The 62,256-nt window shown below is 38.9% G+C and overlaps 1 protein-coding gene and 3 non-coding genes across 4 annotated transcripts; all 4 read left to right on the top strand.

Annotated features, from left to right (window-relative positions):
* Window positions 1–10,980: 10,980 nt before the first annotated feature.
* Window positions 10,981–11,052, top strand: trnaa-ugc. Its single transcript has one exon. It is a non-coding gene; the product is annotated as a tRNA-Ala (tRNA).
* Window positions 11,053–16,194: 5,142 nt separating this feature from the next.
* LOC117548164 lies at window positions 16,195–17,833 on the top strand. Its single transcript, XM_034219216.1, has 2 exons — window positions 16,195–16,263; window positions 16,445–17,833. The coding sequence occupies exons 1-2, from the start codon at window positions 16,210–16,212 to the stop codon at window positions 17,831–17,833; spliced, it is 1,443 nt and encodes a 480-aa protein (XP_034075107.1). The 5' UTR covers window positions 16,195–16,209.
* An 18,073-nt stretch (window positions 17,834–35,906) lies between these two features.
* Window positions 35,907–35,978, top strand: trnaa-ugc. The gene has a single exon. It is a non-coding gene; the product is annotated as a tRNA-Ala (tRNA).
* Window positions 35,979–60,489: 24,511 nt separating this feature from the next.
* trnaa-ugc lies at window positions 60,490–60,561 on the top strand. Its single transcript has one exon. It is a non-coding gene; the product is annotated as a tRNA-Ala (tRNA).
* The last annotated feature ends 1,695 nt before the right edge of the window (window positions 60,562–62,256 follow it).

The raw sequence follows: 62,256 nt of genomic DNA, 5'->3' as shown, positions 1-62,256 counted from the left end.
TTCCGGCGCACTACCTGGGGGCTTGACTACCGCCGCCTGCTGGTAAGGCAAGTATTGCCACTCACAACCATGCGCAGTTTGTACGTGCTCGGCGAGGAAAGTAACGAGTAAAGTACCGAGTTACTTTATGTAGATAGTAACGAAGTAGTGTAATATATTACATTTTTTTTAAAGTAATACATTTATAATTTGTAGTTCCGGACCATGGACAATGCAGCTTCCTTGCATTGACAGTTGTCTCTGCTGAATTTCTGAGTTTCTTTTGTCTCATTTTCTATTTTGTGACCTGTCTGGTTGTAAATGAGTGTGTTGCTGCTTTGATGAAGCCTAATTTGATAAAGTTTCAAATTAATTTCGGAAATATTCGTAATATAGTTGTCTTTGTCACATTTTATTTGGCATTAGTAAATAATTATGCACATTTACACAGATACTTTACAAATATGAGTGATAACACGTGTTTAAGGGAATATCTTTTCACACTAGTGTGCCTTGAGATTTTTTGTACTTGTCCTTTGGTGTGCCTTGGGCACAACAAAGTTTGGGAACCACTGGCATAAATGATAGTGGGGTCTGAGGGTTCATTACTGAGAAAATGTCAAAGAAATTCAAAACCTTACATTTTAAAAACAGGTTTGCATTCCTCCACTTAAGGTGACGTTATCATTGGAAACAATAAAAACGAACTATTTTGATGTAGAATTTATAAATTGAATCGTTAGAGCAGAACAAAATGGTTGTATTGTAGCCTGAGTTCCGTGCAGCCTAGTTTCAACAGGTGTAACATGGTCCATATAATGTGAATACATGCAGAAGTAGACAGTAAGAGGCCCCTGACATCATGTCTATTTGTTAAAATAGTAGGGCTCTTCACTCTGCATAGCAGTATGAATAGCCTTAAAAAAAACAACAACCCACTCCGTGGTAACGAGAGTCATATTTCTGACCCATATGCCTTAAGTGAAAGCCGTTAGTCTCATCTAACTGACCCAAGGGTTGGTGCTGGTGTGACAGTTCCAAGTGTTCCAGCTTCCAGTTGATGGCTCGGTGGGGGGGAGCAGACCCACGTGAGACAGTGTCAATGGCTGTATTGTTCAGTGTGAGGAGCGTCATTCTCTCTGGGAGCAGGAAATGGTGTCCATTCTCGGACCAAACCATTAATGTCATGTAGAGCAGCCATAGCATCTCTGTGACTGCACTCAGCCGGACTGTAGCAGGGTAGAACTGGTGACTCTTAGTGAAGCTGTCCAACGCCATTAGACAAAATGGAACCACGTGCTAACAAAAAGACACAGGGTCATCAATGTCTCTCTTTACCATTGGCCTAATCATAAACAATTAGGGGAAAAATGTGGAACACTAATCCATCATGTGGAATGTTGAGTTAATTTAAATAATTACTTATGGGTTTGAAATCAAATTAACATTAGAACCAAAGTCAGTTAACAAATTTGACTTGCACAGATCAGTAATCAATACACCATTTTTTTTTCAGCTCCGTGATGAAAACGATAACAGGCAGGGATGCAAACTTGTCATCAATAAAATATTATTGGGGTATGGACAGGGTTGCTAACTTTGGGTACCTGGCTGAGTGAGATTTTGATATCATGGGTTTAATTACACACATGCGCACGAAGTGACTGCTATCGTGTCCGTAGCGGGACCTTAGCATATATTTAGGATATATATATATAATATATATATACAAATACACAATATTGGACACAGACTATAAAGGGCACACAGTTTCATTAAATAATATGAAAGTCAAACACATGTTTGTTTCCACTGTTTTATTGTGTGCCTGTCGCGATAAGCAACTTATTGACTTATCGGCTCCCGAGTATTGCGATATTTGCGTTGGGTAATCTATGGTAGGGCTAACCCATACAGTGGTGGGGCTCAAATCAGTATTTGAAATGTAATTGCATCACGCTAATCGCCCCCTTGTCAGTGAAACGCCACGCGTGAGGTTTAGAATATTTCCCTGTCTCAATCCAATTGAACTGTATGAAATTAAAATAAAATAAAAACATTTGTCTTGTAGTAAATAAAAAAAGCGACCTGGAGCCAATCCTGCCATTTCCTCACAAGTGAAAGAGTTGACATGCTGAAAACCCAACCCCCGCAGGGGGTCTGGGGGGATTCTCCCCCAGGAGATTTTTGAAATACTAACATAAATACACATTCTCTCTTGAGATGAAAAAAAAAAAATCCATCTATATTACTGCACGACATATTTAAATGAAGCTGAAACTGCTGCTCCTCCCATAGGGAAGAGGCTGTGTGAATTACTTCGAATTACTTTTGAAATTACCCCATTGTTCTTTGTGTCAAAATGGAAGGTTTCTGGCTAACGTTAGCTTAGGTACTCAGATCTTGTTCTTGAGTACAAGTAGAAGTACCAGAGTGTAGGAATACTAAGTTACAGTAAAAGTACTGCATTCAAAAATGTTACTCAAGTAAAAGTATAAAAGTATTGTCATCAAAATATAGTGAAAATAGCGACAGTAAAAGTAGTCGTTGTGCAGATTGGTTTATTTCAGAATAATATATATGATATGTTTTATAATGATTGATCATTAAAGTGTTCTCAAAGCTGGTAAAGGTGCAGCTAGTTTGAATGACTTTGTATACTGCAGGGTAGCTGGTGGATTTACTCCAGGTGGAACTAAAATCTGATCAACACTTGGTTATATTTCACATCATTCATCCACATCTGTGAAGTAACTAAAGGTATTAAATACATGTAGTGGAGTAAAAGTACACCATGTACCACTGAACTGTAGTGGAGTAGAAAAATAAAGCAGCAAAACATTTTAGATACTCAAATAAAGTACCAGTATCTCAAAATTGTGCCCAAGTATAGGACTTGTGGAGTTTATGAACTTAGTTTACTTTACACCAGTGGCTATACAGATAGAAAGACTAAGCCTTGCACAGAGGCAAGAAAAGACATTTTCAAAAATGCTCAAAAGTTCTGCCAAAAAAAAAACTGACTGCTGAATGAAATTAGATCTTCCTTTGTGCTCAAGCTCATAAAACCCCCAAGGCAGTGCTGTGTCTGCTTCAACTTATCTTCTCCTTCCAGAGGTCACGCCTGTCTCTGACCTCGTGTCTTGCGTTTTATTTTTATTTTTCTTCTTCTGCAGCACCAAGCAGAGTAGAGAAAAGGAGGGGATTTTGACTAGAAATAATTTCAAACAGTTAAATAAAGAATGTTGAACTATATTTAAAACTGTAATTGAACTTCAACTCATATCCATTATCTGATTCCAGTGGCCAGTTGGAAACAATAATGACAAAGTTTTCATTTTGCATCAATCGTGCAAAAAGGTTCAATCACCATTGTGTCTAAGTCTTGTCTTATCTGCTTTTGTTTCGGAATGTGTTCAATACATAGGTTATTTTATTTTCATTTTACCATACAATACATAGATTAAGAATAAATGAAACAAATAATACAACATTGACCTATTTGAGCAGACAGATGACCCGCAGTTATGCCTCTGAGGTTCCCGGGTGTAAAACAGAGGCTTTTTGCTATTTATTTTCCTTTTGCGGAAATTAGATTCATTTTACCTTGGCTGTGGACTGATTCATTTATTAGTTGTTACAAAACATGCACAAGACGGCAGGTATACAAACAAAACGAAACAATTATACAAACAAACATGAACCCGCAACAAATATCAGGTGACAGCTAAACTCATCCAGTTTTTAATTTTGAATCCGAATTAGGGAAACTTCAGCGGGGTAGGGAAATATCAGTACTTATTTTTACTTATTGTTTTTTTTTTTTTTTTTTTTTAATTTAAATTTTTTTTTTTAAACAAAATCCAATTCAATATCCGTAAGTTATTAAACACAGTGTGAATGTAATATTGCCACCACCCTTCCCATTTAATAGCTCAATTTAGTTCTTGAGCTTATGGTGTGATTATCAGAAAATACAAGTCTGTGTTGTTAAAACATTAATTCAGTTGATGAGCAATAAACTACCTTATTCTCAATCAAAACCACTATGCAAATGTAGTGGTAAAACTGCTCAACCGACGAGAGCAGAGATATTAATTAATTTAATTAATTCTAAGAACGGAATCTGTGAAGAGTAATAACCACATTATTCTCAATCAACAACCACTATGCTAATTTAGTGGTGCTCTGCCCTCCCCGATCCGGAGAGCAGAGACTTTTAATGAATTCAGTACCCTTTATTTTAACAACAGCCAAATTCAACAACCCCTCAGTTTATGAAACACAGCGTGACGTAATATTCGTATCACGTTTCCCGTTAATAAGAGTTCTGTTTAGTTCCAAAACTCATAATGGTGCGATTTAAGAAGATACGACACTGTGCTGTGTTTATCCTCGTGTGTGCTGCTCCCACAGGGGGGGGGGGGGGAGGGGAATTACCCACACCCTGCCACCCGCAGCAGCAACAGGAAATTTCGAGGCGAGTTGATTTAACTAGTTAAACCGTTGAAATCTCCAGAATTCGGCGATTCGTTTCAGTACAAATCTTTACATTGCTTTTAAACCGAAGTTCCACATTACTGATGCCCTCTTTAAGGTCTCTCCGAAATTTGCCGTGCACACACACAGAGGAAACCAAAAATATTGCATCTATCTGTTCCACAGGTAATTTTATACCGTCAATCACAGAGTCTGGCGAGGCAATGTCAAATATTAGATTTGAAATTACACTCACCAGCTCGACGATTTGTTGGTAACCGTTCGTGACGCCAATTGTGAAGTTAAAACTTCTTTGCAGCAATGTTGAGCCAATCATGAAATGAGTGAAACTGGATTCGCCTGTCAATACACTGATATTTATTAAGAGCCTCAGCGGCCGGAGAGTTCACAGCATATCACAGTTCTCCTGTAAGATACCAGCAAACTCTGAACTCTAAAAGCGCCAAACACCCAACTATACAGACAAGAAGAGGAGGGCCCTAAAACACGCGGGTTTTCCTTTAATGCATGCCAGATGTCGAGACAAAGACTCGTTGCATTGGAAACCCACATGAGCCAAGCTTCTCCCCCACAAGACATCAGATGACCTCTTGACCTGTGTCTTCCTGAGAAGCTATGGATCACATTACAGGCAGGAATACACTTCAACCATATGAACAGATTCCCGAGGACAAATCACTAAACTCTATATACTTTAACAAGACCAAAATATTCCTTTACACCGTCCTGCGCCCCGAGACCCTCAGAGGCATCACTGCTGGTCGTAAAGACCTGCCTGAGGACATCAGGGTTGCAAAAAGAAAGAAAAAATCTGCTCAATTAGGTCAATGTTGTATTATTTGTTTCATTTATTCTTAATCTATGTATTGTATGTAATAATTAATAAAAAAACGTAATGTATTGAACACATTCCGAACAAAGCAGATAGACAACTAGACTCAGACATAATACTAATTATTATTGAAACCTTTTGCGCTGTTTGCTGCAAAATGGAAACTTTTTGATTATCTATTCCAACTGGCCACTGGAATCAGATCATTAATATAAGTTGAAGTTCAATTACAGTTTTAAATATAGATTAACATTTATTAAACTGTTTCCAATTATTTCTAGTATCAACCAATTGGTCTCTAGACATTACTACAATTCTAATAGTTGTTAAACTACTGACAGGTTTTTGAAACTGAGCTTATGAACACAGAGCAAGGTCGCTGGTTAAGCCAGGATCAATATATTTGTTGAAGTTTTTATTGTGTGCATAATAAATGTGTTAAATTAATTGAGCAATTTTTTTTAAAGAAGTATATGTTGCAATCTCTTTAATATCAATAATTGCAGTTCGAAGATGGATGTTTTTTCCAAGGGCCTCTCCTTCGCAGGTCCACACCATAAATCATGAGACTTCCAAATCCTAACAGACAGAGATCAGTATACTTTTGTTGCAAGCCAAATCCATGTAAAGGTTCTACTCAAGCCCAATTAAAAAAAAGTATTGAACCCAGCTCAAGCTAAATGTCAAATGTATTTAATTAATGTACAAGTGTTTTGATTTATTTAAAATGTTCCAGTCTAGCTTCCTTCGGGTTTAATCTAAGCAACAAATTGTTTCTCATAACATTCTCACTGCTGTCCCAAATGTTTTAAACCTTGGGCAGGCACACCACACACACACACACACACACAACACACACACACACACACACACACACACACACACACACCACACACACACACACACCACACACACCACACACACACACTTTGGATGAGTATTCACCTTATCCACATTGTCAATTGTTGTCTTCTTTAGAGTTATTGGTAATTCAAGATTTATTAAATTAACTGTGGTACATAAGATAAAATAAATAAACTTTGACTTGATAATTTCGTTGACAACTTTAGACCTTGTCCTCTAATCTCTACTAGAATAAGATACGTGTGCATGTTTGGGAGTTTTAACGCTCCTGTAATGTACCTAATCTTGTTGTCCTTTTCATTACAGAGCTGGGAAATGGTGCATTGATTAGATTCTGATCCGTGCAAGTCCAATTTTGACTGACTTTAGTTCTAATGTTAATGTTAATTTGACTTCAACCATAAATAATTATTTAAATTAACTCAAAATTTCACATGATGATGGATTAGTGTTCCACATTTTCCCACTAATTTGTTTGACAATCAGGCCAAAGGTAAAGAGAGACATTGTTGACCTTGTGTCCCCTTTTGTTAGTACGTGGTTCCCATTTTTGTCTATGGCCTTGGACGGCTTCACTAAAAGTCATCCCAGTTTCTGCCGTGCTACAGTCGGCTTGAATGCAGTCACAGAGATGCTATGGCTGCTCTACATGACATTTATGGTCTGATCCGAGAATGGACACCATTTCCTGCTCCCAGAGAGAAAGACACTCCTCAAACTGAACATTACAGCCGTTGATTACTGTCCACATGGGTCTGCTCCCCCCACCGAGCCATTGAACTGAAAGCTTGACCTCCTGCTTTGACACTTGGAAGCCTCCCCTGTCACACACGCACCAACCCTTGGGGTCAGTCGGTATGAGACTAACAGCTTCACTTAGGGCATTTGGTTCAGATACATGACTCTCGTTACCACAGAGTGGGTTTTTTTTTTTTTTAAGGTAATTCATATTGCTATGCAGAGGATGCCTGTAAGTTGGCGGGCTTGTTAAAGGCCCCTACTGGTTTTTTGAAATAGGCCTAATGTCAGGGGCCTCTTAATGTCTAGTTCTACATGTATTCATATTATATGGACAATGTTTCCACCTGGTAAAACTAGAGGCGGCACGGGACTCAGGCTACAATACAACCATTCTGTTCTGCTCTAACGATTCAATTTATAGATTCTACATCAAAACAATTAGCTTTTATTGTTTCCAATGATAACGTCACCCTTAAGTGGAGGACTGCAAACCTGCTTTCAAATGTAAGGTTTTGAATTTGTTTGACATTTCTCAGTAGTGACACCCTCAGACACCCAATTCCATTCATGCTATGCCATCAGTAGTAACTCGGATGTTAAGGGATGGAGCTTTCCTCCCCAAATCAGATGTGCTTTGTTTTTTCAACAAAGGTATACATTTCCTGCATAATATCTGTTTCTCACAATTGTTTTTTGTAAGCTCCACACAGGTGGATACTGAGTCTTCTCAATTAATAGATATAAACTACACCATGCTTAAATGGACTCCTGAGTTATTTATTTCTTGTGACATATGTTAAGAAAAGGGAGAGCAGAGTCAATTATATTGAGTAATTTATTTTTTATATTGGAACATTTATTTCTCAAACCTATGTTTTATGGAAGAGAAAAGTGTATTTCTGATTAAACTAATATTTTATTAAAACGGTAAATGATGAATTATATAACATTTAGAATCATTGAGAAGAGGGTTTATATCCCATAGGGACAAGCTTCGCCTTTAACTTACAATAACAATTTCTCTGCTTTGGACTGATGAGTATATGATTCTTGAATGTTAAAGACTAACACAAACCTTACATTTATGCATGTGCATGTGTCAGGAACGCTCCCCAAATAATTCTGAGGGGCCTATCCTATTTTTGTAATTAAATGATAATGTGCTAATCCATTAGCTTGAGTTGTCTTCACTCAGGAAAACATCCCTATCACACATGTGTTAACCCAATAACTAGGATAGCTCTGAAGGCCAAGGGGTCAGAGAGAGAGGGTCACACTTTCCGGCTGCAGATGGCACCCCCAGCCACGGGCAAGGAAGCACGAGGTCGTTCGAGATGAGAGGATTCTACACTTCAACTTCTGATGAGATGGGATGCTTCACTTCACCTTTCTGCTTAGAGGGGGTTCTTCTTGTCACCATTCTGCTCGGTGGGCTCAAGCAGTACAACCCTGCAGGACGAGCGAGGAGGCTTCAAGGGCTTCTATAATACAAGGTTCCTTGTTTCTTGGAGGAGTTGTAATGTCTTCCTAACCTCTCCTATCACAGGGGGACACCTGGATGTGCCATTTGGAATACGCAGTTGCCCTGCGCTCAGCAGAATAGCAGAATGTAATGCAGGCAGATGAGCCTCCGTTTTCACTGGGGGATCATACAGGGCTCACTGAATGAGCCACACAAAAGCAGAGCAATTGGAGGGTGGGGTTGAAATATGGGCGCTCTGATGAAGAAGAGTTTGAGCCAATCAGCACCTCAGTGCTAATCTACAGTAACATGATGCCTTTACACACCAGACATTCTGTGTCATAAAAAGAGGAGGAGAACGAGTCAGGGGAGGACCTGTTCTTCCAGCTCTCGTACAAAGATAACATTTGAATTGAATGACCAGATGTTTTACAGATGTACAATTAATTATTGTTTTTTTATATTCCAGTGAACAGACATGTGTTAAATAAGTGGGTGATAAATATATTTATGTCAGATCAGATTGCACTTTCCACACTAAACAAAATAAATTAATTGATATTTTCCGATTATAAGGTATTGAATAATAAGATATTTCTACTATTATAAGCAGATCATGTTAATATCCTTAATTGTCCAGCATCAGGCTTAACAACACTACTCTTCAATGTATTACCCATGCACAGACAGACCTAAAATTATTTTTCAAGTTTTAAGAATGTTTAATCCTTCCTTTCCAGGTTTTTCCAAAGTCTTTGATATTTGCGTTTCCTTTTCAGATTGTAAACATTTTGAGAATTGTTTGATTCTTCCCTTCAGATTTTGAAATGACATAATGATTGATAGTTGAAGTAATGTAATTATGTTATCATGCCATAGTCTTTCGATTTAATTATGTAATGAAGTAAACGTTAAGTAATCCTAAAATTGAAGACACCTGCAATTTTGCAGATTACAGATTGATCAAATCACAACTGTGAATTGTATACTTAGCTGGATCTCATATGATCTTGAGTTTAAACATGCTTTTGACTAGTGATTGCCTTGAAGTAAATCTTTAAACTGCAAGCTGGTTTTTGATTTTATAGTTTGATAAGTGAGATTAACTAATGGTTAAATGTTAATGTTTAATTATTTTAAAATAGATGTTTTGCTATTATGCATCTGTGTTTTATGTGTGTTCATTATTGTGCTTTTGACAAAAGATGGTCCAAACATTGATGAGAGATGATTTTTCTAGTATGGTTGTCTATATCAATCATTGTGGTTGAATGTTTCGATCTTAATCTACTTTGTGATTTAATTGATGTACGGTGAGACCACACTCAAATTGAAGGCGCCTATTGATTTAAGTATTGACCAAATTATTATTAGACTAAGTTTTAAGGTTATCATAAATGATAAAAGAGTGAATCTGTCAAAGAATATTCTTCCTTACTCCTAAAATATTTAACCTTTTCTGTGTGGGGGACGTTTACGACCAACCCTGAGTCTGTTATCTCCCGTAAGGAATGTGCTAATGCAGTCCAGATGTCGGGGATATCTCCAGTGTTCCCAGTGTTTTACACACCATTCCCCAATATGTGGATTAACTCTCTGTAAACTAGTTAAAAGGTCTATTCGAGAGAGAGAGGGTAGGCTGAATTGATGTGGCAACCCACCGGGCAGTCAGAACCTCTGGCTGCTCCGTGACTTGTGATGTGAATTTCTCCGGCCAATACTTGTAAATAAACATCAGTGTTTGACATCAAAGCTCCAACTCTCCTCGTGTCTCTCTGAGTCCTGACTCTCCATTGCTGCAGAAGTTTCCCTTACACTCTTTGTTATTGTATTCAGGATTGTGGGAAACTGTATTTTGATCTATCTGTCTGTAGCCTACACACAAACTGAAAGATTAACATAAGTTTATTTTATTTTTTATTTATTTGTGTTTATATGACAGGGACAGTGATTGATTGATTGATTAACATTTCTGTAAATGTGCCAGAGTTAGCCAAGAGGCTTTTTTTCATCTGCAGTACCTGGACAGATGTTGAAAGTCATCCTAAAAAATATATGTCACTTCCAATGACAGGTAAACACAATCAGTTAAAAAACATTCAACATAGATGCTTATATTATGATCAAAGCATATATAAAACATAAAAACTAAACAAAATACCTATTCACAAACCAGACAGATAGCAACAGGTCAAGGCACATGTGTACAAACAGAGCGTTGTAAAGTGCAGATTGTGTCAGTGTTGACAGAGCTGATTTTCCACTAAGCATGTTTTTAAATCAGATTTGAATAAACTGCAGGTGTTTTGTTCTCTAATCGTTACTGGGATTGAGTTCCATTGTTGTGCAGCGTTAAAAAAAAAATGAAGATTGGCTGAATGAACTCTTCCTTAATGGAAGAACGCAATCTCCTCTTGTTGCAGCTCTTGTTGACCTAGTTACAGGTGTGCGTATGGTGATAACATGTCTGAGTGGAGGTGAGGTAAGTTGACTTTGACTTGGACTTGACTTTCAAAGCTAAAATATATGTTTGTCTAATATTAATGTCTAATATTTGAGTAAATACGTGGTGTATTCTGTAACGTTCTTGTTGGTTGCAACTGGGGATGTAGCTCAGTGGTAGAGCGCATGCTTTGCATGTATGAGGCCCCGGGTTCAATCCCCGGCATCTCCACTTGTTTTGAAGTGGTGCAATCCGATGGGATTTGGTTTGGGAACCGGTACAAGTCCCAAATGCAGAACAAATCATTATCACCACAGACCTGTGACAGTGATAACTATGGAAACCTGTTTGCGACACAGGAAAAACAAAAAAAAAATCCTGTAACTCAATATATTTAGATAGCTAAGTCAATATATTCTCAATATATTGACTTAGCTATCTCAATATGTTGACTTAGCTATCTCAATATATTGAGTTATTATTTTTATTTTTTATTGAAACAATTATGTCAAATACAGAATAAACAACTTCATATTAAGGTACACACATTTACCATCAACTGGGTTCTTAATTAACATGCATATTAGCAGTATATTGGCTCTTTATTAGTCATTATAAAACACTTATTAATGCCCTATTATACATGTAATCTGTGTGTGTTTCACTTGCATGTATGAGATCATTAAGTGCCTTGTAACTTCTTTTTTTTTAATTTCACTCCATTTGAATGTCAATGAACTGCAAATGAGTCAATAAAGGAGCATGGCTGCTCATTCCCTGGCTCTCAAAAGAGTTTGGCTGGCTGTTTAATCTATGTTCACACTGAGACAGTACAACAAATAGAGAGAACAGTACACCTATTGTGTAAGTATACATACAAGCAGGTCACACAGTATGATCACAAATACATAAACTCTGTTCAAAATCTGTTTTATTAAAAAGTACAGGCTGCATATACACTAAACAAAAATATAAATGCAACACTTTTGTTTTTGCTCCCATTTTTCATGAGATGAACTCAAAGATCTAAAATATTTCTATATACACAAAATAACCATTTCTCCTCAAATATTGTTCACAAATCTTGAATATAACAAGTATTGAGATGAACTTTTGTTATTGACCAAATACTTATTTTCCACCATAATTTGCAAATAAATTCTTTAAAAATCAGACAATGTGATTTTCTGGATTTATTTTCTCATTTTGTCTCTCATAGTTGAGGTATACCTAGGATGAAAATGACAGGCCTCTCTCATCTTTTTAAGTGGGAGAACTTGCACAATTGGTGGCTGACTAAATACTTTTTTGCCCCACTGTATATAGGTATATACATATTTTCAAACATATTTTTATATACCTTTTGTCAAACAATAATTCTTCCTTTATATATATCCTTTATTTAACCAGGTAAAAGACTCATTGAGATTATAATCTATTTTCCAAGAGCGACCTGGCCAAGAAGGGCAGCATGTACAAAGTTACAAACAGATAAAACACAGACATGACAGGCAGACAAATACAGCTGTAAAACACAAATAAAATGGCACATTAGCCAGTCAATATGCGAAGTAAAACAAAACTATTAAAATCATTCAAAACTGGCAAAAAGTTTTCATAATAAAACCAATGATCAAATGAGTTAACAGTGATATCTGCAGTACTCATCCACTAAAAAACATCAGTTTATCCTAGTTAATTATACGACATTAATTGGTTTTAAATTGTGTACAATGCTTTTGTGTTTTTCCCATAGGTTTTTCTCTTTCGATTCTGAGAGACACTTTTTTTTTCAGAGGTTTTGATAGGCTAAAATCACGCCGCAATGCACGTCGGGATATGGTGTTTATGTGATATGAAATCGGAAAACATTTTAAAAAAATAAAATAATACTTTATTCCGAGTGTTCTTGCTTTTCTCTTTGAAAGTCATCACATAACGGCATTGTAATACACGGTTCGGCTGCATTAAATATTACATATCTGCCGTAGATATTTATTTATAGAGCCCTGATCAGAAGACCTTTTGACAAATTGGAAGAGATGCCGCCAAAACTGAATACGTGACGTGGACCTTAAATATATCAACAATTAAAAAACATCTTCCATTTTTTTTCACACAATACGTCTCCTTGCAGTATCAACACTAATTCGGCTGACTTTTATATTTGATCCAATTAGTAGATAGTCTGTATTTACACCATAAAGGTGCACAGCTGATAGAAAGGGACTTTTTTGTAGTTTTTAAAGATATTACTGATTTTCTGAACTACCTTTCCAACTCCTCATGCAGTTGACTGTTACAGGTCTACAAGTTCATGGTACAATGCATAAGCTTCACATCGAGAGACTGAAACTGTATTTTCCTTTACCGTTCTGTTTTAATTTCACAATAAAGTGAATAGTCATATTATGTTTGATATTATTATGTTTTATTAACTAGACCGCTGGTCTAAACCGCATTTCCTAGTGGTTAAAGCACGTTATTGAATTTAGTTGTTGAATAAGTTATATTTGATGAAAACATTTAAATATTAAGAGTAGCCTACATACAAAATAGGGGTCAATGATAGAAATATAGAATAGAAAATATCAAGAAGATACTGTAGTGATCTCTACAATAAAACAGTTTAGTGCAGGACGTCCAAAGATATTAACAGGAGGATGTGCAAAACAGACAAACTGATAAGGCTGAATTTTACTCAGGTGTAACTAAAGTCTGATTTAAGGGTTGTTTATATTTCACATCATTAATCAGAATCTGCAAAGTAACAAAAATAAATGTAGTAGAGTAAAAATACCAGGTTAACCTCTGAATTGTAGTGGAGTAGAACAAAGTAGTACATGCTGCTGTAACAAAAACATTTCCCAACTTGGGATCAATAAAGTATCTTAACTTAAGATGATCGATGGCTTCTGCCATATTTGCTAAATGTGCATCCGAACCTTGACAAGTGCATGTTTCAGGCTTATCAATTAACAACTGGAGGGGTCACAGACATAAGACCAGCTGTTAAATAAAGCTCTTCTGACCTTAGCTGTCATGTGGGTATATTAATGCTGTCCATTATGGACACAAGCAATTTTCACCCATGTATTAATTATATGTTTTAAATTGTATTACACCAATGTGTTTCATATCCCCTAAACCTCCAGGGATGTATACAGTTTAATACTGGCAACTTCTAATTGTGGGAAATACGAAAACGTCTTTTAAAACTACAATTCCCAGTAGAGACGTGCCATAGAACATGTTGCGAAACACACAATAGCCAGCATGTGTAATTCTGGGGGGGAGGGCTGGGCTGGACCCGTCCAAGTCCAGTTTTGGATAGTCTGGCGTGGTTCGATCCATTCCATTTCAAAGAGCTGTTTGACACTCGGCGTAACCTTGTCGCACTGCCACTCCAACATCCAATCACAGAGCTTGAGGGCTAATCACAGGGTTTGTAAAGCAAGGCGGATGTTGTAGTCCCAAACGATAGCTTGGGATTCTGGGTAGTGTAGTGTCTTCGGAAACTCTGTAGTGTCTAAACTCCGAAAAAACTATTTGTTTCTCCGAATCGAAGGTTAAAAACACAAAAGCATTGTACACAATTTAAACCAATCAATATTGTGTAATTAACTAACTTAAGGATAAACTGATGTTTTTTAGTGGATGAGTATGGAGATATCACTGTGTAATAATTTGACAGTGTGGGGAATACTTCCGGTTTTATTATGAAAACTTCGAGACCGGAAATACTGTTTTCACCCATGCTAACTTTACATGGAGCCCCATATACAGTACACGTTCTTCTGGCGAGACCTCAAATCATCTTCGTATATCTATCAAACTGTAGATCCTACACATCCACTGGACATAGATTATAAAAGTACAATATACACTTCTCGCTAGAAATCTAATAAAAAAGCATTTTAATGGCCAAACTATTCCACAATTTAGGATTTTCCAGAGAGGGTTATTTGTGAATAAACGACCCTCCGGAGCGTTTGCAATCGACAGGAGCATGTTGTTTCTTACACGACCACTAGAGGTGCTACACTTTAAAACGTGACTCTAGGTCGTATTTAGCTGCTGAACAATCGACCTATATGGTCGTTGTTTGTAGGAGGACAGGCTGACCAATGGTGTCGTGTTATCTGTCCTTTAAGATGGACCTGAATTCCCCCATAGTGATTACATCTGAGAGTTTCAGCTCCTTCTGTACATTGTTCCAAGCTGTGGGGGCAGCATATCTAAAAGCTGTTTTACCCAGTTTTGTTCTCACTGTAGGGACCAGCATCTGAATAAAATCTTGGGAGCGCAGGCCATATAGACTTTCTCTTTGACACATATATGTGCAAATGTAGGAGGGAACAAACCCAAGCAGAGATTTATAAATAAAACCCAACCAATGGGAAAGTCTGCGAGCAGACAAAGATGGCCAATTAGCAGCAGCATATAAAGTGCAATGGTGTACTCGATATACACATCCAGTGATAAATCGTAAGGCACAATGGTAGGGGAGAGCGGGGTATTGTGAGACATCGGGTAATGTGAGACACCCCCTGTATCTAGGCAACGGAACACAATTGTGGTCATGTGACCATTATGTTTTCAAGCCCCTCCCATTCCCCCCTTGCCAGGAAGGTGAAGTTGGTGCTGGTGCTGTGGTAAGTATGTTTTTTCACAAAAATGTGTTTTTTGCATGTAAAAGTAAATTTTCTTGCTATGAACTTAATCAACTATTGTGTCAAAGCAAATTGATTCAGGTAGAAAAACTTATATCATACATGTTGATGAACTTCCAACATATAAAACCATGTGATTGATGCTAGTTGAAGATTAGCCTGAATTGCTAGAGATGTTGTTTTTTCTAAAATGGTGGCTGTGGGGTTAAGTGAGACAAATGCTGTGGGGTAAAGTGAGACAGTGTCTCACTTTACCCCACCATGAAGCACAAGTTAAGTTTAGTCTTACGCAGAGAGAAACAATATCCCTGTCCCTGCCAATTGGACAGAGAAACAATGTGCAGGTAGGCTAGGGTGTGCAAGATGTCACATGATTCTGTAGGTTAACTTAGAACAAATGATCTTGCCACAAAGCTAAATCTTATAATAATGAATTCTCTACTCTTTAGGAATAGAGTGGTTTGGCAGGTTCCTAGCACGTCGCCATCTCTCTGTCCGAACTCCGGAGGCAACATCCCTGGGAAGGGCTACAGCCTTCAATAAAACTACAGTGGGGGAGTTCTTCGAAAATCTGGCTGTAGTGATGGACAGCTGACAGAATTAATTTTTTAGTTGCAAATGTTTTATGGAGGCTTTACCTGTAAGATTTGGTTTTGATTCTGATAATGTTCTTCCCTTGCCTCTCTTCTTTAACAGGCACAAATTCCCTCCACACATGATTTACAATGTGGATGAAACAGGCGTCGTTACAGTTCAAAAGCCACGGCAGGTAAGCTACATATGATACACTAGAGAGCACCAGAGTGATACTGAGTGGCTTGTGATAATGACTAGTGAACCTGTGAACTGGAAAAAACGAATGGACTGAAATGAAATACAATGTACCTTTAGACCAATAGTAGCCTACTGATTGCACATGCCATTGATTCTAAACTTTCTATTTGATTCAGGTTGTGACAGAGAAAGGAAAAAAGCAAGTTGGTTCTATCACATCAGCTGAGAGAGGAGTACTGGTGACTGTGGTGTGTGCAGTGAATGCTGTTGGGAATGCCATACCTCCCATGTTTGTCTTCCCCAGAGTTAGGTTTAAGGATGACTTCATGATAGGAGCACCTCCAGGAGCCAAAGGTGCCTCCACCAGAACAGGATGGATGAATGAAGACACCTGGCCTGAGTTCCTTGATCACCTGATACAGCACACTCAGTGCACTCCTGACCGTCCCATGCTGCTAATCCTTGATAATCTTAAAGCTCACATCTCACTCAAGGCAGTAGAAAAAGCAAAGAGCAACAGTATTGTTATGCTCACCCTTCCACCCCACACATCCCATCGCATGCAGCCTCTCGACGTGACCGTGTATGGCCCGTTAAAGACCCTATACAACCGAGCTCTTGATGGGTGGATGAGGTCTAACCCTGGCAAAACAGTCTCCATCTACCAGATTGCAGGACTTGTGAATGAGGCCTTCTTGTCAGCAGTGACACCACGGAATATCACTTCTGGATTCAAGTCCACTGGGATTTTCCCATATAACAGAGATATTTTCCCTGAGGAAGCGTTTGCACCATCCATGGTGTCAGACCGGCCAAACCCTGAGCTGCAGCCTGCATCCACTGGTCCATCCACTTCAGATGATCCAGATGGTCCACTCCCTGCAGATGAACCACCTGCTGCAGATGCTAATCCATCCACTCCGCGTGGTCCACATGGATGTGCCTCGCCAGCTGACTCAGATGTTCCCAGCCGACCTGGATATGTGTCTCCTCGTGAAATCCTACCACTTCCCAAATGTCCCCCCAGAGCACAAACCAAAAGAAAGCGTGTGAAGACAGCCATCCTAACAGATACTCCTGAGAAGCAGGCAATAGAAAAGGCTTATGAAGAGAGACAAAAGAAACTGGCAGGGAAAAAACTAAATAGCAAAGAAAAGGGAAAACTGAAAAAGAAAGCACCCAAAAGGAAAATCATAGATAGCAGCTCTGAGGAGAGTGATGTCCCTGTCCCACTTGATGATGAGAGCCCTGAGGATGAGAGAAGTGATCCTGGAAACACAGATCTGAACGTGGGTGACTTTGTCCTAGTTAACTTTGCAACCAAACACAGGAGTCTCCGTTACGTTGGCATGGTTGAGAAAGTTGAGGATGACGAAATACTTACACAATTCCTCAGAAGAATCCAGGGAAACAAGAAACAGTGGGAGAGACCCACGTTTGCTATAAAAGAAAATGATGTGGCACATGTTCCTAAAGGTGATGTGGTGAAGAAGCTGCCTCAACCTAATAGGCCTGGAGGAACCACACAGAGAGAGCAACTCTTCACCTTTCCCTGTAACCTTTAGGGCTGGAATGTAGAGTAGGCCTTGTTATAGAGTATGAGGCTGATGTTCTAATCCAGGTGGGTCTAGCCTGAGTCCCAGGCTGTTCTAGCTGGTTCTGATGGTCCTATGTTCTGAGCCCCAGACTGTGTACTAGCTGGTTCTGATTATGGGTCCATGTTCTGACCCCAAGACTGTGCACTAGCTGGTTCTGATTGTCCTTTGCTCTGACCCCCAGACACTAGCTGGCTCTAAAGGTCCTGTGTTCTGACTCCCACACTGTGAATGTTAATTAAAACATTTTTGAATTATATTATGTTGTATTTGATTTACTTTTTAGTACTTTGGGTTACTTTCAAGTGTTTAAAGAAATGTGCTTAATTGACCAATCCTCATGATTCTGATACTAGTCCGACATTAGTTTTGGAATGTGTGGTTGTCAATCTAGCTATCAGGTTTCTAATTGTTACAACATGTGTTGTTATGGTAGTTTTAAAGTGGAAAACGTAAGTGGATCAGCTTACCCCCAACTGGTTCACTTTACCCCCCTTGATTTCTCTGGTCTGTCTAAGTTTACCCCTGAGCTGGGGTGAAGTGAGACACAAGACCACTTTTTTTTAAACAATCATATTTTCATTGCCCTTTGTACTGAAAACATTCTGATAATTTCCATAGCTAGGAAACATCCTGAATTAATAGGAAATGTGTAAATGTTACTGATATATAATTTTAGCTCAGTGAGAGGGGAGCAAATGTAAAAAATGTCTCACATTACCTCACTCTCCCCTACACAGTATCCAAGCTCTTTAGGCATTGGTCAGAGGCATTCATGTATAGCAGGTCACCATAATCTAATACAGGTAAAAACGTTGCAGATATCAAATGTTTCCTTGTCTGAAAAGAGAAACAGGATTTATTCCTGTAAAAGAAACCTAATTTTATTTTTAGCTTTGAAACAACATTTTCCGTGTGTAACTTGAAAGACAAGTTCTGTTCAATAAGAAATCCCAGATATTTGTAAGTTGTGACCCTCTCAATGTCAGTCCCTTGTGCAGTACAAATCTTCGGTAGAATAGATGGTAACTTTTTGCCATTCGAAAATATCATCACTTTGGATTTTTCAGCATTTAATACCAACTATAGTTGATATAAATGGGTTTGTATGACATCAAAGGCAGACTGGAGGAAATCTAGACTTTGCTCTAAGAAGCGGAGGAACAATAAATAACAGTGTCATCTGCATAAAAATGGTAAGAAGCATTTGCTAAATTATTACATAGATTATTTACATATATGGTAAAAAGAATGGGTCCTAATATGGAACCTTGTGGCACACCCTTTGCTATCGGGAGGAAGGAAGAAAAGGACCCAGAAAATTGGACACATTGGGTTCTCGCTGATAAATAATTTAAAAACCAACCTACAGTATGCCTAGATAAGCCGATACTGTGAAGTCTTTCCGTCAGGATGATATGATCAGCTGTGTCAAATGCCTTTGACAAATTAATAAATAGAGCTGCACAATACTTTTTACAGTCCAATGCCTCAATTATGTTGTTCACCACTTTAATAGCAGCAGTTGTTGTGCTGTGTTATTTTCTAAAACCGGATTGGTGTTCTGACAAAATATAATTTGTGTCCAAGAATAATTTAAGTTGTTCACTGAGAAGCTTTTCGAGGACCTTCGCTACAACACATAATTTTTAAATTGGCCTATAATTATTAACAGATGAGGCATCCCCTCCTTTCAGTAAAGGAAGAACATATGCAGATTTCCATATGTTAGGAATCTCATTGTTGGAAAGAGTTAAATTAAAAAGATAAGTAAGCGGCTCAGCTATAAAGTCTGCTGCTAATTTAAGAAAATGAGGAGGAAGTTTGTCCGGACCTGCCGATTTGTGTGGATCCAGATTCTGCAATGCTTTGTGGACCTCTATCACCTCGATAAAAGTAAAATTGAATGGCTGAGCCATGGGATGGGATGAAGGTGGTGAGGAATCAACGTTCTGTCCAGGGCCCGAATGTAGGGACTCAAACAAAGAACCAGATCAAATAAAATGTTCATTAAAGCAGTTGAGAATGGCCGATTTGTCAGTGAGGGTTTGCGAATCTGTAACAATGCAGGCTGGTAATTCATTTTTAGTTTCTGTTCCAAATGAGTTTTTTTATTACCTTCCAAAATTTCTTTGGATCATTTAAGTTACTAGTAGTATTAGAAATGTGGTACTCAGATTTAGCCTTTTTAACTAGGAAGGTGAAATGATTTCGGAGCTGTCTAAAAACAATCCAATCCACTTGGGATTTCGATTTTTGGCCCTTGACCAGGCAATATCCCTTTCTTTTAGAATGCTGGCCAGTTGAGGACTAAACCAGGGATTTTTTAGCTCTTTCACCCTAAATTTGCGGAAAGGAGCATGTTTGTTTATAATTCTAGTAAAAGCCTCATGAAAATAATCCCATGCCAGTTCAACATCACTAATGAGAGAGATCTTGTTCCAATCAAAATCCCACAGGTCATGAAAAAATGCTTGCTCGCAAAAATGTTTAAAGTCACGTTTAAAACTATTTGTGGTCTTGTTTTTGGAAGCTTAGCTTGCCTGATTGTAGCTATAGCGCAATGGTCACTCATATCATTTACAAAAATACCAATATCCAAAAACGTATGAGGCGCATTTGTTAAAAATAAGTCGATAAGAGACGATTTATCTTGGTGTTTAAGATTAGGACGAGTTGGGCTATTGATAAATTGCGTAAGATTAAAAGAGTCACAGGTTGATTTAAAACTATCGGAGACAGAGGACAACCTGTCCCAATTAAAGTCTCCAGCAATTAAAATCTCATTAAAATCTAAGCAAGATAACTGATGACTCAATGATGATAAAGCCTCAATGCTTGCTGAAGGGGGTCTATAGCACTCTACAACAGTGATAAACTGACCCTTAAGAAGTTCCAATTTCAGCGCAAGTAGTTCAAATGGTCTGCTAAGAGACACAGATGATTGGATGGTAGCATGACATTTTGTTTTTACATAAATTGCAACACCACCTTTTCTGGGACGGTCACAACGAAACACATTGTAACCCTTAATTGCAATGTCTTTGTCAGTGATAGATTTCTTTAGCCAAGTTTCAGATAAAACAAGAACATCAGAATCAGAGGATTTTGCCCAGATTTTCATGTGGTCCATTTTAGGAAGTAGACTTCTGACATTTATGTGGATGATACCAAGACCCGACCTAGCTTTAAAATCATCAGGGGTACTCAGACCATTAAAATCTGGTCCAGGGTTTGGATGAACATTTCCTGATAAGAGGAGCAGGATAACAACGAAACATTTCCTTTTCACCCAAGTTGTTGTTTGCATTGATTCATTATATAGACCTATTACTCTCTTTCCACCATAGGAATATGAGTTCATTGAAAACAACCAGTTATAAGGACTAAAAAGACGAATAAGACAAGGTAGAGTCGTGAGATCCTTGGAGATTAGAATGCTCCAATTTACAGAGCTCTTAAACAAAGTAGAATCCCAGTTTGTGTCTTTACTAGGGAAGACAAGATGAGGCACATTTTGGTCTTCATACCCTTCACGCACCTCATATGGATGGAGAATAGTCAGTAGGAGAAAAATAGGTATTAGGAGAAACATGCTGGGTGACATGTGTCAGGAGGTAGAGAGGGCCTGCTGAAGAAATCCAGAAATCAGCACAGGAATGCCGTCCGCGTTTTCCGTCCTGCCGAAGTTGAGAAATGCCAGGTCAGCGAGGTGAGAATCCGGTCCTGGACTTTCAGTCCTCCCGAGAACGAAGATGACGGTTGTTTGACGTCTCATGTAAACAAGAACACAAGCCCAGTCATGCTATGCTTTAGCTCAACGAAACCCGTTCTTATACATCCATGAACGATCCCAGTCCACCAAAGTCCAAAATCAAGCGCAACACAGGTGGCGTTTCAGCTCCGGAAAGTGAGCACAGGCTCCGCAGTCCAAGCGGATACAGTGGTCCCAGGAACGGGGCAGTAATGTTTAGCCGTAATATTACGGCATCAACAACGCTCGCCCTGGTTGTACTGTCCAAAACAGCTCACATATATTGACCGGTGTTTTACAAAGATAACAGATATCACGTAGACAACACTAGAACAGACATGCGAGCACAGCGGACAGGGACAGGTACAGACATGCTGCCATCTTAGATTGTGAACCATCTTTCTCCTAAGATCTTTAACCTTTTCTGTGTGGGGACGTGTACGACCAACCCTGAGTCTGTTATCTCCCGTAAGGAATGTGCTAATGCAGTCCAGATGTCGGAGATATCTCCAGTGTTCCCAGTGTTTACGCACCATTCCCCAATATGTGGATTAACTCTCTGTAAACTAGTTAAAAGGTCTATTCGAGAGAGAGGGTGGGCTGAATTGATGTGGCAACCCACCCGGGCAGTCAGAATCTCTGGCTGCTCCGTGACTTGTGATGTGAATTTCTCCGGGCCGATACTTGTAAATAAACATCAGTGTTTGACATCAAAGCTCCAACTCTCCTCGTGTCTCTCTGAGTCCTGACTCTCCATTGCTGCAGAAGTTTCCCTTACAAATTGGCGTTGTCGGCAGGATACCAACAAATCTTCAGAACTGGTAAGTGTAATTTCAAATCCACATTTGGACATTGCCTTACCAGAATCTGTGATTGACGGTATCCTAAAATTACCTGTGAAACTGAGCGGTTGTGTTTCGTTTTTTGGTTAATGAACATTTGGGGATTATAAACCCAGGGGATCAGTGTCTGGGGACTTTGGTCCTGGCTGATTTTCTCTGTGTATGCTGCTCGGGACTGAAGTACCATACAAGCATGCACAGCTCATGTTCGGAGAAACCTTAAAGAAATACATCAGTAAAGTGGAGCTTCTGTATGAAAGCAATGTAAAGATTTGTATTGGACAAATCGCCCAATTCTGGGGGTTTCAGCGGCCAACACCAGCAGTTAAAAAGAAGCAGCCAGAGATATTATCCCCATCGCCTCTCTGAGCACGGCTCCAGCAGCAGCCGCGGGGGTGTGTGTAAATATCCCCCGTGTTTGGGTGGCTGGGGCAGTGCAGCTGAGAGGAAGAAAGTCACAGTTCCTGTCTATATCTTTAACTCACACCACCTTCATCCCTATTAAAAACGAGATGATCTAAAAGCACTCGTTGTTTGTGACCGTCTTCTACATTGCTGGTAAGGTCGGGGCAGCGCAAGGTGCGTGCATCACCCGATGCGCCACAGTTCCCTACTTTGCTGGAGGAACGTTCCCTACAATTGCTGGAGGAGCGTTCCCTACATTATTGCTGGAGGAGCTGGTGCCGGTCTGGGGTGCATACATACAATTATAGGCTAATTGATCACGGGTGGGCAGTGGCAAGCAAGTGTAGAACAAAACTGTGTTTCATCGTTGTGATGAACTCGATGGCGGGTGTATCTGGTCGTGTAGGACTACAGTTAACTGTGCTGTTGTTGGAGAGAAAGGGTAGCGGAAAAAAGGCTATGTTCTCCTGGTCGGGGGTGCATAGCGCCACTAGAATAGAGTAGTGGTGTCGCAAGAGGATAAGCTAGTTATCACTTTTGGACGGTCTTCAGGCACGATCTAGGACTTATATACAAGGGTGGACGCGTGAGTCAAGGCGCTCCATCTATAATTCCCTACCCCCTCTGAAACCTCTTAATTCGGACTAAATTGAGCTTTGCTGTCGTGCTGGTGTTTATTGCGAGTTCATGTTTGTTTGTCTAATTGTTTGTATGGGGGGTCTATATTGGTTTGTCTACCCGCCGTCTTGTGTATGTTTTGTAACAACTAATAATGAATCAGTCCATAGCCAGGTTAAAATGAACTAAACTTTAGTCTTCTCACCAAAAGTAAATGACTTGAGAAAAACAAATAATATAAAGATGTAAAGCAAAATTCTGGTAGTATAAATGTGCTGCAAAATGAAAATAAATAGCAAAAGAGTGTTTTTATGTCCTGCATCTGAGTGTGCAGAGGAAAATGTAAACAAGAAACACACTGTTCAGGGTGTGCGCTGCAGGTGTAAGAAGAAAATAAGATGATATTGCTTTAACAATACATTTTAAATTGTATTGCTGGTATGTTAAGATATCTTTGTGACCTTGTATAAACCCTATGCCCCGTCCTGCGCCCCGAGACCCTCAGAGGCATCACTGCTGGTCGTAAAGACCTGCCTGAGGAGATCAGGGTTGCAAAAATAAAAAAAAAATCTGCTCAATTATGTCAATGTTGTATTATTTGTTTCATTTATTCTTAATCTATGTATTGTATCGTAATAATGAATAAAAAAACGTAATGTATTGAACACATTCCGAAACAAAGCAGATAAGACAGAACTAGACTCAGACATAATACTAATTATTATTGAAACCTTTTGCGCTGTTGCTGCAAAATGGAAACTTTGTTGATTATCTATTCCAACTGGCCACTGGAATCAGATCATTAATATAAGTTGAAGTTCAATTACAGTTTTAAATATAGATTAACATTCTTTATTAAACTGTTTCCAATTATTTCTAGTATCAACCAATTGGTCTATAGACATTACTACAATTCTAATAGTTGTTAAACTACTGACAGGTTTTCTGAAACTGAGCTTATGAACAACAGAGCAAAGGTCGCTGGTTAAGCCAGGATCAATATATTTGTTGAAGTTTTTATTGTGTGCATAATAAATGTGTTAAATTAATTGAGCAATTTTTTTTTAAGAAGTATAATGTTGCAATCTCTTTAATATCAATAATTGCAGTTCGAAGATGGATGTTGTTTTCCAAGGGCCTCTCCTTCGCAGGTCCACACCATAAATCATGAGACTTCCAAATCCTAACAGACAGAGATCAGTATCACTTTTTGTAGCAAGCCAAATCCATGTAAAGGTTCTACTCAAGCCCAATTAAAAAAAAGTATTGAACCCAGCTCAAGCTAAATGTCAAATGTATTTAATTAATGTACAAGTGTTTGATTTATTTAAAATGTTCCAGTCTAGCTTCCTTCGGGTTTAGTCTAAGCAACAAATGGTTTCTCATAACATTCTCACTGCTGTCCCAAATGTTTTAAACCTTGGGCACACACACACACACACACACACACACTGTTAGAGATTCAAAGGGATATCTGGTCCGCTTTTCAAATCTCCGCGCGTCCCTATCAAGCTGGTTAATACAGGAAGGAATAAACTGTCCGCTTTTTCAAATCTCCGCGCGTCCCTATCAAGCTGGTTAATACAGGAAGGAATCCAGAGCTACCAAGTAACCGTTACTTTAATGGTAATATGACAATGCAATACAATCAATACAGTACAAATTCAATACAGTTAATCTTTGGGATCCCAAATGTACCTGCACGTGAGCCAGCCAGAGGAAAGAGGCTGAACACCGCGTGTGTGTCTGTGTTTATACTCTTTGACAATGGGAGGAGTTATCAGATCCTCCCATTTGGACCTCCTTGATTGGCAGCCCCAAATATCCCTAACACCTTAGACCTTAGGTTTCCCCAATCACTGTAGCTAGATCTAAGTTGAATGCAACTCAAGACATGCTCTCACCTTCCCCCATCTTCCTTTGTCCTCAAAAACACATGTCAACAGGCCCGAAATCCAGCTCACAGTTTTACCCAAATTATTCCCATTTTAAGCTTATCCATAGTTTGCTAACATGAATAAATACAAATATTTCACTACAAATCCCCCTTTTTATCTCCTTCTCCAGAGATAAACTTAGACAAGGCATTTTGAAATATACCCACTGTCATTCTTTTTACTGTGTCCGTCCCCCAAACATTGTATAAATCCATCCGAAGCTGGTATTTAGAGTACTTGAAAACTTCATGGAGACAGAACACCACTTTCCATGGCAGTGAAGGAACCATGAGGGGGCAGCTGAGTGCTAGAATCATCAGCCCCCCCCCCCCCCTCGGAGGAATAGCCCACAAGGACAGCTAATAGGGAGGGGGAGATGCGGCTTTCCCTTCACGGGTGGAACTGATCAGAGAGAAGTAGACTCCTCTGCTGCCTCGACAAGTCCCCTGTGCCGTCCTGGCTTGCCGTGTCTTTGTCCCCCCGATCCGCTGACAGCAGCTTCTGGGCTGCCTGCTAGAGAGATGTCTTCCTCCTCCTCCTCCGGCCCGCTGATGGCGGCTTCCGGGTCGATGCTGTAGAGATGTCTTCACGATCCTCCTTCTCCGGCCCGCTGATGATGCCTCCCGGGTCGTCCGCTGTAAGGATGTCTCCAGGGTCCTGCTCCTCCAGTCCGCTGCTTCCGAGTAGTCCACGTCTGCCAGGGCCACGTCCGTCCTGATGTCGTCCCCTGGTCCTAGCAGGTGGTTTCCCCGCCGCACACTGGCTCCCGTGGTACGAGCTGTCCCCCTTTTCTCCCAGGCAGACGGCATAAGAGGTCCGCTGGATCACTCGGTCGGGGCCGGAGAGCCTGGGGTTGAGCCACTTTGTCCTGATGACTTTCAGCCAGACGAACTCTGCTGTGTCGGCCTCGTGCTTCTCGGGTCCCCCTTTTGGCGCCAGCAACCTGTGTGGAGAAATCTGATACAACTCCCTCAAGCCTACGCTCAGCTGTTTTGACCCACTTGGAGCCTGTTGTTGGGGTGTCTCGAAACAACAGCCGTCTGTGAACAGGTTTTCTAAATTAATTGTAGACCTCTTATCTGCCAGTGCAGCTTCAGAATCTTAATACTTGGATTGTGCCAACTAAATAAGAACCTCAACATCTTTAGGTAAACTAAATAACATATTTCAATAGCTCTGAATTTCTGACAAGCATCCGTGTTTATTTTTAAATGAAATCCTATTTAAAATCCAAATATAATATGAACTGCTAATGTTTCTGGTAAAGAAACACACTAATGTTATGGATTCAAAAACAACCAAAATCACGATACTAACAAAGTGAATGATTTCCTGGTGATACTGCTTTTACCTGTCAGTGCTTAGATATTATCACGCTGAAAAAATGAATACAGAATTCCAACAAACTGTCATCAAATGTCTTTCTATTCTAAATTTAGATGAAATGTATATCCCCATAATGACCTAAATAATAAAGTCTATGGCTTTTACTTCTTTACCAGGTTAGTTACATGATGTTGTCTAAATTAAATTCTGTCTCAATACACTACTATGTTTTAGCTTTAACTGTAATATGTTCTTTCTACATTTCAAACCTCAGTTACTCTAATGTCTGTTAAACTATTACAAAATTGTTTCATTATCACAGCTCAACTTCTTCGGTATTCTATTCTGGAATTACATCTCTCACAGTAGCCCCTTGGCCACTGCTTCTGCATTACCTGTTATAATTCAAATCAATATTTAGAAACATCTCAACATTCATCAAACAGTATCTTATCCCCAGATATGGAGCAGGTTAATTACATTCAATGCTCAGTTTGAACATCTGGGTTGGGGCGGAAGGTTTCTGTCAATCCTTAAAAGAAAAATTTAAATTGTGAATTTTACAGCCATGTTGACATTTATACATTATACACACTCCCCCCTTTTACACATGAAATCATGTGTAACAAAACCCTGTAATGGGAGGGGAACAAAAACTGTCAGGTAATTGGTTAGGGATATAACGAACATTATTTACAATTTGACATCCATTATCATTATTTCCACAGTAAACACTTCAGTGAAAAGAAGTGTTCCTCTCCGTCCTTCAGGCCTAAAAGAAACAGATTTTAGTTTTACATTTGCAAACCGCCAACTCATGTGAGAGTAAAATATAACCGGGTCACATGTGCAGTTTCCCTTTTTTGTGGAATTTTTAGGAAACCTCTCGTTTCCCTTGGAGCATCAAAATAATATGTTAGTCCAAAAACATGCTTGGTTGGTTATTGTTTTAGAATCATGCAGTTACACTGATCACATGCAGACATACACTCACATTCACACTCACACCGTCAGGTTATAAAGTCAAGTTTGGTCAGGTTCACCCCAGAGTCAGTCATCCACAGTGCCTTGTCAAGTTACACTGTCGGTCAGGGTCAAAGGTCAGTTGGTCTCCGTCTTTTTTGGCCATGTGTCGTGCTCTGCAGAGACTTTGACATTTCAGCATAGGCCAGTATCCTTTGTCTACAAAAATATGTCACGATTTCAACTATGATTTTCAAGATGATTCTCACTTGTCATTGGGACTTCTGCCTCCCACTTTTCCTGAAACTTGGTACAAAACTCACTTCCTTCGAGTACTACTACTACTGCAATCCATTTACACCTAATTAGTATTAAAATGTCTAATGATCTATTTCAGAAACTTGTGTACATAACTATTATCTTGAGTCAAAACATTACTAGGATCTGTGTCGCTCTGCATTTCATAGCTCATTATAATTATTGTCTACTTAAAAAACAATGATAAACTCTTTAGCAGTGTGTGGAACCTTGGGTGTCCGAACATGCAACAATTACTCCCTCCTTTATCAAGGATTTAAAACCGAAGTCGTTTTATATTTCCATCTTAAAGCCCTCCTATGGTAATAACTATGCCACAATGGTGAAATCAACACTCTAGATTGGAATTTTATATGTGGCTTGGCACCAGCTCTCCCTTTAACATTATTAATACAAATAAAGATTTGTCCTATAGAGTGGTTCCTAAAACTATCCTTTTAATGGTGATCAATATTGTAACCAATGAGATCGCTACTTTATTCACACGTGAATAAAAATCTCTTAAAGAATGATTTGTTAACATGATGAAAATATTCAAGAATATGGTTCTACTCTGTCAGTGTGTTTTAGGATGATTATCATTTTACTTTAATAGTTTCCTCTTTACTGCTATTTTTAATTTACCAATTGATTAATAAATCTTTCTGTCTTTACGTATTTATAAAGTTAATTCAAGTTATTTAAATGTGCGTTTTGTGAATAAGTGTGTTTATGTGTAACTCACTCATTCCCGTTCTCCTTTTCTCCTCCCCTGGTTTTCTCAAGCCGTGACCCCGGCCTCCTCACTTCTAATCGACCATGACAACTCCTCTGATTCTGTCTTCTCTTCAGTCCCTCAGCTTTTGAAACCATCCGCTGTAACTTTTTTAGGCAGCCATTGGCCCAGTTACATCTGCAGCCCCATCATGCCACTGTTGTTGCACTCCTCCTTTACAGTCTCTCTGCTGTTTTTATGGAGGGCGGATTCTACTCTCATGTCCTGTCTGATGAGAGTATCTCTCTGTGTGTCAGCATGCTGTTTGGTTCTGGATGCCACAGGTGGAGATAGTTCTGGCTGCAGTCTTGATGTAGTCTTGTTGTTGTTGTTGGTTCAGCTCTGGTTCTCTGTCTGTACGATGGAGAAGGAGGAGTCTCCTGTTGGGTTAGGTCTTTTGTCTGCTTGGAGGGTCGGGATCGAAGCCTTTCTAACTCAGAGGGGGAGTCCAGGTCTCGGGACACCTTACCTATAAGAAGTCTAGCACACTGATGTTAAATAAATCCAACCCTTTCCACTCTGTCTCTTTCTAATCATACTATCTGTCTTAGTTGTTAAATGCCATCTAAACAACATAATTAATGTCTACTAATGATATTACAAAAACTCACTCCAAAAATTGTTTCATCCATTGTTACATATTTACCCAACACAACTCTGAAATACTTACATGTTTCCAGCATCACATATTCCACACACTACGAAAAAAAACATCTCCATATTTTCTCTCATTTTAAATCCCACTATTACTTCGAACAATAGTAAACCTGCAGAGCACACCAATCGGATCACAGTAATGACATTTGAATCAAGTGTAGGCCTATGTCTACTTTCTGAACATTTATTTATATTGTCTAAATTCCTTGTCTATGATGTGCAAACAGTTCGAGTGTAAAATGTGTTTTTCACCATGTATTTACACTCTACAGATTCTTGAGTTTACTCATCTCCTGGTGCTGTCGTTGTAAAAAATGTTCAATTCCTTATTGTTTTGTACCAGTTTTCCAAAATCAGTTCTAATTAATATACTGGGCTATTGTCGTTGTTACTATTAACGTGCTTCCCGTCTTCAATACCGGCCAGCAATGTAATGAAAAATGTCAAGGGTGTGATACCCCCTTTCAGCCACTAGATGGCAGCAGCAGAAGTTTACAGATTAAACTCGAAGCTCGAAGCTAAACCATACAAATGTCAAGGGTGTGATACCCCCTTTCAGCCACTAGATGGCAGCAGCAGAAGTTTACAGACAAAGGGAAACGCTCTCCCCCGATTTAACATATAACAGACCTCTGGCTTTTAGCTTTCAGCCTTGGTCTGTTATTTAACCCCAGTTTTAAACGGCGACCCGATCTAAAATATCGTGTTTCCAGGTTTTTGTCGTGCAGGAATCAAACCTCGCAACCAACAAAACTGCACCGTCTCCACGCCACTCAGGACTAAACTACCTGCAGATCCACGCCAAACTGCTCTATTTACGTTACGCAGGACTTTCCGTCTACCTGGCGATCAACGTTTACGTTTTGTATATAACTTTCCTAACATAGTAAAATATGCATTGTATATTCCATTCAAACTTTAAAAACACTGTGAAACGCCTACAGACAATCCTAAAGTTTTAGCGTATCCAATTACAGACAGTCGAATTTCATAACAGGCGTCTGCGTACCAACCTGCCGATTGTCTGAGATGTTTGAAAGCGTTTATTCCCGACCCATTCTGGTCGTCTGGATTCTTCCTCAGCTTCGTTATATCTGGCACGTCGAGGGTCACCATTTGTTAGAGATTCAAAGGGATATCTGGTCCGCTTTTCAAATCTCTGCGCGTCCCTATCAAGCTGGTTAATACAGGAAGGAATCCAGAGCTACCAAGTAACCGTTACTTTAATGGTAATATGACAATGCAATACAATCAATACAGTACAAATTCAATACAGTTAATCTTTGGGATCCCGAATTTACCTGCACGTGAGCCAGCCAGAGGAAAGAGGCTGAACACCGCGTGTGTGTCTGTGTTTATACTCTTTGACAATGGGAGGAGTTATCAGATCCTCCCATTTGGACCTCCTTGATTGGCAGCCCCAAATATCCCTAACACCTTAGACCTTAGGTTTCCCCAATCACTGTAGCTAGATCTAAGTTGAATGCAACTCAAGACATGCTCTCACCTTCCCCCATCTTCCTTTGTCCTCAAAAACACATGTCAACAGGCCCCAAATCCAGCTCACAGTTTTACCCAAATTATTCCCATTTTAAGCTTATCCATAGTTTGCTAACATGAATAAATACAAATATTTCACTACAACACACACACACACACACACACACACACACACACACACACACACACACACACACACCCACACACACACACACACACACACACACACACACCCACACCCACACACACACACACACACACACACACACACACACACACACACACACACACACACACTTTGGATGAGTATTCACCTTATCCACATTGTCAATTGTTGCCTTCTTTAGAGTTATTGGTAATTCAAGATGTATTAAATTAACTGTGGTACATAAGATAAAATAAATACAACTTTGACTTGATAATTTCGTTGACAACTTTAGACCTTGTCCTCTAATCTCTACTAGAATAAGATACGTGTGCATGTTTGGGAGTTTTAACGCTCCTGTAATGTACCTAATCTTGTTGTCCTTTTCATTACAGAGCTGCGGAAATGGTGCATTGATTAGATTCTGATCCGTGCAAGTCCAATTTTGACTGACTTTAGTTCTAATGTTAATGTTAATTTGACTTCAACCCATAAATAATTATTTAAATTAACTCAAAATTTCACATGATGATGGATTAGTGTTCCACATTTTTCCCACTAATTTGTTTGACAATCAGGCCAAAGGTAAAGAGAGACATTGTTGACCTTGTGTCCCTTTTGTTAGTACGTGGTTCCATTTTGTCTATGGCCTTGGACGGCTTCACTAAAAGTCATCCAGTTCTGCCCTGCTACAGTCCGGCTGAATGCAGTCACAGAGATGCTATGGCTGCTCTACATGACATTTATGGTCTGATCCGAGAATGGACACCATTTCCTGCTCCCAGAGAGAAAGACACTCCTCAAACTGAACATTACAGCCGTTGATACTGTCTCACATGGGTCTGCTCCCCCCACCGAGCCATGAACTGAAAGCTTGACCTCTGCTTTGAACACTTGGAAGCCTCCCTGTCACACCAGCACCAACCCTTGGGTCAGTCGGATGAGACTAACAGCTTCACTTAGGGCATTTGGTTCAGATACATGACTCTCGTTACCACAGAGTGGGTTGTTTGTTTTTTTAAGGTTATTCATACTGCTATGCAGAGGATGCCTGTAAGTTGAAATAGGCCTAATGTCAGGGGCCTCTTAATGTCTAGCTCTACATGTATTCACATTATATGGACAATGTTTCCACCTGGTAAAACTAGAGGCGGCACGGGACTCAGGCTACAATACAACCATTCTGTTCTGCTCTAACGATTCAATTTATAGATTCTACATCAAAACAATTAGCTTTTATTGTTTCCAATGATAACGTCACCTTAAGTGGAGGACTGCAAACCTGTTTTAAAATGTAAGGTTTTGAATTTGTTTGACATTTCTCAGTAGTGACACCCTCAGACACCCAATTCCATTCATGCTATGGCATCAGTAGTATCTCGGATGTTAAGGAGATGGAGCTTTTCCTCCCAAATCAGATGTGCTTGGTTTTTCAACAAAGGTATACATTTCCTGCATAATATATGTTTCTCACAATTGTTTTTTGTAAACTGCACACAGGTGATACTGAGTCTTCTCGATTAATAGATTATAAACTATACCATGCTTAAATGGACTCCTGAGTTATTATTTCTGTGACATATGTAAGAAAAGGGAGGGCAGAGTCAATTATATTGAGTAATTTATTTTATATTGGAACATTTATTTCTCAAACCTATGTTTTATGGAAGAGAAAATGTATTTCTGATAAACTAATATTTTATTAAACGGTAAATGATGAATTAATATAACATTTAGAATCATTGAGAAGAGGTTATATCCATAGGGACAAGCTCGCCTTTAACTTACAATAACATTTCTCTGCTTTGGACTGATGAGTATATGATTCTTGCATGTTAAATGACTAACACAAACCTTACATTTATGCATGTGCATGTGTCAGGAACGCTCCCAAATAATTCTGAGGGGCCTATCCTATTTTTGTAATTAAATGATAATGTGCTAATCCATTAGCTTGAGTTGTCTTCACTCAGGAAAACATCCCTATCAAGTGTTAACCCAATAACTAGGATAGCTCTGAAGGCCAAGGGTCAGAGAGAGAGGGTCACACTTTCCGGCTGCAGATGGCACCCCCAGCCACGGGCAAGGAAGCACGAGGTCGTTCGAGATGAGAGGATTCTACACTTCAACTTTCTGATGAGATGGGATGCTTCACTTCACCTTTCTGCTTAGAGGGGGTTCTTCTTGTCACCATTCTGCTCGGTGGGCTCAAGCAGACAACCCTGCAGGACGAGCGAGGGCTTCAGAGGCTTCTATAATACAAGGTTCCTTGTTTCTTGGAGGAGTTTTATGTCTTCCTAACCTCTCCTATCACAGGGGGACACCTGGATGTGCCATTTGGAATACGCAGTTGCACTGCTCTCAAGCAGATAGCAGAAGGAATGCAGGCAGATGAGCCTCCGTTTCACTGGGGGATCATACAGGGCTCACTGAATGAGCCACACAAAAGCAGAGCAATTGGGGGGGGTTGAAATATGGCGCTCTGATGAAGAAGAGTTTGAGCCAATCAGCACCTCAGTGCTAATCTACAGTAACAGGATGCCTTTACACACCAGACATTCTGTGTCATAAAAAGAGGAGGAGAACGAGTCAGGAGGACCTGTTCTTCCAGCTCTCGTACAAAGATAACATTTGAATTGAATGACCAGATGTTTACAGATGTACAATTAATTATTGTTTTTTATATTTCCAGTGAACAGACATGTGTTAAATAGTGGTGATAAATATATTTTGTCAGATCAGATTGCACTTTCACACTAAACAAAATAAATTAATTGATATTTTCCGATTATAAGGTATTGAATAATAAGATATTTCTAATATTATAACAGATCATGTTAATATCCTTAATTGTCCAGCAATCAGGCTTAACAACACTACTCTTCAATGTATTACCCATGCACAGACAGACCTAAAATTATGTTTCAAGTTTTAAGAATGTTTAATCCTTCCTTTCCAGGTTTTTCCAAAGTCTTTGAATATTTGCGTTTCCTTTTCAGATTGTTAAACATTTTGAGAATTGTTTGATCTTCCCTTCAGATTTTGAAATGACATAATGATTGATAGTTGAAGTAATGTAATTATGTTATCATGCCATAGTCTTTCGATTTAATATGTAATGAAGTAAACGTTAAGTAATCCTAAAATTGAAGACACTGCAATTTTGCAGATTACAGATTGATCAAATCACAACTGTGAATTGTATACTTTAGCTGGATCTCATATGATCTTGAGTTTAAACATGCTTTTGACTAGTGATTGCCTTGAAGTAAATCTTTAAACTGCAAGCTGGTTTTGATTTTATAGTTTGATAAGTGAGATTAACTAATGGTTAAATGTTAATGTTTAATTATTTTAAAATAGATGTTTTTGCTATTATGCATCTGTGTTTTATGTGTGTTCATTATTGTGCTTTTGACAAAAGATGGTCCAAACATTGATGAGAGATGATTTTTCTAGTATGGTTGTCTATATCAATCATTGTGGTTGAATGTTTCGATCTTAATCTACTTTGTGATTTAATTGATGTACGGTGAGACCACACTCAAATCTGAAGGCGCCTATTGAGTTAAGTATTGACCAAATTATTATTAGACTAATGTTTTAAGGTTATCATAAATGATAAAAAGAGTGAATCTGTCAAAGAATAATTCTTCCTTACTCCTAAAATATTTAACCTTTTCTGTGTGGGGACGTTTACGACCAACCCTGAGTCTGTTATCTCCCGTAAGGAATGTGCTAATTTAGTCCAGATGTCGGGGATATCTCCAGTGTTCCCAGTGTTTACACACCATTCCCCAATATGTGGATTAACTCTCTGTAAACTAGTTAAAAGGTCTATTCGAGAGAGAGAGGGTGGGCTGAATTGATGTGGCAACCCACCCGGGCAGTCAGAACCTCTGGCTGCTCCGTGACTTGTGATGTGAATTTCTCCGGCCAATACTTGTAAATAAACATCAGTGTTTGACATCAAAGCTCCAACTCTCCTCGTGTCTCTCTGAGTCCTGACTCTCCATTGCTGCAGAAGTTTCCCTTACATCTTTGTTATTGTATTCAGGATTGTGGGAAACTGTATTTTGATCTATCTGTCTGTAGCCTACACACAAACTGAAAGATTAACAATAAAGTTTATTTTTATTTTTTATTTATTTTTGTTTATATGACAGGGACAGTGCACATTGATTAACATTTCTGTAAATGTGCCAGAGTTAGCCAAGAGGCTTTTTTTCATCTGCAGTACCTGGACAGATGTTGAAAGTCATCCTAAAAAATATATGTCACTTCCAATGACAGATAAACACAATCAGTTAAACAACATTCAACATAGATGCTTATATTATGATCAAAGCATATATAAAAACATAACAACTAAACAAAAATACCTTTTCACAAAGCAGACAGATAGCAACAGGTCAAGGCACATGTGTACAAACAGAGCGTTGTAAAGTGCAGATTGTGTCAGTGGTGACAGAGCTGATTTTCCACTAAGCATGTTTTTAAATCAGATTTGAATAAACTGCAGGTGTTTTGTTCTCTAATCGTTACTGGGATTGAGTTCCACTGTTGTGCAGCGTTAAAAAAAAAAATGAAGATTGGCTGAATGAACTCTTCCTTAATGGAAGAACGCAATCTCCTCTTGTTGCAGCTCTTGTTGACCTAGTTACAGGTGTGCGTATGGTGATAACATGTCTGAGTGGAGGTGAGGTAAGTTGACTTTGACTTGGACTTGACTTTCAAAGCTAAAATATATGTTTGTCTAATATTAATGTCTAATATTTGAGTAAATACGTGGTGTATTCTGTAACGTTCTTGTTGGTTGCAACTGGGGATGTAGCTCAGTGGTAGAGCGCATGCTTTGCATGTATGAGGCCCCGGGTTCAATCCCCGGCATCTCCACTTGTTTTGAAGTGGTGCAATCCGATGGGATTTGGTTTGGGAACCGGTACAAGTCCCAAATGCAGAACAAATCATTATCACCACAGACCTGTGACAGTGATAACTATGGAAACCTGTTTGCGACACAGGAAAAAAAAAAAAAAAATCCTGTAACTCAATATATTTAGATAGCTAAGTCAATATATTCTCAATATATTGACTTAGCTATCTCAATATGTTGACTTAGCTATCTCAATATATTGAGTTATTATTTTTATTTTTTATTGAAACAATTATGTCAAATACAGAATAAACAACTTCATATTAAGGTACACACATTTACCATCAACTGGTTCTTAATTAACATGCATATTAGCAGTATATTGGCTCTTTATTAGTCATTATAAAACACTTATTAATGCCCTATTATACATGTAATCTGTGTGTGTTTCACTTGCATGTATGAGATCATTAAGTGCCTTGTAACTTCTTTTTTTTTAATTTCACTCCATTTGAATGTCAATGAACTGCAAATGAGTCAATAAAGGAGCATGGCTGCTCATTCCCTGGCTCTCAAAAGAGTTTGGCTGGCTGTTTAATCTATGTTCACACTGAGACAGTACAACAAATAGAGAGAACAGTACACCTATTGTGTAAGTATACATACAAGCAGGTCACACAGTATGATCACAAATACATAAACTCTGTTCAAAATCTGTTTTATTAAAAAGTACAGGCTGCATATACACTAAACAAAAATATAAATGCAACACTTTTGTTTTTGCTCCCATTTTTCATGAGATGAACTCAAAGATCTAAAATATTTCTATATACACAAAATAACCATTTCTCTCAAATATTGTTCACAAATCTTGAATATAACAAAGTATTGAGATGAACTTTTGTTATTGACCAAATACTTATTTTCCACCATAATTTGCAAATAAATTCTTTAAAAATCAGACAATGTGATTTTCTGGATTTATTTTTCTCATTTTGTCTCTCATAGTTGAGGTATACCTAGGATGAAAATGACAGGCCTCTCTCATCTTTTTAAGTGGGAGAACTTGCACAATTGGTGGCTGACTAAATACTTTTTTGCCCCACTGTATATAGGTATATACATATTTTCAAACATATTTTTATATACCTTTTGTCAAACAATAATTCTTCCTTTATATATATCCTTTATTTAACCAGGTAAAAGACTCATTGAGATTATAATCTATTTTCCAAGAGCGACCTGGCCAAGAAGGGCAGCATGTACAAAGTTACAACAGATAAAACACAGACATGACAGGCAGACAAATACAGCTGTAAAACACAAATAAAATGGCACATTAGCCAGTCAATATGCGAAGTAAAACAAACTATTAAAATCATTCAAAACTGGCAAAAAGTGTTCATAATAAAACCAATGATCAAATGAGTTAACAGTGATATCTGCAGTACTCATCCACTAAAAAACATCAGTTTATCCTAGTTAATTATACGACATTAATTGGTTTAAATTGTGTACAATGCTTTTGTGTTTTTCCCATAGGTTTTTCTCTTTCGATTCTGAGAGACACTTTTTTTTTTCAGAGGTTTTGATAGGCTAAAATCACGCCGCAATGCACGTCGGGATATGGTGTTTATGTGATATGAAATCGGAAAACATTTAAAAAAAATAAAATAATACTTTATTCCGAGTGTTCTTGCTTTTCTCTTTGAAAGTCATCACATAACGGCATTGTAATACACGGTTCGGCTGCATTAAATATTACATATCTGCCGTAGATATTTATTTATAGAGCCCTGATCAGAAGACCTTTTGACAAACTGGAAGAGATGCCGCCAAAACTGAATACGTGACGTGGACCATAATTATATCAACAATTAAACAACATCTTCCATTTCTTTTCACACAATACGTCTCCTTGCAGTATCAACACTAATTCGGCTGACTTTTATATTTGATCCAATTAGTAGATAGTCTGTATTTACACCATAATGGTGCACAGCTGATAGAAAGGGACTTTTTTTGTAGTTTTTAAAGATATTACTGATTTTCTGAACTACCTTTCCAACTCCTCATGCAGTTGACTGTTACAGGTCTACAAGTTCATGGTACAATGCATAAGCTTCACATCGAGAGACTGAAACTGTATTTTCCTTTACCGTTCTGTTTTAATTTCACAATAAAGTGAATAGTCATATTATGTTTGATATTATTATGTTTTATTAACTAGACCGCTGGTCTAAACCGCACCTCCTAGTGGTTAAAGCACATTATTGAATTTAGTTGTTGTAGAATAAGTTATATTTGATGAAAACATTTAAATATTAAGAGTAGCCTACATACAAAATAGGGGTCAATGATAGAAATATAGAATAGAAAATATCAAGAAGATACTGTAGTGATCTCTACAATAAAACAGTTTAGTGCAGGACGTCCAAAGATATTAACAGGAAGATGTGCAAAACAGACAAACTGATAAGGCTGAATTTTACTCAGGTGTAACTAAAGTCTGATTTAAGGGTTGTTTATATTTCACATCATTAATCAGAATCTGCAAAGTAACAAAAATAAATGTAGTAGAGTAAAAATACCAGGTTAACATCTGAATTGTAGTGGAGTAGAACAAAGTAGTACATGCTGCTGTAACAAAAACATTTCCCAACTTGGGATCAATAAAGTATCTTAACTTAAGATGATCGATGGCTTCTGCCATATTTGCTAAATGTGCATCCGAACCTTGACAAGTGCATGTTTCAGGCTTATCAATTAACAACAGGAGGGGTCACAGACATAAGACCAGCTTTTAAATAAAGCTCTTCTGACCTTAGCTGTCATGTGGGTATATTAATGCTGCCCATTATGGACACAAGCAATTTTCAGCCATGTATTAATTATATGTTTTAAATTTGATAACACCAATGTGTTTCGTATCCCCTAAACCTCCAGGGATGTTTACAGTTTTAATACTGGCAACTTCTAATTGTGGGAAATACGAAAACGTCTTTTAAAACTACAATTCCCAGTAGAGACGTGCCATAGAACATGTTGCGAAACACACAATAGCCAGCATGTGTAATTCTGGGGGGGGGGAGGGCTGGGCTGGACCCGTCCAAGTCCAGTTTTGGATAGTCTGGCGTGGTTCAATCCATTCCATTTCAAAGAGCTGTTTGACACTCGGCGTAACCTTGTCGCACTGCCACTCCAACATCCAATCACAGAGCTTGAGGGCTAATCACAGGGTTTGTAAAGCAAGGCGGATGTTGTAGTCCCAAACGATAGCTGGGGATTCTGGGTAGTGTAGTGTCTTCGGAAACTCTGTAGTGTCTAAACTCCGAAAAAAACCATTTGTTTCTCCGAATCGAAGGTTAAAAACACAAAAGCATTGTACACAATTTAAACCAATCAATATTGTGTAATTAACAAGGATAAACTGATGTTTTTTAGTGGATGAGTAATGGAGATATCACTGTGTAATAATTTGACAGTGTGGGGAATACTTTTATTATGAAAACTTCGAGACCGGAAATACTGTTTTCACCCATGCTAACTTTACATGGAAGCTGCCCCATATACAGTACACGTTCTTCTGGCGAGACCTCAAATCATCTTCGTATATCTATCAAACTGTAGATCCTACACATCCACTGGACATAGATTATAAAAGTACAATATACACTTCTCGCTAGAAATCTAATAAAAAAGCATTTTAATGGCCAAACTATTCCACAATTTAGGATTTTCCAGAGAGGGTTATTTGTGAATAAACGACCCTCCGGAGCGTTTGCAATCGACAGGAGCATGTTGTTTCTTACACGACCACTAGAGGTGCTACACTTTAAAACGTGACTCTAGGTCGTATTTAGCTGCTGAACAATCGACCTATATGGTCGTTTTTTGTAGGAGGACAGGCTGACCAATGGTGTCGTGTTCTCTGTCCTTTAAGATGGACCTGAATTCCCCCATAGTGATTACATCTGAGAGTTTCAGCTCCTTCTGTACATTGTTCCAAGCTGTGGGGGCAGCATATCTAAAAGCTGTTTTACCCAGTTTTGTTCTCACTGTAGGGACCAGCATCTGAATAAAATCTTGGGAGCGCAGGCCATATAGACTTTCTCTTTGACACATATATGTGCAAATGTAGGAGGGAACCAACCCAAGCAGAGATTTATAAATAAAACCCAACTAATGGGAAAGTCTGCGAGCAGACAAAGATGGCCAATTAGCAGCAGCATATAAAGTGCAATGGTGTACTCGATATCCACATCCAGTGATAAATCGTAAGGCACAATAGTACACAGTATCCAAGCTCTTTAGGCATTGGTCAGAGGCATTCATGTATAGCAGGTCACCATAATCTAATACAGGTAAAAACGTTGCAGATATCAAATGTTTCCTTGTCTGAAAAGAGAAACAGGATTTATTCCTGTAAAAGAAACCTAATTTTATTTTTAGCTTTGAAACAACATTTTCCGTGTGTAACTTGAAAGACAAGTTCTGTTCAATAAGAAATCCCAGATATTTGTAAGTAGTGACCCTCTCAATGTCAGTCCCTTGTGCAGTACAAATCTTGGGTAGAATAGATGGTAACTTTTTGCCATTCGAAAATATCATCACTTTGGATTTTTCAGCATTTAATACCAACTATAGTTGATATAAATGGGTTTGTATGACATCAAAGGCAGACTGGAGGAAATCTAGACTTTGCTCTAAGAAGCGGAGGAACAATAAATAACAGTGTCATCTGCATAAAAATGGTAAGAAGCATTTGCTAAATTATTACATAGATTATTTACCTATATGATAAAAAGAATGGGTCCTAATATGGAACCTTGTGGCACACCCTTTGCTATCGGGAGGAAGGAAGAAAAGGACCCAGAAAATTGGACGCATTGGGTTCTCGCTGATAAATAATTTAAAAACCAACCTACAGTATGCCTAGATAAGCCGATACTGTGAAGTCTTTCCGTCAGGATGATATGATCAACTGTGTCAAATGCCTTTGACAAATCAATAAATAGAGCTGCACAATACTTTTTACAGTCCAATGCCTCAATTATGTTGTTCACCACTTTAATAGCAGCAGTTGTTGTGCTGTGTTGTTTTCTAAAACCGGATTGGTGTTCTGACAAAATATAATTTGTGTCCAAGAATAATTTAAGTTGTTCACTGAGAAGCTTTTCGAGGACCTTCGCTACAACACATAATTTTGAAATTGGCCTATAATTATTAACAGATGAGGGATCCCCTCCTTTCAGTAAAGGAAGAACATATGCAGATTTCCATATGTTAGGAATCTCATTGTTGGAAAGAGTTAAATTAAAAAGATAAGTAAGCGGCTCAGCTATAAAGTCTGCTGCTAATTTAAGAAAATGAGGAGGAAGTTTGTCCGGACCTGCCGATTTGTGTGGATCCAGATTCTGCAATGCTTTATGGACCTCTATCACCTCGATAAAAGTCAAATTGAATGGCTGAGCCATGGGATGGGATGAAGGTGGTGAGGAATCAACGTTCTGTCCAGGGCCCGAATGTAGGGACTCAAACAAAGAACCAGATAAAATAAAATGTTCATTAAAGCAGTTGAGAATGGCCGATTTGTCAGTGAGGGTTTGCGAGTCTGTAACAATGCAGGCTGGTAATTCATTTTTAGTTTCTGTTCCAAATGAGTTTTTTTATTACCTTCCAAAATTTCTTTGGATCATTTAAGTTACTAGTAGTATTAGAAATGTAGTACTCAGATTTAGCCTTTTTAACTAGGAAGGTGAAATGATTTCGGAGCTGTCTAAAAACAATCCAATCCACTTGGGATTTTAATTTTCTGGCCCTTGACCAGGCAATATCCCTTTCTTTTAGAATGCTGGCCAGTTGAGGACTAAACCAGCGATTGTTTAGCCCTTTCACCCTAAATTTGCGGAAAGGAGCATGTTTGTTTATAATTCTAGTAAAAGCCTCATGAAAATAATCCCATGCCAGTTCAACATCACTAATGAGAGAAATCTTGTTCCAATCAAAATCCCACAGGTCATGAAAAAATGCTTGCTCGCAAAAATGTTTAAAGACACGTTTAAAAACTATTTGTGGTCTTATTTTTGGAAGCTTAGCTTGCCTGATTGTAGCTATAGCGCAATGGTCACTCATATCATTTACAAAAATACCAATATCCAAAAACTTATGAGGCGCATTTGTTAAAAATAAGTCGATAAGAGACGATTTATCTTGGTGCTTAAGATTAGGACGAGTTGGGCTATTGATAAATTGCGTAAGATTAAAAGAGTCACAGGTTAATTTAAAACTATCGGAGACAGAGGACAACCAGTCCCAATTAAAGTCTCCAGCAATTAAAATCTCATTAAAATCTAAGCAAGATAACTAATGACTCAATGATGATAAAGCCTCAATGCTTGCTGAAGGGGGTCTATAGCACTCTACAACAGTGATAAACTGACCCTTAAGAAGTTCCAATTTCAGCGCAAGTAGTTCAAATGGTCTGCTAAGAGACACAGATGATTGGATGGTAGCAGGACATTTTGTTTTTACATAAATTGCAACACCACCACCTTTTCTGGGACGGTCACAACGAAACACATTGTAACCCTTAATTGCAATGTCTTTGTCCGTGATAGATTTCTTTAGCCAAGTTTCAGATAAAACAAGAACATCAGAATCAGAGGATTTTGCCCAGATTTTCATGTGGTCCATTTTAGGAAGTAGACTTCTGACATTTATGTGGATGATACCAAGACCCGACCTAGCTTTAAAATCATCAGGGGTACTCAGACCATTAAAATCTGGTCCAGGGTTTGGATGAACATTTCCTGATAAGAGGAGCAGGATAACAATGAAACATTTCCTTTTCACCCAAGTTGTTGTTTGCATAGATTCATTATATAGACGTATTACTCTCTTTCCACCATAGGAATATGAGTTCATTGAAAACAACCAGTTATAAGGACTAAAAAGACGAATAAGACAAGGTAGAGTCGTGAGATCCTTGGAGATTAGAATGCTCCAATTTACAGAGCTCTTAAACAAAGTAGAATCCCAGTTTGTGTCTTTACTAGGGAAGACAAGATGAGGCACATTTTGGTCTTCATACCCTTCACGCACCTCATATGGATGGAGAATAGTTAGTAGGAGAAAAATAGGTATTAGGAGAAACATGCTGGGTGACATGTGTCAGGAGGTAGAGAGGGCCTGCTGAAGAAATCCAGAAATCAGCACAGGAATGCCGTCCGCGTTTTCCGTCCTGCCGAAGTTGAGAAATGCCAGGTCAGCGAGGTGAGAATCCGGTCCGGACTTTCAGTCCTCCCGAGAACGAAGATGAGGTTGTTTGACGTCTCATGTAAACAAGAACACAAGCCCAGTCATGCTATGCTTTAGCTCAACAAACCCGTTCTTATACATCCATGAACGATCCCAGTCCACCAAAGTCCAAAATCAAGCGCAACACAGGTGGCGTTTCAGCTCCGGAAAGTGAGCACAGGCTCCGCAGTCCAAGCGGATACAGTGGTCCCAGGAACGGGGCAGTAATGTTTAGCCGTAATATTACGGCATCAACAACGCTCGCCCTGGTTGTACTGTCCAAAACAGCTCACATATATTGACCGGTGTTTTACAAAGATAACAGATATCACGTAGACAACACTAGAACAGACATGAGAGCACAGCGGACAGGGACAGGTACAGACATGCTGCCATCTTGGATTGTGAACCATCTTTCTCCTAAGATCTTTAACCTTTTCTGTGTGGGGACGTGTACGACCAACCCTGAGTCTGTTATCTCCCGTAAGGAATGTGCTAATGCAGTCCAGATGTCGGGGATATCTCCAGTGTTCCCAGTGTTTACGCACCATTCCCCAATATGTGGATTAACTCTCTGTAAACTAGTTAAAAGGTCTATTCGAGAGAGAGGGTGGGCTGAATTGATGTGGCAACCCACCCGGGCAGTCAGAATCCTCTGGCTGCTCCGTGACTTGTGATGTGAATTTCTCCGGGCCGATACTTGTAAATAAACATCAGTGTTTGACATCAAAGCTCCAACTCTCCTCGTGTCTCTCTGAGTCCTGACTCTCCATTGCTGCAGAAGTTTCCCTTACAAATTGGCGTTGTCGGCAGGATACCAACAAATCTTCAGAACTGGTAAGTGTAATTTCAAATCCACATTTGGACATTGCCTTACCAGAATCTGTGATTGACGGTATCCTAAAATTACCTGTGAAACTGAGCGGTTGTGTTTCGTTTTTTGGTTAATGAACATTTCAATCAATCAATCAATCAATGTTTATTTATATAGCCCAATATCACAAATGTTACATTTGTCTCAGTGGACTTTACAGTTTGTACAAAATATCAGTATGACAATACGACACCCTCTGTCCTTAGACCCTCACATCGTACAAGGAAAAACTTCCGGAGAAAACCCACAGTTTAAAGGGGAAAATGGGAGAAACCTCAGGGAGAGCAACAGAGGAGGGATCCCTCTCCCAGGACGGACAGACGTGCAATAGATGCCGTGTGTAAATTGAAAAGATAATACATTTGCAACATAGGTAGTCCAAATGTTTGGAAATGCATGTGTGTATAATAGGAAGATGAATCCACGAGGATATCCATCCAGGACCTATGATCCAGGACCACAGCCACGACTCAAGATCCAGGGCTCGCGATCCAGGACAGAGGAGCGCAGGATCATCCATGACTCCGGATCCCGGCGTATATAGACACCAAAAAGAAAGACATTTGGGGAAGCTGGGTTAATCGGAACATGAGAGTACACAGGTATAGACAGAGAGAAGGAAGAAGTAAGATGTCCCCCGACAAACTAAGCCTATATCAGCAAAACTAGGGGCTGGATCTAATCAGCCCTAACTATAAGCTTTATCAAAAGGAAGGTCTTAAGCGCACTCTTAAAAACGGATAGGGTGTCTGCCGCCCGAACACAAACTGGAAGCTGATTCCACAAATGTGGAGCTTGATAAGAAAAGGCTCTGGCTCCCATTGTACTTTTAGAGACTCTAGGAACAACCAACAACTCTGCATTCTTGGAACGCAATGCCCTAGTAGGACAGTAGGGTATAATGAGTTCTTTAAGGTAAGATGGCGCCTGCCCATTAAGGGCTTTGTAGGCGAGAAGAAGAATTTTAAATTCTATCCTGTGTTCTATAGGGAGCCAGTGTAAGGCAGCCAGAACAGGAGTAATGTGGTCCCTTTTCCTAACTCTGGTTAGTACACGAGCCGCAGCATTTTGAATCAGCTGAAGCGACTTGACTGACTTCTTGGTACACCCTGATAATAAAGAGTTACAATAATCCAGCCTTGAAGTAACAAATGCATGGACTAGTTTCTCTGCATCGTTTTGAGGCAAGATATGCCTGATTTTTGCAATGTTACGTAGATGCAAGTAGGCGGTCCTTGAAATTGATTTTATGTGGGCGTTAAAGGATAAATCCTGATCAAATATAACACCAAAATTCCTTACAGTCTCACTGGAGGCCAAATTAATGCCATCCATAGTTAGTATATCCTTAGATAATTTGTTTCGTAGATTCTTCGGGCCAAGTACAATAACTTCAGTTTTGGTCGTGTTTAACATCAAAAAGTTTAAGGTCATCCACGTTTTTAAGTCCTTAAGGCAGTCTTGAATTGTATTTAGATGATTAATTTCATCAGGCTTGATTGATAAATATAGTTGAGTATCATCCGCATAACAATGAAAGTTTACAGAATGATTCCTTATAATATTGCCTAACGGAAGCATATATAATGTGAACAAAATAGGTCCGAGCACTGAGCCCTGTGGCACTCCATGGCTAACTTTGGTTTGCGTGGAAGATTCATCATTGACACGTACAAACTGAGAGCGTTCAGATAGATAGGACCTAAACCAGTCTAAAGCAGTTCCCTGTATGCAAACTAAGTGCTCTAGTCTTTGCAATAAGATATCATGGTCGATAGTATCAAATGCAGCACTGAGATCGAGCAAAACAAGAATAGAGACACGTCCCTTGTCAGAGGCTATTAGAATGTCATTTGTGACTTTAACCAGAGCTGTCTCTGTGCTATGATGTGTTCTAAGCCAGACTGAAAAGCTTCAAATAAATCATTGTTTTTTAAGTAATCACACAGCTGTTTTGCGACCGCTTTCTCAAGAATTTTTGAGAGGAACGGAAGATTAGAAATAGGTCTATAGTTGGCTAAAACCTCTGGATCGAGGTTGTGCTTTTTAAGAAGCGGTTTTATCACTGCTACTTTGAATGATTGTGGAACATAGCCTGATAATAAAGACATATTCATAATATTTAATAAATAAGTGCTAATTAATGGAAAAAACTTCCTTCAACAGCTTAGTTGGAATTGGGTCTAACATGCACGTTGATGGTTTAGAAGAGAGAATCATTGAATTTAATTGTTCAAGGTTTATGGCTGAAAAGCATTCTAGTTTACTATCTAGTGTAATATTAGAACTTACGTTTCCGGGAGCTGTTGATAACACTATACTGGTCAAAGGCAAGAGGTCATTAATTTTGTTTCTAAGAGTAACAATTTTATCGTTAAAAAAGCACATAAAATCATTACTACTGAGTGCTATGGGAATAGAAGGCTCAATCGAGCTGTGGCTTTCTGTCAGCCTGGCTACAGTGCTGAAAAGAAAGCTTGCATTATTCTTATTCTCATCTATTAATGAAGAGTAGTAGGCTGCTCTAGCTTTACGCAGTGCTCTCTTATATTCATTGAGAGTAATATGCCAAATTAAACGAGATTCTTCAAGTTTAGTAGAACGCCATATCCTTTCAAGTTGTCTCGACTTTTGCTTTATTTTGCGGGTTTCGGCATTATGCCATGGAGCTAGTCTATGTTGTTTTATTTTCTTCTTTTTCAAAGGAGCAACAGAGTCTAATTTTATTTGCAGCGCATCTGTAGCACTATCAACAACATGATCAATTTGGGGTGGTGTACATTTTGTATAAGTTTCCTCCCTTACATGCAGACATGCTATCGAGTTAAGTATTGGTGGAATCTCTTCCTTAAATTTGGCTATAGCACTAACAGATAGGTTTCTGCTGCAGGAGCTTTTGACTAATGCTTTGTAGTCTCGTAACAGTACTTCAAAAGTTACTAAGAAATGGTCGGATAAAGCAGGATTATGCGGTTCGACTAATAGTTGCTCAATTTCAATACCATAAGTCAGAACAAGGTCGAGAGTGTGATTATAGCAGTGGGTTGGTTTATTTACACTCTGACAAAAACCAACAGAATCTAATATAGAGTTAAATGCAACAGTAAAGCAACAGTAAGTAAATTTGGGGATTATAAACCCAGGGGATCAGTGTCTGGGGACTTTGGTCCTGGCTGATTTTCTCTGTGTATGCTGCTCGGGACTGAAGTACCATACAAGCATGCACAGCTCATGTTCGGAGAAACCTTAAAGAAATACATCAGTAAAGTGGAGCTTCTGTATGAAAGCAATGTAAAGATTTGTATTGGACAAATCGCCCAATTCTGGGGGTTTCAGCGGCCAACACCAGCAGTTAAAAAGAAGCAGCCAGAGATATTATCCCCATCGCCTCTCTGAGCACGGCTCCAGCAACAGCCGCGGGGGTGTGTGTAAATATCCCCCATGTTTGGGTGGCTGGGGCAGTGCAGCTGAGAGGAAGAAAGTCACAGTTCCTGTCTATATCTTTAACTCACACCACCTTCATCCCTATTAAAAACGAGATGATCTAAAAGCACTCGTTGTTTGTGACCGTCTTCTACATTGCTGGTAAGGTCGGGGCAGCGCAAGGTGCGTGCATCACCCGATGCGCCACAGTTCCCTACTTTGCTGGAGGAACGTTCCCTACAATTGCTGGAGGAGCGTTCCCTACATTATTGCTGGAGGAGCTGGTGCCGGTCTGGGGTGCATACATACAATTATAGGCTAATTGATCACGGGTGGGCAGTGGCAAGCAAGTGTAGAACAAAACTGTGTTTCATCGTTGTGATGAACTCGATGGCGGGTGTATCTGGTCGTGTAGGACTACAGTTAACTGTGCTGTTGTTGGAGAGAAAGGGTAGCGGAAAAAAGGCTATGTTCTCCTGGTCGGGGGTGCATAGCGCCACTAGAATAGAGTAGTGGTGTCGCAAGAGGATAAGCTAGTTATCACTTTTGGACGGTCTTCAGGCACGATCTAGGACTTATATACAAGGGTGGACGCGTGAGTCAAGGCGCTCCATCTATAATTCCCTACCCCCTCTGAAACCTCTTAATTCGGACTAAATTGAGCTTTGCTGTCGTGCTGGTGTTTATTGCGAGTTCATGTTTGTTTGTCTAATTGTTTGTATGGGGGGTCTATATTGGTTTGTCTACCCGCCGTCTTGTGTATGTTTTGTAACAACTAATAATGAATCAGTCCATAGCCAGGTTAAAATGAACTAAACTTTAGTCTTCTCACCAAAAGTAAATGACTTGAGAAAAACAAATAATATAAAGATGTAAAGCAAAATTCTGGTAGTATAAATGTGCTGCAAAATGAAAATAAATAGCAAAAGAGTGTTTTTATGTCCTGCATCTGAGTGTGCAGAGGAAAATGTAAACAAGAAACACACTGTTCAGGGTGTGCGCTGCAGGTGTAAGAAGAAAATAAGATGATATTGCTTTAACAATACATTTTAAATTGTATTGCTGGTATGTTAAGATATCTTTGTGACCTTGTATAAACCCTATGCCCCGTCCTGCGCCCCGAGACCCTCAGAGGCATCACTGCTGGTCGTAAAGACCTGCCTGAGGAGATCAGGGTTGCAAAAAAAAAAAAAAATCTGCTCAATTATGTCAATGTTGTATTATTTGTTTCATTTATTCTTAATCTATGTATTGTATCGTAATAATGAATAAAAAAACGTAATGTATTGAACACATTCCGAAACAAAGCAGATAAGACAGAACTAGACTCAGACATAATACTAATTATTATTGAAACCTTTTGCGCTGTTGCTGCAAAATGGAAACTTTGTTGATTATCTATTCCAACTGGCCACTGGAATCAGATCATTAATATAAGTTGAAGTTCAATTACAGTTTTAAATATAGATTAACATTCTTTATTAAACTGTTTCCAATTATATCTAGTATCAACCAATTGGTCTATAGACATTACTACAATTCTAATAGTTGTTAAACTACTGACAGGTTTTCTGAAACTGAGCTTATGAACAACAGAGCAAAGGTCGCTGGTTAAGCCAGGATCAATATATTTGTTGAAGTTTTTATTGTGTGCATAATAAATGTGTTAAATTAATTGAGCAATTTTTTTTTAAGAAGTATAATGTTGCAATCTCTTTAATATCAATAATTGCAGTTCGAAGATGGATGTTGTTTTCCAAGGGCCTCTCCTTCGCAGGTCCACACCATAAATCATGAGACTTCCAAATCCTAACAGACAGAGATCAGTATCACTTTTTGTAGCAAGCCAAATCCATGTAAAGGTTCTACTCAAGCCCAATTAAAAAAAAGTATTGAACCCAGCTCAAGCTAAATGTCAAATGTATTTAATTAATGTACAAGTGTTTTGATTTATTTAAAATGTTCCAGTCTAGCTTCCTTCGGGTTTAGTCTAAGCAACAAATGGTTTCTCATAACATTCTCACTGCTGTCCCAAATGTTTTAAACCTTGGGCACACACACACACACACACACACACACACACACACACACACACACACACACACTGTTAGAGATTCAAAGGGATATCTGGTCCGCTTTTCAAATCTCCGCGCGTCCCTATCAAGCTGGTTAATACAGGAAGGAATCCAGAGCTACCAAGTAACCGTTACTTTAATGGTAATATGACAATGCAATACAATCAATACAGTACAAATTCAATACAGTTAATCTTTGGGATCCCGAATTTACCTGCACGTGAGCCAGCCAGAGGAAAGAGGCTGAACACCGCGTGTGTGTCTGTGTTTATACTCTTTGACAATGAGAGGAGTTATCAGATCCTCCCATTTGGACCTCCTTGATTGGCAGACTCAAATATCCCTAACACCTTAGACCTTAGGTTTCCCCAATCACTGTAGCTAGATCTAAGTTGAATGCAACTCAAGACATGCTCTCACCTTCCCCCATCTTCCTTTGTCCTCAAAAACACATGTCAACAGGCCCCAAATCCAGCTCACAGTTTTACCCAAATTATTCCCATTTTAAGCTTATCCATAGTTTGCTAACATGAATAAATACAAATATTTCACTACAAATCCCCCTTTTTATCTCCTTCTCCAGAGATAAACTTAGACAAGGCATTTTGAAATATACCCACTGTCATTCTTTTTTACTGTGTCCGTCCCCCAAACATTGTATAAATCCATCCGAAGCTGGTATTTAGAGTACTTGAAAACTTCATGGAGACAGAACACCACTTTCCATGGCAGTGAAGGAACCATGAGGGGGCAGCTGAGTGCTAGAATCATCAGCCCCCCCCCCCCTCAGAGGAATAGCCCACAAGGACAGCTAATAGGGAGGGGGAGATGCGGCTTTCCCTTCACGGGTGGAACTGATCAGAGAGAAGTAGACTCCTCTGCTGCCTCGACAAGTCCCCTGTGCCGTCCTGGCTTGCCGTGTCTTTGTCCCCCCGATCCGCTGACAGCAGCTTCTGGGCTGCCTGCTAGAGAGATGTCTTCCTCCTCCTCCTCCGGCCCGCTGATGGCGGCTTCCGGGTCGATGCTGTAGAGATGTCTTCACGATCCTCCTTCTCCGGCCCGCTGATGATGCCTCCCGGGTCGTCCGCTGTAAGGATGTCTCCAGGGTCCTGCTCCTCCAGTCCGCTGCTTCCGAGTAGTCCACGTCTGCCAGGGCCACGTCCGTCCTGATGTCGTCCCCTGGTCCTAGCAGGTGGTTTCCCCGCCGCACACTGGCTCCCGTGGTACGAGCTGTCCCCCTTTTCTCCCAGGCAGACGGCATAAGAGGTCCGCTGGATCACTCGGTCGGGGCCGGAGAGCCTGGGGTTGAGCCACTTTGTCCTGATGACTTTCAGCCAGACGAACTCTGCTGTGTCGGCCTCGTGCTTCTCGGGTCCCCCTTTTGGCGCCAGCAACCTGTGTGGAGAAATCTGATACAACTCCCTCAAGCCTACGCTCAGCTGTTTTGACCCACTTGGAGCCTGTTGTTGGGGTGTCTCGAAACAACAGCCGTCTGTGAACAGGTTTTCTAAATTAATTGTAGACCTCTTATCTGCCAGTGCAGCTTCAGAATCTTAATACTTGGATTGTGCCAACTAAATAAGAACCTCAACATCTTTAGGTAAACTAAATAACATATTTCAATAGCTCTGAATTTCTGACAAGCATCCGTGTTTATTTTTAAATGAAATCCTATTTAAAATCCAAATATAATATGAACTGCTAATGTTTCTGGTAAAGAAACACACTAATGTTATGGATTCAAAAACAACCAAAATCACGATACTAACAAAGTGAATGATTTCCTGGTGATACTGCTTTTACCTGTCAGTGCTTAGATATTATCACGCTGAAAAAATGAATACAGAATTCCAACAAACTGTCATCAAATGTCTTTCTATTCTAAATTTAGATGAAATGTATATCCCCATAATGACCTAAATAATAAAGTCTATGGCTTTTACTTCTTTACCAGGTTAGTTACATGATGTTGTCTAAATTAAATTCTGTCTCAATACACTACTATGTTTTAGCTTTAACTGTAATATGTTCTTTCTACATTTCAAACCTCAGTTACTCTAATGTCTGTTAAACTATTACAAAATTGTTTCATTATCACAGCTCAACTTCTTCGGTATTCTATTCTGGAATTACATCTCTCACAGTAGCCCCTTGGCCACTGCTTCTGCATTACCTGTTATAATTCAAATCGATATTTAGAAACATCTCAACATTCATCAAACAGTATCTTATCCCCAGATATGGAGCAGGTTAATTACATTCAATGCTCAGTTTGAACATCTGGGTTGGGGCGGAAGGTTTCTGTCAATCCTTAAAAGAAAAATTTAAATTGTGAATTTTACAGCCATGTTAACATTTATACATTATACACACTCCCCCCTTTTACACATGAAATCATGTGTAACAAAACCCTGTAATGGGAGGGGAACAAAAACTGTCAGGTAATTGGTTAGGGATATAACGAACATTATTTACAATTTGACATCCATTATCATTATTTCCACAGTAAACACTTCAGTGAAAAGAAGTGTTCCTCTCCGTCCTTCAGGCCTAAAAGAAACAGATTTTAGTTTTACATTTGCAAACCGCCAACTCATGTGAGAGTAAAATATAACTGGGTCACATGTGCAGTTTCCCTTTTTTGTGGAATTTTTAGGAAACCTCTCGTTTCCCTTGGAGCATCAAAATAATATGTTAGTCCAAAAACATGCTTGGTTGGTTATTGTTTTAGAATCATGCAGTTACACTGATCACATGCAGACATACACTCACATTCACACTCACACCGTCAGGTTATAAAGTCAAGTTTGGTCAGGTTCACCCCAGAGTCAGTCATCCACAGTGCCTTGTCAAGTTACACTGTCGGTCAGGGTCAAAGGTCAGTTGGTCTCCGTCTTTTTGGCCATGTGTCGTGCTCTGCAGAGACTTTGACATTTCAGCATAGGCCAGTATCCTTTGTCTACAAAAATATGTCACGATTTCAACTATGATTTTCAAGATGATTCTCACTTGTCATTGGGACTTCTGCCTCCCACTTTTCCTGAAACTTGGTACAAAACTCACTTCCTTCGAGTACTACTACTACTGCAATCCATTTACACCTAATTAGTATTAAAATGTCTAATGATCTATTTCAGAAACTTGTGTACATAACTATTATCTTGAGTCAAAACATTACTAGGATCTGTGTCGCTCTGCATTTCATAGCTCATTATAATTATTGTCTACTTAAAAAACAATGATAAACTCTTTAGCAGTGTGTGGAACCTTGGGTGTCCGAACATGCAACAATTACTCCCTCCTTTATCGAGGATTTAAAACCGAAGTCGTTTTATATTTCCATCTTAAAGCCCTCCTATGGTAATAACTATGCCACAATGGTGAAATCAACACTCTAGATTGGAATTTTATATGTGGCTTGGCACCAGCTCTCCCTTTAACATTATTAATACAGATTTGTCCTATAGAGTGGTTCCTAAAACTATCCTTTTAATGGTGATCAATATTGTAACCAATGAGATCGCTACTTTATTCACACGTGAATAAAAATCTCTTAAAGAATGATTTGTTAACATGATGAAAATATTCAAGAATATGGTTCTACTCTGTCAGTGTGTTTTAGGATGATTATCATTTTACTTTAATAGTTTCCTCTTTACTGCTATTTTTAATTTACCAATTGATTAATAAATCTTCCTGTCTTTACGTATTTATAAAGTTAATTCAAGTTATTTAAATGTGCGTTTTGTGAATAAGTGTGTTTATGTGTAACTCACTCATTCCCGTTCTCCTTTTCTCCTCCCCTGGTTTTCTCAAGCCGTGACCCCGGCCTCCTCACTTCTAATCGACCATGACAACTCCTCTGATTCTGTCTTCTCTTCAGTCCCTCAGCTTTTGAAACCATCCGCTGTAACTTTTTTAGGCAGCCATTGGCCCAGTTACATCTGCAGCCCCATCATGCCACTGTTGTTGCACTCCTCCTTTACAGTCTCTCTGCTGTTTTTATGGAGGGCGGATTCTGCTCTCATGTCCTGTCTGATGAGAGTATCTCTCTGTATGTCAGCATGCTGTTTGGTTCTGGATGCCACAGGTGGAGATAGTTCTGGCTGCAGTCTTGATGTAGTCTTGTTGTTGTTGTTGGTTCAGCTCTGGTTCTCTGTCTGTACGATGGAGAAGGAGGAGTCTCCTGTTGGGTTAGGTCTTTTGTCTGCTTCGAGGGTCGGGATCGAAGCCTTTCTAACTCAGAGGGGGAGTCCAGGTCTCGGGACACCTTACCTATAAGAAGTCTAGCACACTGATGTTAAATAAATCCAACCCTTTCCACTCTGTCTCTTTCTAATCATACTATCTGTCTTAGTTGTTAAATGCCATCTAAACAACATAATTAATGTCTACTAATGATATTACAAAAACTCACTCCAAAAATTGTTTCATCCATTGTTACATATTTACCCAACACAACTCTGAAATACTTACATGTTTCCAGCATCACATATTCCACACACTACGAAAAAAAACATCTCCATATCTTCTCTCATTTTAAATCCCACTATTACTTCGAACAATAGTAAACCTGCAGAGCACACCAATCGGATCACAGTAATGACATTTGAATCAAGTGTAGGCCTATGTCTACTTTCTGAACATTTATTTATATTGTCTAAATTCCTTGTCTATGATGTGCAAACAGTTCGAGTGTAAAATGTGTTTTTCACAATGTATTTACACTCTACAGATTCTTGAGTTTACTCATCTCCTGGTGCTGTCGTTGTAAAAAATGTTCAATTCCTTATTGTTTTGTACCAGTTTTCCAAAATCAGTTCTAATTAATATACTGGGCTATTGTCGTTGTTACTATTAACGTGCTTCCCGTCTTCAATACCGGCCAGCAATGTAATGAAAAATGTCAAGGGTGTGATACCCCTTTTCAACCACTAGATGGCAGCAGCAGAAGTTTACAGATTAAACTCGAAGCTCGAAGCTAAACCATACAAATGTCAAGGGTGTGATACCCCCTTTCAGCCACTAGATGGCAGCAGCAGAAGTTTACAGACAAAGGGAAACGCTCTCCCCCGATTTAACATATAACAGACCTCTGGCTTTTAGCTTTCAGCCTTGGTCTGTTATTTAACCCCAGTTTTAAACGGCGACCCGATCTAAAATATCGTGTTTCCAGGTTTTTGTCGTGCAGGAATCAAACCTCGCAACCAACAAAACTGCACCGTCTCCACGCCACTCAGGAATAAACTACCTGCAGATCCACGCCAAACTGCTCTATTTACGTTACGCAGGACTTTCCGTCTACCTGGCGATCAACGTTTACGTTTTGTATGTAACTTTCCTAACATAGTAAAATATGCATTGTATATTCCATTCAAACTTTAAAAACACTGTGAAACGCCTACAGACAATCCTAAAGTTTTAGCGTATCCAATTACAGACAGTCGAATTTCATAACAGGCGTCTGCGTACCAACCTGCCGATTGTCTGAGATGTTTGAAAGCGTTTATTCCCGACCCATTCTGGTCGTCTGGATTCTTCCTCAGCTTCGTTATATCTGGCACGTCGAGGGTCACCATTTGTTAGAGATTCAAAGGGATATCTGGTCCGCTTTTCAAATCTCCGCGCGTCCCTATCAAGCTGGTTAATACAGGAAGGAATCCAGAGCTACCAAGTAACCGTTACTTTAATGGTAATATGACAATGCAATACAATCAATACAGTACAAATTCAATACAGTTAATCTTTGGGATCCCAAATTTACCTGCACGTGAGCCAGCCAGAGGAAAGAGGCTGAACACCGCGTGTGTGTCTGTGTTTATACTCTTTGACAATGGGAGGAGTTATCAGATCCTCCCATTTGGACCTCCTTGATTGGCAGCCCCAAATATCCCTAACACCTTAGACCTTAGGTTTCCCCAATCACTGTAGCTAGATCTAAGTTGAATGCAACTCAAGACATGCTCTCACCTTCCCCCATCTTCCTTTGTCCTCAAAAACACATGTCAACAGGCCCCAAATCCAGCTCACAGTTTTACCCAAATTATTCCCATTTTAAGATTATCCATAGTTTGCTAACATGAATAAATACAAATATTTCACTACAACACACACACACACACACACACACACACACACCCACACACACACACACACACACACACACACACACACACACACACACACACACTTTGGATGAGTATTCACCTTATCCACATTGTCAATTGTTGCCTTCTTTAGAGTTATTGGTAATTCAAGATTTATTAAATTAAATGTGGTACATAAGATAAAATAAATACAACTTTGACTTGATAATTTCGTTGACAACTTTAGACCTTGTCCTCTAATCTCTACTAGAATAAGATACGTGTGCATGTTTGGGAGTTTTAACGCTCCTGTAATGTACCTAATCTTGTTGTCCTTTTCATTACAGAGCTGCGGAAATGGTGCATTGATTAGATTCTGATCCGTGCAAGTCCAATTTTGACTGACTTTAGTTCTAATGTTAATGTTAATTTGACTTCAACCCATAAATAATTATTTAAATTAACTCAAAATTTCACATGATGATGGATTAGTGTTCCACATTTTTCCCACTAATTTGTTTGACAATCAGGCCAAAGGTAAAGAGAGACATTGTTGACCTTGTGTCCCTTTTGTTAGTACGTGGTTCCATTTTGTCTATGGCCTTGGACGGCTTCACTAAAAGTCATCCAGTTCTGCCCTGCTACAGTCCGGCTGAATGCAGTCACAGAGATGCTATGGCTGCTCTACATGACATTTATGGTCTGATCCGAGAATGGACACCATTTCCTGCTCCCAGAGAGAAAGACACTCCTCAAACTGAACATTACAGCCGTTGATACTGTCTCACATGGGTCTGCTCCCCCCACCGAGCCATGAACTGAAAGCTTGACCTCTGCTTTGAACACTTGGAAGCCTCCCTGTCACACCAGCACCAACCCTTGGGTCAGTCGGATGAGACTAACAGCTTCACTTAGGGCATTTGGTTCAGATACATGACTCTCGTTACCACAGAGTGGGTTGTTTGTTTTTTTAAGGTTATTCATACTGCTATGCAGAGGATGCCTGTAAGTTGAAATAGGCCTAATGTCAGGGGCCTCTTAATGTCTAGCTCTACATGTATTCACATTATATGGACAATGTTTCCACCTGGTAAAACTAGAGGCGGCACGGGACTCAGGCTACAATACAACCATTCTGTTCTGCTCTAACGATTCAATTTATAGATTCTACATCAAAACAATTAGCTTTTATTGTTTCCAATGATAACGTCACCTTAAGTGGAGGACTGCAAACCTGTTTTAAAATGTAAGGTTTTGAATTTGTTTGACATTTCTCAGTAGTGACACCCTCAGACACCCAATTCCATTCATGCTATGCCATCAGTAGTAACTCGGATGTTAAGGAGATGGAGCTTTTCCTCCCAAATCAGATGTGCTTTGTTTTTCAACAAAGGTATACATTTCCTGCATAATATATGTTTCTCACAATTGTTTTTTGTAAACTGCACACAGGTGATACTGAGTCTTCTCGATTAATAGATTATAAACTATACCATGCTTAAATGGACTCCTGAGTTATTATTTCTGTGACATATGTAAGAAAAGGGAGGGCAGAGTCAATTATATTGAGTAATTTATTTTATATTGGAACATTTATTTCTCAAACCTATGTTTTATGGAAGAGAAAATGTATTTCTGATAAACTAATATTTTATTAAACGGTAAATGATGAATTAATATAACATTTAGAATCATTGAGAAGAGGTTATATCCATAGGGACAAGCTCGCCTTTAACTTACAATAACATTTATCTGCTTTGGACTGATGAGTATATGATTCTTGCATGTTAAATGACTAACACAAACCTTACATTTATGCATGTGCATGTGTCAGGAACGCTCCCAAATAATTCTGAGGGGCCTATCCTATTTTTGTAATTAAATGATAATGTGCTAATCCATTAGCTTGAGTTGTCTTCACTCAGGAAAACATCCCTATCAAGTGTTAACCCAATAACTAGGATAGCTCTGAAGGCCAAGGGTCAGAGAGAGAGGGTCACACTTTCCGGCTGCAGATGGCAACCCCAGCCACGGGCAAGGAAGCACGAGGTCGTTCGAGATGAGAGGATTCTACACTTCAACTTTCTGATGAGATGGGATGCTTCACTTCACCTTTCTGCTTAGAGGGGGTTCTTCTTGTCACCATTCTGCTCGGTGGGCTCAAGCAGACAACCCTGCAGGACGAGCGAGGGCTTCAGAGGCTTCTATAATACAAGGTTCCTTGTTTCTTGGAGGAGTTTTATGTCTTCCTAACCTCTCCTATCACAGGGGGACACCTGGATGTGCCATTTGGAATACGCAGTTGCACTGCTCTCAAGCAGATAGCAGAAGGAATGCAGGCAGATGAGCCTCCGTTTCACTGGGGGATCATACAGGGCTCACTGAATGAGCCACACAAAAGCAGAGCAATTGGGGGGGGGTTGAAATATGGCGCTCTGATGAAGAAGAGTTTGATCCAATCAGCACCTCAGTGCTAATCTACAGTAACAGGATGCCTTTACACACCAGACATTCTGTGTCATAAAAAGAGGAGGAGAACGAGTCAGGAGGACCTGTTCTTCCAGCTCTCGTACAAAGATAACATTTGAATTGAATGACCAGATGTTTACAGATGTACAATTAATTATTGTTTTTTATATTTCCAGTGAACAGACATGTGTTAAATAGTGGTGATAAATATATTTTGTCAGATCAGATTGCACTTTCACACTAAACAAAATAAATTAATTGATATTTTCCGATTATAAGGTATTGAATAATAAGATATTTCTAATATTATAAGAGATCATGTTAATATCCTTAATTGTCCAGCAATCAGGCTTAACAACACTACTCTTCAATGTATTACCCATGCACAGACAGACCTAAAATTATGTTTCAAGTTTTAAGAATGTTTAATCCTTCCTTTCCAGGTTTTTCCAAAGTCTTTGAATATTTGCGTTTCCTTTTCAGATTGTTAAACATTTTGAGAATTGTTTGATCTTCCCTTCAGATTTTGAAATGACATAATGATTGATAGTTGAAGTAATGTAATTATGTTATCATGCCATAGTCTTTCGATTTAATATGTAATGAAGTAAACGTTAAGTAATCCTAAAATTGAAGACACTGCAATTTTGCAGATTACAGATTGATCAAATCACAACTGTGAATTGTATACCTTAGCTGGATCTCATATGATCTTGAGTTTAAACACGCTTTTGACTAGTGATTGCCTTGAAGTAAATCTTTAAACTGCAAGCTGGTTTTGATTTTATAGTTTGATAAGTGAGATTAACTAATGGTTAAATGTTAATTTTTAATTATTTTAAAATAGATGTTTTTGCTATTATGCATCTGTGTTTTATGTGTGTTCATTATTGTGCTTTTGACAAAAGATGGTCCAAACATTGATGAGAGATGATTTTTCTAGTATGGTTGTCTATATCAATCATTGTGGTTGAATGTTTCGATCTTAATCTACTTTGTGATTGAATTGATGTACGGTGAGACCACACTCAAATCTGAAGGCGCCTATTGAGTTAAGTATTGACCAAATTATTATTAGACTAATGTTTTAAGGTTATCATAAATGATAAAAAGAGTGAATCTGTCAAAGAATAATTCTTCCTTACTCCTAAAATATTTAACCTTTTCTGTGTGGGGACGTTTACGACCAACCCCGAGTCTGTTATCTCCCGTAAGGAATGTGCTAATTTAGTCCAGATGTCGGGGATATCTCCAGTGTTCCCAGTGTTTACACACCATTCCCCAATATATGGATTAACTCTCTGTAAACTAGTTAAAAGGTCTATTCGAGAGAGAGGGTAGGCTGAATTGATGTGGCAACCCACCCGGGCAGTCAGAACCTCTGGCTGCTCCGTGACTTGTGATGTGAATTTCTCCGGCCAATACTTGTAAATAAACATCAGTGTTTGACATCAAAGCTCCAACTCTCCTCGTGTCTCTCTGAGTCCTGACTCTCCATTGCTGCAGAAGTTTCCCTTACACCTTTGTTATTGTATTCAGGATTGTGGGAAACTGTATTTTGATCTATCTGTCTGTAGCCTACACACAAACTGAAAGATTAACAATAAAGTTTTTTGGTTTTTTTAATTTATTTTTGTTTATATGACAGGGACAGTGCACATTGATTAACATTTCTGTAAATGTGCCAGAGTTAGCCAAGAGGCTTTTTTTCATCTGCAGTCCCTGGACAGATGTTGAAAGTCATCCTAAAAAATATATGTCACTTCCAATGACAGGTAAACACAATCAGTTAAACAACATTCAACATAGATGCTTGTATTATGATCAAAGCATATATAAAAACATAAAAACTAAACAAAAATACCTATTCACAAAGCAGACAGATAGCAACAGGTCAAGGCACATGTGTACAAACAGAGCGTTGTAAAGTGCAGATTGTGTCAGTGTTGACAGAGCTGATTTTCCACTAAGCATGTTTTTAAATCAGATTTGAATAAACTGCAGGTGTTTTGTTCTCTAATCGTTACTGGGATTGAGTTCCACTGTTGTGCAGCTTTAAAAGAAAATGAAGATTGGCTGAATGAACTCTTCCTTAATGGAACAACGCAATCTCCTCTTGTTGCAGCTCTTGTTGACCTAGTTACAGGTGTGCGTATGGTGCGTAAAATGTCTGAGCGGAGGTGAGGTAAGTTGACTTTGACTTGGACTTGACTTTCAAAGCTAAAATATATGTTTGTCTAATATTAACGTCTAATATTTGAGTAAATACGTGGTGAATTCTGTAACGTTCTTGTTGGTTTCAACTGGGGATGTAGCTCAGTGGTAGAGCGCATGCTTTGCATGTATGAGGCCCCGGGTTCAATCCCCGGCATCTCCACTCATTTTGAAGTGGTTCAATCCGATGGGATTTGGTTTGGGAACCGGTACAAGTCCCAAATGCAGAACAAATCATTATCACCACAGACCTGTGACAGTGATAACTATGGAAACCTGTTTGCGCCACAGGAAAAAAATAAAAATAATCCTGTAAATCAATATATTGAGATAGCTAAGTCAATATATTGAGATAGCTGTCTCAATATATTAACTTAGCTATCTCAATATATTGACTTAGCTATCTCAATATATTGACTTAGCTATCTCAATATATTGAGTTATTATTTTAATTTTTTATTGAAACAATTATGTCAAATACAGAATAAACAACTTCATATTATGGTACACACATTTACCATCAACTGGTTCTTAATTAACATGCATATTAGCAGTATATTGGCTCTTTATTAGTCATTATAAAACACTTATTAATGCCCTATTATACATGTAATCTGTGTGTGTTTCACTTGCATGTATGAGATCATTAAGTGCCTTGTAACTTCTTTTTTTATAATTTCACTCCATTTGAATCAGACAATGTGATTTTCTGGATTTATTTTCTCATTTTGTCTCTCATAGTTGAGGTATACCTAGGATGAAAATGACAGGCCTCTCTCATCTTTTTAAGTGGGAGAACTTGCACAATTGGTGGCTGACTAAATACTTTTTTGCCCCACTGTATATAGGTATATACATATTTTCAAACATATTTTTATATACCTTTTGTCAAACAATAATTCTTCCTTTATATATATCCTTTATTTAACCAGGTAAAAGACTCATTGAGATTATAATCTATTTTCCAAGAGCGACCTGGCCAAGAAGGGCAGCATGTACAAAGTTACAACAGATAAAACACAGACATGACAGGCAGACAAATACAGCTGTAAAACACAAATAAAATGGCACATTAGCCAGTCAATATGCGAAGTAAAACAAACTATTAAAATCATTCAAAACTGGCAAAAAGTTTTCATAATAAAACCAATGATCAAATGAGTTAACAGTGATATCTGCAGTACTCATCCACTAAAAAACATCAGTTTATCCTAGTTAATTATACGACATTAATTGGTTTAAATTGTGTACAATGCTTTTGTGTTTTTCCCATATGTTTTTCTCTTTCGATTCTGAGAGACACATTTCTTTTTTCAGAGGTTTTGATAGGCTAAAATCACGCCGCAATGCACGTCGGGATATGGTGTTTATGTGATGTGAAATCGGAAAACATTTTTTAAAAATAAAATAATACTTTATTCCGAGTGTTCTTGCTTTTCTCTTTGAAAGTCATCACATAACGGCATTGTAATACACGGTTCGGCTGCATTAAATATTACATATCTGCCGTAGATATTTATTTATAGAGCCCTGATCAGAAGACCTTTTGACAAACTGGAAGAGATGCCGCCAAAACTGAATACGTGACGTGGACCATAAATATATCAACAATTAAACAACATCTTCCATTTATTTTCACACAATACGTCTCCTTGCAGTATCAACACTAATTCGGCTGACTTTTATATTTGATCCAATTAGTAGATAGTCTGTATTTACACCATAAAGGTGCACAGCTGATAGAAAGGGACTTTTTTTGTTGTTTTTAAAGATATTACTGATTTTCTGAACTACCTTTCCAACTCCTCATGCAGTTGACTGTTACAGGTCTACAAGTTCATGGTACAATGCATAAGCT

Source organism: Gymnodraco acuticeps, unplaced genomic scaffold, assembly GCF_902827175.1.
Source record: "Gymnodraco acuticeps unplaced genomic scaffold, fGymAcu1.1, whole genome shotgun sequence".
In the NCBI taxonomy this organism is placed as follows: domain Eukaryota; kingdom Metazoa; phylum Chordata; class Actinopteri; order Perciformes; family Bathydraconidae; genus Gymnodraco; species Gymnodraco acuticeps.
This window is presented reverse-complemented; position numbering and strand designations above follow the sequence as displayed.

Coding starts and splice junctions, on each gene's coding strand:
- LOC117548164 (XM_034219216.1), top strand. CDS start 16,210: ATGATTTACAATGTGGATGAAACAGGCGTCGTTACAGTTCAAAAGCCA. Junction 16,264..16,444: donor CAGTTCAAAAGCCACGGCAG/GTAAGCTACATA, acceptor TATTTGATTCAG/GTTGTGACAGAGAAAGGAAA.